Source organism: Rhineura floridana, chromosome 14 (genome assembly GCF_030035675.1).
Source record: "Rhineura floridana isolate rRhiFlo1 chromosome 14, rRhiFlo1.hap2, whole genome shotgun sequence".
Taxonomy (NCBI): Eukaryota; Metazoa; Chordata; class Lepidosauria; order Squamata; family Rhineuridae; genus Rhineura; species Rhineura floridana.
The window spans coordinates 15623593-15695681 of NC_084493.1; the positions used below are offsets into that span (position 1 = coordinate 15623593).

The 72089-nt window shown below is 43.9% G+C and overlaps 2 protein-coding genes across 2 annotated transcripts; both read left to right on the top strand.

Moving 5' to 3' along the window:
* Positions 1-1036: 1036 nt before the first annotated feature.
* Positions 1037-7953, top strand: BCL2A1 (BCL2 related protein A1). The gene is made up of 2 exons (XM_061595513.1): positions 1037-1596; positions 7630-7953. Exons 1-2 carry the CDS (start codon positions 1177-1179, stop codon positions 7735-7737), a joined length of 528 nt encoding a protein of 175 aa, XP_061451497.1. The 5' UTR covers positions 1037-1176; the 3' UTR covers positions 7738-7953.
* Positions 7954-16294: 8341 nt separating this feature from the next.
* Positions 16295-57240, top strand: MTHFS (methenyltetrahydrofolate synthetase). The gene is made up of 3 exons (XM_061595023.1): positions 16295-16600; positions 28803-29067; positions 56920-57240. Exons 1-3 carry the CDS (start codon positions 16448-16450, stop codon positions 57147-57149), a joined length of 648 nt encoding a protein of 215 aa, XP_061451007.1. The 5' UTR covers positions 16295-16447; the 3' UTR covers positions 57150-57240.
* The last annotated feature ends 14849 nt before the right edge of the window (positions 57241-72089 follow it).

The following is a 72089-nucleotide window of genomic DNA, read 5'->3' on the forward strand; positions in this document are numbered from 1 at the left end:
TAAAACAGTTAAAAACCACCTAAACAACATCACAGGAAATAGGATGGGTCCTGAAATTATACAACTCGGGTGTCAAAGGACAGGGTGAAGAGGTGCGTCTTCAGCATTCACTGAAAGTTGTACAATGAAGTTAGCCAGATCCTTCTGATGTTCTCGTGAAACATGAGTCATGACACAGCCGGCTCCCACCACTTGATGCAATTACTTAATTACTTTGATAGGACATAGGAAGCTGCCTTAGAATGAGCCAGGTGATTGGTCCATCTAGTTCAGTGTTGTCTATACTGACTGGCAGTAGGTCTCCAGGATTTCAGGCCGGAGTCTCTCCCAGCCCTACCTGAAGGTGCCATTGGGGGTTGAACCTGGGACCTTCCGCATGCAAAACAGACGCTCTGCCACTGAGCTACAACCCTTTCCCAAATATCCAGTATTTTCCTCCAAGGAGCTTAAGGCAGTGTACAGGATTCTCCCTCCCTCCACTGTATCTTCACAACAACCATGTGAGGTAGGTTTGGCTGAAAGATAATCGCTGAGTGAACTTAACAGCTGAGAAGGGAATGTCCAGTTCTGATCCAAGAAGCTAATCTAATCACGACACCACTACTGGCTCTTTATTCCAATAAACTAGCAGTGAGGCTGGCATTGAGTCCGAGAACCCGTGTCATGCCAGTATCAGGATGCTAACACTTCTTTGAACTCCTGTGCCAGTACATCAGCTAGTTGCAATGGTTATCTGTATCTGAACCACACACACACATATACTGTATGCAGGGATTGCCTTATACATAGATCTGAGCCTTGATTTGGTGCCATTATTATACCAGGTGGCAGCTGCTGATTACTTGGCTGTTAATATATTGGAGCTTTAACAGTTCCTCTGCCTGCATTTAGAGAACTCATAAATCCTTTTAGGGGAAGTCTAATCAACAGACTGGGTTTTTTTCCCCTCCCACACTGCAAACTTTCACTTCCCAGTCACAAGTTGCACACCCAAAAGCGCGCAGTCACTTCCAATGTAATGGCTTTTGCTGAAAAATCCCACCAGCCCCCGGTGATGAAAGCGCTATAGTAAAAGGCTGAAGTCACTTCGTTTAGCTGTCAAGCAACAAGCAAGTCCATTTGAAGCTGCATCGCTGAGGTCAAAGCCTGCATTTTGTCCTCTGTGCTTGTTTCTCAATGGAAAGCTACGAGTTCCTGTATGTTTACAGTTTGGTCCAAGATTATTTGAAACACGTTTGTTGGGAAGCACAGCCGGATGCTGCCCCAAGCAAAGTTGCTCAGGTCTTACGAAAAGTTGCTTCTTCACTTCAAGAAGAAGTGGAAGAGAACATAAGGCCTTTTTGGGGTTCAATGACGATCAGCTCTGTCAATGAGGCCAGTGGAATTTTCAGCCGAGTGATGGAACAGGAGTTTGCAGATGGAAACACCAACTGGGGACGGATTTTGACAATATTTGTGTTTGGAGGAATTCTCACCAAGAAGTTGCAACAACATGGCGTTCCCTTGACAAGAGAAAATACGGAGCAGATTTCTCATTTTATCACTGACTATATCATAAACACCAAAGCAACGTGGATCAATGAAAATGGAGGATGGGTAAGTTTGCGGCTCAGCCTACATGTACTAGTTCTCATGCTCAATTTGGCATTATTTAAGTCCTAAAAGGCTGAGGCACCAGATATTTGAAAGACTGCCTCCTCTACAGACCCTCTCAGGTGTTAAGGTCAGCAAAGGGGCCCCTCTTGGTAGTTCCACTGCCCCCAGAATTCAACAGGTGGCTGCCAGGGTCAGGGCATTCTTTGTGACAGCTCCTCGGTTGTAGAATTCCCTCCCTACAGAGGTGCATCTGTTATCTTCATTAGATAGTTTCTGTCATATACTGAAGATGCACCTCTTTGCCCTGGCTTTTGACACCTAAGATATGTGTTTTCAGGACATTCAGGATCTTATTCCTGTGCCTGTAATTTGTTTTAGCTGTTTAAATATTGGATTTTAAATGATTGTAACACCCCAGCCTGGGACCTAACGATGAACAGCAGGCAAACAACAACAACAACAACAATATGTTGTTGGCCTTAAGAGTTTGTTTGGAAGCCTATGCAAATATAGAAAAATGGGTATCCATTTAATTGTCTTCCAATAATTCTGAAATGTTGACTCTTGCATGAATTTAATCTTACTGATGAATTTCTGTGCTGATTATCCCCTGGTGTTCTGATTTGTGTTTATTTTATTGTGATTTGATAGTGATATTTTAAAATTATTTTCTTGTATGCCACCCTGATAGTTTTACTAAAGGGTGACCTAAAATCTTTCCATTAATTAATCAATCTACTTGAATAATGAAATGGGAAAATCCACTAATCTGGTGTACGAACACGAATGGGGGCCCTGGTAAACAATATTGTTAAGGTAAACCTGCAGTACTATGCACACTCACTTGGGAGTAAGCTCCATTCAACATACTTCTGAATAACATGCGGAAGATTATATTGCATGTGGCATTTTTTATTTCTTAAAAAATGCGTCCCCTGCCTTTCCTTCCTTAATGGGACCTGCAAGGTTGCTAAACAATCACCATATTTACTAAAAAAGTCCGTATTAGACTGAACCCTGGCTACTTTTGAGTTTTTAAAGATTAATTATCCACAAAGTTTGAAGAACAACTGGTACATTTGAACAAGAAAATACCCAACAAATAATATATAGAGAATCCATTAATTGTGAGACATACAGTTTGTTAATGCCTGCATTGCTTTTTGTTTTCATAGGTATAGTTCTCCCTCCAGTTGAAACATTGGTTAATACTTAGTTACTGCTTTAAGAAAACTATCTGTTCACGTTACCAATGCAATTAATGTCATGCTGTGTCCTTTAAAGCCACAGATCTCACAGTAGTATTGTGCTGCTACAATGAGTTTCATTACGTGGGTGTTTAGGGGAAGTACACAAAAATGCATGAATAGCTGTTCCCTTTGCAGTTTCATTGAAAGGCCGTAGCTCTGCGGTCCATCTGCGTTGCATGCAGAAGGTCCCAGGTTCCATCACTGGCATCTTCATGTAGGGCTAGGAGAGAATCCTGCCTGAAACCCTGGAGAGCTGCTGCTAGCCAGTGTGGACATTATTGAGCTAGATGGACCAATGGCCTGACTCAGTCTAAGCAGGGCTGTGGAGTCGGTATGCCAAACCTTCGACTCTGACTCCAACTCCAACTCCTCTATTTTTCTACCGTCCGACTCCGACTCCACCCAAAATTGCTTCCAACTCCACAGCCCTGGAAAGGGCTGTAAATGTCTTTTTAAATTGGAAGCTCTCATAGGAGCATTTTTATTGCTGCCTGAATATGCACTGATCTTGGCATCACAGCATTGTCTTCATCTGGGTCCTGTGTCATACACTGACACACAAAATGTTTTCCATCTTGAGTTATGGTGAAATGCTCAACTACAGCTGAGTTCATGGGAAGCTTCTTTGACATTTTGAATTTATATTTTTAAAAATTTGTCAATCAAAATTTATTTTGAAGCTGGAGTCGGTACATTTCTACCGACTCGACCCAAAATTGCTTCCGACTCCGACTCCATGACTCCAACTCCACAGCCCTGAGTCTAAGGCAGCTCCCTGTGTTCCTATTTATTTATTTAGACCATTCCTATGCCACTTAATACATACAAGTATTTCTAAGGGATGTACAGGAAACCATATCAAAAATGTTACAAAAATATACCATAAAACCATTCATACAAATTAACTAATAAATATATAGAGATAACAATGCCTTCTTCTTCTGGCACACTTCTCTGCTCAACACCTCACTCTCCTGGCTCTCGCCCAGGACTCAACCCAGGCTCTCACTCAGGACCCAAACAAACTCACAGATCACCCCCCAAAATCTTGCAACAAAGAGGGATCCTGGAACCCACCGACATCACATCAGTCTCACACTTGGCTTGCTTTTATGGGCAGGCACAGCAGCTGGTATAGCACAGTGGAGAGGAGAGCCTGGCTGGCAGTCCAGAGTGTGTGAGTTCGAATCCCCACTCGTGTCTCCTGGGTGTAAAGGGCCAGCTAAAGATCACCCCCACAGTGAGTGGCTCAGGGGTTATGTGCCCTGCCACCTATGCAGCCATGGGCAAGCTGCATAGTCCTAAGGAGTCCAGTTGCCCCCCAGCTGGCAGTTACGGACAAGGAAGAGGCTGGCTTGTGCAGCTGTGGCAAGCTGAGCAGGCCCTAGCCAGCTGGGGAGAACTAGCCTCAGAGGGAGGCAATGGTAAACCCCCTCTGAATACCGCTTACCATGAAATCCCTATTCATAGGGCAGCCATAAGTCGGGATCGGCTTGAAGGCAGTCCATGTCCATTTTTCATGGGCAGGCACCAAGGGTGATTAAGTGTTGTCAGGCTGCCCACAGCTATGCCCCATTCAGCACCCAGTCTGCAGTCCTGCATACACCCAGTTCCAGGCTACGGCATGTTTGGTTTGTTGAGTTTCCCAGGGGTCCCAAAAATGGCAAATAGGACACCCCTCCACTCACAGTTGTTTCTCTGACCTCTGCACACCTCTTCCAGAAACTGCTTCTGTGGAATGCTTTCCCCAAGGAGACATGCCTGACATCATCCTTGGTGGTCTTTAGGTGTCAGACTAAGACCTTTTTGTCCATCCAGGCCTTTGGTTAATTGTTGCCTCCTGCATTGGTGCTCATCTTGTAGTGGGGTTGGTAGGGCTTGGTTCTTGTTAATATGTTGCTGGATGAGCATTTTATGGATTTTGTATTATCATTGTTTTAATTTTTTCCCTCTCTGTTTTAAATTGTATTTTATGTATTTTTATTTTGTCAAGTCACTTTGAGAATTTTTATTGTATAAAGTGTCTGATAAATGATGATGATGATGATAATTCTAAACAGTAGTTTCCTAGGGATCCCTGAAATACATGGCCTCTCTCATTCTGCACCATCAGAATTGTTACTGCTAGTATAAATTACACTTCATATGCAAGCATCAACTTGACCAGAATTGTGCCTATTTTTTCCCAATCCATTTATTATAGATTATTTCAATCTTTTATTATTGTTGCTGTTGATGATGCATTATGAGAGGACTGTGGCTTGCTAGGGTCAATACCCCTAAGTTCCTGTGCTTTCTCTAGGACAGATATATTATATTACAGTGTTATATTGACTGTATTCAGATATAAACTATAGTTTGTCATTATGTGAATGAGATCCAGACTAGTCATTATCCCCTGCCTCTCTATCCCTATAGTGGTCTTGAGAAGGAGATTGGAACCTTTCACTTCTCTTTTCAATTAACCAGTTTAGCATTTCGTCCAGACCCTACACTGTGGTTAGACTTAACAATAGTTTACTGAAACAAGCCAGTTTCATCAACTATACAGTAATACCTCAGTTAAGAAATCCTCCAGGAAATAAGCTCCTTTTAACAAAGGCTTTTTCAAAGGTGAAACTGACCAGCTTTGCTTTGCTGTGGATAAACTTTCTAGCCTGTGCCTTTGGTTTGCTAGGGTGAAACTGACAAGCCTGTATGTTTGCTTTGCATTAGAGATCTCTTGCTTTCTTCTAGGGTTGGGGAAGGAAGGATCCAATATAATTCAGAGGGAGAGGGGAAGGGGAAGGAATGGTGTTGGGTGGGTGTTGGGCAGGCACCCTTTAAAACCCCTGTTGAAACAACCCACACTATCTATGAGCGGGTGTAGGAACCTGCCCTTATTCTTTCCACTTTACTCCTACCTCTAATACCAAAGTTTCTGTTACAGAAGTAATGTCCAGGGATGCATCTACTTTGTTAACTGAGATATTACTGTAGTTTGAAATTGTCTTGTTTTAGTACACCATAATTAAGACTAACCACAGCTTGTCCAGGTTTAGATTCAATGCTGAACTGGAGTTAGTTACAAATGGAAGCAAAAACTTCTTATATTTTTGAGACCATGTCAGAGAAGGGAGCAAGGAACTGATAAGGCCAAGGCTTGCTCATGTAATGGTAAACCAGCCTTCCCCAACCTAGTGCTTTCCAGATGATTGGACTTCAACTCCCATCATCCCCAGCCAGCATGGCCAATAGTCAGAGGTGATGGGAGTAGTAGCCCAAAACATCTGGAGGGCACCAGGTTAGGAAAGCCTTCAAGAAACCAGTTTATCATTATGTCTGAATGCTGCCAATGCATATCAGCAGTAGAGACTATCAGTCTTAGATCACACCCACACCATGGGTGGTATTCAACACTAGTCCTACTCACAGTAGACCCAATGAAGTTAAGTGCCATTAATAACTTAGGTTCATTAATTTCAATTGGTCTATTCTGAGTAGGACTTAGTTGAATGCAACCCCATACATTTAAAGCACATGGCTTCCCCTCAAAGAATCCTGGGAACTGTAGTTACCTCTCACAGAGCTACAATTCCCAGCACCCTTAACAAACAACAGTTCCCACGATTCTTTGGGGGAAGCCATGTGCATTAATTATATGTGTGGGTGTGGCCATTCTCTTTCCCTAGGGACCTGTACTTCTGTGAGGAATTGCTAAGGCTGTTAAGATTCTGAGCACCAGTGATGTAGTTAGGTAATTTTAGACTCTGAATGGTCTTACTGGGCTTTCTTCTTTAGGTGGTCATGTGCATTATTTCCCTATGTGGTAAGGCAGTTCAGTTACATCCCCCCACCTGCTTATTCTGCCAAGTGGGGCCCTGGTCATCTGTTCCAAAGTCCTCCCATGATGACACCACTGCTGAACACCCTCATCAAACTAAAATTCCCTGAATAATTTGAGGGAAGCCATGACAATTAATTTGGCATGAAAACTGATGACTTTTTCATGTATAAAGTGCAAACGCAGAAATGCTTAAATTTTGTGGATGTCCACATGCTTTTCTGTTATACAAGGATTAACAATAGGGCAACAAAAATGGACTTTATGTGCCCTAATGGTTGCTAAGAGCCTTATACTTCAAGCCTGGAAGAACAAATATTCACCAACTATTATGCAATGGTTTGAAGACCCAAGCACCCTTGCTACATTTGAGTGCTCTTTTCTATAAACACTTTATAAAACCTTTGTCTGGATACATATTTGGATGTCATATATTGATTGGTATGTGCAAATTAAAATAGATGTATAGAAATTTAAATGTTCTGGTAATGTGAGCTGACAGGGTTCCCCCCTTCTTTTTTTCATTTTTCTCCTCTTATTTTTTTCTTAATGAAATTGTGATTACAAAATCAATAAAAAAATTGAAAGTGCAAACATAGTGAGTTGTATCCAGTGTGGTACTAAATTAAGATCACTTAGCAGATCACTTAAGATAACTAAGCAGTATAACTGGTATCTTTGTTGCACAACAGATTACACAATCTGAGCTTCCACTGGTGCAAATGTTGCACTGGATTCCTTTGTTGCGTGACGCTAAAACTCACCAGTCTGCTACCTTAAGAGCCCTTGCACTAGCAGACAATTTGTTGGACACAGCCTTGTGTTTTTGGCTTAAAAAAAAAATCATCTGAGCATCTTCCCTTGAGCCCAAATTGCCCTCTTGGTATTGGGAAGCCAATAGCACTTTGTCATAAGAAAACGAGCCCTAACGAGGATGTTATCTCTTTCTTCCCTCTGCAGGACAACGGCTTTGTTGCAAAGTTTGAGGATAACAGCCCCTGGCTGTCCTTCCATTACGTGAAGACAAAAATCATGGCTGCTTTCTCGTTTTTCAGTCAATATTACTGACAAACATGGTTCTCTGGTGACCAGAAGTAGCAGCTTCCAGGAAGGATCCCTGTTATTAGAAAAGCGAGACTGCCTTATTGAGCCAAAGGGAGTGCTTCTTCCTTTCCTTTCCATTTCCAATCTTATTTATATGTTATTTATTTGTGTTTTTGTATTTCTGTGTATAAAACATTGCAGCTGACACAACTAACAGTAAATGAAGACTGGCATCACACAGTGCATGAAGAGTTTGTATCAGATTGCTTATGAATTACATTAAATGTTTTCAAATCATCAAATTGCTATGGTCTCTGGTAGCAACAGCTTTTTTATATACATCTGCAAAGGTTTACGATGTGATTGCTATTGTTTATCTAGCTAAGTGGCAGCCCATATGGACAAGAGAGAGGTATCAGCAGGGCTTAGGAGAACAGAAGTTTGCAGAAGTATGAACATCTTTAGGGAAAAAAACCTTAGTGAGGGAAACCTTCCACACAATTCAATGAAAATTGAGCATGCTCAAGTGGTTATGGAAAGCAGGCTGGCTGTCGGTGGAGGGAGATATAAAACTGGGAGAGGGTGGAATGGAGTGATTGGAATTGTGAACATTTTTTGCAGGTCCCAATGGGGACTCCAACCTCCACCAGCCCACTCCAAACTTTTTTCCACTCATCAGCTGATCAAGCATAATGGGCAAGGCTCAGCTGTCCAAGTGGTTCTTAGGGATGCAAAAACATAACATCTGCATTGGGTGGAGCATTGGTGTTGCTTTCACAGGGGTTTCTATTCATAGCTGAAGTTATGAAGGATTGTAGACAGTGCCAAAGTGAGAGGAGGCCCTGCTGAGTGTGCCTTCATCCTGGGCTGTGGGGCAGGTGAGCAAAAGAGATGGCCTTCTCTGCGATGGCACAATTCAGAGATACACTTTTGATTGAGATTTGGCTAACTTATAAGAACATAAGGGCCAGACTAGATGTGCAGTTAAATATATAGCAGGCAAGTGCAGATCTTGTTTTCCCTTAACTAAATATTGCAATGTGCTGTATGTGAGGCTACCCTTGAGGTTGGTCTGGAAGCTGCAGCTGATGCAAAAAGCGGCGGCAAGACTGCTCACTGGGTCAGGGTATCACCAGCATATCACCCTGCTGCTGAAAGAATTGCACTGGCTATCTATTAGCTACAGGGCTACGTTCAAGGTTCTAGCTTTGGTGTACAAAGCCCTATACAGCTCGGGACCAGGATACCTGAAAGACTGTCTTATTTATTTTATTTATTTATTTATTTCAATTTATATACCGCCCTTAGCAGAATAGCTCTCAGGGCGGTGAACAAACAAGATAAAATACAATATATCATAATAAAAATCATAAAAACAAACAACAAAAAACACTACAAAAACACAATACGACAAAAATTAAAAATACGGATTAAAAGATTAAAATGGTTAAGAAAATTAAAATGCCTGGGAGCATAAAAAGGTCTTTACCTGGCGCCGAAAAGATAGAAGTGTAGGCGCCAGGCGTACCTCTTCGGGGAGGCTGTTCCACAACTCAGGGGCCACCACAGAAAAGGCCCTAGATCTAGTAACCACCCTCCGGGCTTCCCGATGGGTTGGTACCCGGAGGAGGGCCTTAGATTCTGAACGAAGTGAACGGGTAGGTTCGTATCGAGAGAGGCGTTCCACAAGGTATTGAGGTCCCACGCCGTGTAAGGCTTTATAGGTAAGAACCAGCACCTTGAATCTCGCCCGGAAGCAAATAGGAAGCCAGTGCAGACGCGCCAAGACAGGTGTTATATGCGAAGACCGACTGGTCCTCGTCAGTAGTCTGGCAGCTGCGTTCTGCACCAGCTGAAGCTTCCGAATTGTCTTCAAGGGCAGCCCTACGTAGAGCACATTACAGTAATCCAATCTTGAAGTTACCAGAGCGTGAACAACGGAGGCGAGGTTGTCCCTGTCCAGATAGGGGCGTAGTTGGGCTACCAGACGAAGATGGTAAAACGCATTCCGTGCCACCGAGGCCACTTGGGCCTCGAGAGACAGGGAAGAGTCGAGAAGAACCCCCAAACTACGTACCTGTTCCTTCAGGGGGAGTGTAACCCCAACCAGAACAGGGTTAACATCCACCATCTGAGCAGGCAAGGCATTCACCAACAATGTCTCGGTCTTGTCTGGATTGAGTCTCAGTTTATTAGCTCTCATCCAGTCCATTATCGCGGTCAGGCAACGGTTCAGCACATCAACAGACTCACCTGAAGAAGATGAAAAGGAGAACTAGAGCTGCGTGTCATCAGCATACTGATGGCAACGCACTCCAAAACTGATGACTGCACCCAGCGGCTGCATGTAGATGTTGAAAAGCATGGGGGACAAAACCGACCCCTGAGGGACTCCGCAATGGAGAGTCCATGGTGTCGAGTGATGTTCCCCAAGCACTACCTTCTGGTGACGATCCGCAAAGTAGGAGCGGAACCACTGCCAAGCAGTGCCCCCGACACCCAACTCCGCGAGTCTCCTCAGAAGGATACCATGGTCGATGGTATCAAACGCCACTGAGAGATCAAGGAGAATCAACAGAGTCACACTCCCCCTGTCCCTCTCCCGACACAGGTCATCATACAGGGCGACCAAGGCTGTTTCGGTGCCAAAACCGGGCCTGAAACCGGATTGAAACGGATCTAGATAATCGGTTTCATCCAAGAGCGCCTGGAGTTGGCTGGCAACCACCCGCTCCAAAACCTTGCCCAAAAAAGGGACATTCGCCACCGGTCTATAGTTGTTTAAATTATCTGGGTCCAAGGAGGGTTTCTTTAAAAGAGGTCTCACTACTGCCTCCTTGAGGCTACCAGGGACCACTCCCTCCCTCAAGGAGGCATTAACCACCTCCTTGGCCCAACCGGTGGTTCCAGCCCTGCCAGCTTTCACTAGCCAAGATGGGCAAGGATCCAGAACAGACGTGGTCGCCCGAACCATTCCAAGCACCTTGTCCACTTCCTCGAGCTGCACCAACTGAAACTCATCCAATAAAGAAAGACAAGGCCGTGCTCCGGACACTTCAATGGATTCATCTGTCACAACATCAGAGTCAAGGTCCCTGCGGATATCCCTTATATAACCAGTCAATCACTGCACTCTGCAGCTGAGGGCCTCCTGCAGATACCATCTTATCAGGAGGTCCATTCTGCACAATATAGGAAATGGACCTTTAGTGTAGTGACACCTATCCTTTGGAATTCCCTCCCCTTAAATATTAGACAGGAGCCATCTCTGTTATCTTTTCGGCATCTACTGATAACCTTCCTCTTTCAACAAGTCTTTTAAGTCAAAACCTTATCCCAGTCTGCGTCTGTGTTGGAATTGCTTTTTAGTATGTGTTTAAACCTTTTTTTTTTAAAGATCTTTTTCAAGCTTTAAAAAAATGTTTTTAAAGATGTTTTGTTTTAATATCTTTTAAGGCCTGTTTTTATGATGTTTTTAGTGCTTTTATTTGCCATCCTGGGCTCCTCCTGGGAGGAATATAAATCTAATAAATAAATAAATACAGGGCAAGAGGAGCTCAATTCTCTCTGCAAAGGCAGCATGTAGGAAGGAGAGGCTTATTCTTCACATCCCCACAGGTCAGAACAGAGATAACCCTGCATCCCACCCCAGCTCCACAGAGTTTAGAAACCTTAGAGCCCCTCCAGATATCCTTTTTATTGTGCATTCATGATGATTTGTGCTCATGATGATATCAGGACAGTAATACACGATCTGGCTTTTAATATTGTTTGCCCCTGCAACAATTTTGGGGCAGACATGCTGCTTCATTTCCAATCAGTGCATGCCCTATAGCTTCCCACGGAAACCCTGTAACTTTTTATATCACAAATGTTCTAGAGTGTTGTTCTGCTTTTGTTATGTTATAGTGCAAAAGTGCCCCTCCAGATAGCAACAATGCAGTAACATTGGGGGAGCATCACAGAGCAACTAATAAACTAGAATGATGTATGGATGGTCCAGTGTAAACCCACCACTAATACATTATTATTGTGTCAATGACATATCCCCCCCAAAAAGAACTAAAATCCAGAGGGACCCATTCACTCAGTAAGATCAGCATTCTCCAAAACACACACACAAATTCTACTATGCATGTTTTCAGTTTTGTGTGCTGATAAGCATCACACATAGCACCCCCCAGAAGAGAAGTGCACACTCCATTTCTGTGTTTTGCAGAAGGACCCTGGCTCAACTGGTGCTAAATAAAAAATTAAACAGGAGTTGCAACCGGGGGAGTCATTTTGAAGCCAAGTTCATCTAGTTTTTCCAGACTAACTGTGCTTTTCAGTTTGACCTTTAACTGACTAGAACACAACATAACACGGCTTTATGTCTGTGTTTGGCAATCCTAATCTTTATTTCCATGTTATGATGCTACTGCATTTCTCCTACATTTTGCATTTAGTCAAATATATTTTTTAAAAGAAAAACAAAGGCTTCATCCTGGAATTTTTCCAAGACTAAATACTTGTCCTGAGTAGGGAGGTTGGGGTAATATCTCTGTTTGCCATTTCTCCAACAATTTGCATTTAAAAAATCCTGGTAAATATTCATTAGCATTTAATATTTTCCCTAACATACATTTGTACATTTTCTGTATGTACATCTGAATTGCAAAATTCAGAGAAGCACAGATTTTGAAGGATAGTTGTTTTGGTTTAGCTATTGGTTCAAAGCATGCAAAGTAGCTAGGTAGTTTCTCATTAAAATGTAAACAAAACTGAATCTCTCCCCCGTGGAACATCTGTTTTTTATACCACCTTGAGGCATTCATTGTAGCAAGTTCTTCAACAGGAAAATACTGGGATTACCTGCTTTGGGACTGCACCTTTCTGTGTTCATGAAGTAACTCTTTACCCTAGCCTTTGACACCCGAGATGTATATTTTAGGTCCCTATTTTTGTGATGCTTGTGATTTGAGGATGCATTTTGAACTGTTGCAACTCCACCCTGGGACAGGTAACAAAATTAAGTAAGTTATGGAATCAATTTCTAATAAGAATTCTAGAGATACGGTACAGATCACAAGAAGTTATCTTCTCATTCTATACTGCATTGGCCAAAACACATCCGGAGTCCTCTGTCCAATTCTAGGTACTACGTTTTAAGAAAGACACTTGAGAAACTGGAGTGTGTCTAGGATGACCAGAATGTTGAGGGGTCTGGAAATCAAGTCCTATGAGGTGAAACAGGTGGGTATGACTAGCATGGAGAAGATTAAGGGCAAGCATGATAGCAGCCTTCAAATATCTGAAGGGCTATCAGGTAGAAGTAGACTTGTTCTCTGTTGCTTCAGATGGCTGAAATTGATCCAGTGGGTGGAGGTTAACGGCTACTAGTTACGATGGCTATGTCCTACATCTACTGTCAGAGGTAGTATGCCTCAGAATACCAGTTGCTGGGAATTGCAAGTGGGTAGTTAGTGGTGTTGTGCTCAGGCCCATCCTTGCTTTCTCTGGAACAAGAGAGAAGGTTGCCTTATGTTTCAACGAGTCCCTCTTGTCTTGGAGATAGTCCTGTGTGATCTACATTTCCATCCTGATTTTGTTTTTGCACTAGCAAAATCCATGTTGAGAGCAGGGCTTAAATACCATCTGTATCAGCAGCACAACTTCACATTGCCAAAATGTGGAAATGTTTTGGTGAAGGGTGTTTGTTGACATTTCCCCACCGACACTGAGTTATTGCACATAATTGTCACAGAGTTCATTTTACACAGGACTTCTTTGTTGTTGCCAGTTCTTTTCGACAACTGTTATTTCATACCACTCCATTCTTGCATAATAGTTATTGCTCTGCAGCACTTGCTGTGCGTGCACTGCAGACTGATCAATCTGTGTACAATGTCATATGTGTTCCTCAGCTATGATACATCAGCCTGCTGCTTCACAAACTAGGCCTGAGCTGTTCTGCTCTGCAGTGCGATGAGGCAAGGCAGAGTCCAACTGGGGTGTAAAACAAGGCAAGGTTCAAGATGCATGCAAGGAAAAGTGTGATGAGGTTCTAACAGAGGGCAAGGTTCAAGCCTGATACAAGGCTCAGGCAGTGTTCTGGGAAGCACCGAGCTCTGAAGTTGCTCCAGAAAGGAACAAGCTAAAACTGAGCCCTTATACAGCAGCAGCAGCAACAGTTGGCCCAGCCTTCTCCAGTAATCTACTACAATGGAGTGGGGAAGCCTCATGTCCTCCTGGGTGTTCTACAGTGCAGTCCTCTGAGTCAGTGGACAACTGTGCCACATCCTCAGGCGGGGGGGGGCACTACCCCCACAGGTTCATCAGAAAGCAACATTTTGTCCTTTCCCTTCAGGTTTGGAGTCCTTTCCTCTATCATCCATTGAAGAGAAATCTGACTCCTGGTCCCTCACAAGAGCAACATCTGACATGCCAAGTCACTTTGCTGCCCACAAATGTGTGGGCCTGTATTTTTAAAAAATAGGGTTTATTACTTATTTAGATTATGTATATACCACCCTTTGCACAATTGACAGAACAGTTTGCAACAAAGTCAAACAAAGTAAAAAGAGTACATAAAATAACACCAAAAAATCACTATGTAGCAATTACTAATAGCAGCAGCAACTAAGGCTGCAATCCAGTACACACTTACCTTGGAGTAAGTCCCATTGAACCCAGTGGAGATTACTTCTGAGTAGACATGTATTGGATTGCACCCTAATTCATTTGTCTAACTGGGTCCTCCTCCAAATACTAAAACTATAAAGAGACACACCACCCTGATTTGTTGTATGCACTTAAGAACATAAAGAGAGCACTAGTGCATCAGGCTAATGACCAATCTAGCCCAACACTATGTTCTCACAGTGGACAACCAGATGCCTATGGGAGCCCACAAGCAGGACCTGAGCACAACAGCACTCTCCCCATCTGCAATTGAATCAGATGACAGTCCTATATATTATATTAGATGCCAGGTATAAAACCTCTTTCATTTTCCAAGGTCTTTTGGGAGGCCATGACCATTATACTCAGGGTTTTGTTTTTGTTTACGGTGTCTCCTATATACTGCAGCTTTTGGCTTTCTGACTTGGATTATCTGATTTTTAGGGTGCAATCTTATATGCACTTAGCTGGGATTAACTTCTTTCATTCGTAGTTAAATTACATTGCAATCCTAATCCCATTTACTTGGGAGTAAGCGCCACTGAATTCAACAGGACATACTTCTTGGTAGACATGGCTAAGATTACAGTCTTAAATCTTTTGTACCGGTTGCAAGAGGTGGGCCTAGAACCTTCATTACATAGCTACCACCATATACTGAAAACACATCTCTTTTACCCTGGCCTTTGACAGTTAAGGTATTTTGTTTTGTGGATCTCACCTCCTTTTTAAAATCTACACTGTTCTTGTTTGGAGCCATTTTACTTCTTTTTATAATTGTACAATTATATTGCTGTAACCTACCCTGGGACCTCATGGTGAAGGGCAGGTAAGAGATCTTATAAGTTATTTTATTTTAAACATTAATAAACCACTTTACATTTTTTAAAAAAATCTCTAAGTGGTGTACAACATAAAAAAATAAATAAGATTTTAAAATCTTTAAGCTTTCTTGAAGGTCATTTATTTTAACTGAATGGCTGAATGGAAAGTCCCAGGCTTTTTGGATGCCCCAGGCTTTTTATCAGTAATTGCAAGGGTGTACCTTGTTTAATCTGTTCTGCTGAATTCTTATGAGTTTTTGCTTTTGTTTTGTCTGTTTGATTTGCCTGTTTGTTTTTTACATTATTTTCTCTCTATATATGTGTGTGTTTCATTATTATTACATTTCTATCCCACTTTTCATCCAAGCAGGTATACAAGCATGGTTCTCGCCCTCCCCATTTTATCCTCACAACAACCCTGTGCAGTAGGTTAGGCTAAATCAGTGATTGGCCCAAGGTCACCCAATGAGCTTCATGGCCCAGGGGAGATTTGAACCCTGGTGTCCCCAGATGATAGTCCAACACTCTAACCACTACAACACACTGGCTCTCCTTTTTGATTATATATAGAGAGCTTTGCACATAACATGGACTGCAAAAAAGACAAATAATTGGGTGTTAGAACAAATTAAACCAGAACTGTCACTAGAAGCGAAAATGATGAAACTGAGGTTATCATACTTTGGACACATCATGAGAAGACATGATTCACGAGAAAAGAGAATAATGCTGGGGAAAACAGAAGGGAGTAGAAAAAGAGGAAGGCTGAACAAGCAATGGGTTGATTCCATTAAGGAAGCCACAGACCTGAACTTACAAGATCTGAACAGGGTGGTTCATGACAGATGCTATTGGAGGTTGCTGATCCATAGGGTCGCCTTAAGTTGTAATTGACACGAAGGCACATAACAACAATTATATCCTATTGGAAACCGTCCTGGAAGCTCTACTGAAGGGTGGCATTAACTAAGTACTTTAAAGGAATAAACAAACGCGCATTTAAATTAAATAAAAGTAAATAACCAAAATTGTCCTTGGGCTTCTCGGCTGGGAGAGAGGCCCTCTTTGCTTTGGCGCCTCTCCCAGCGAGGAGAGGCACTTGTCCGTCCGTCCCCGGTCTAGCGCTGAGACAATTTAAAGGCAACTAAGAGTCCCTGGGGAGCTCACTGGGATTCTGTCCCTCTTCCCGCGAGCAAGGGGCATCGAGGCGCCCCCTCTGGGAAGAGGCGGCGGCGGTTCCACCGCCCATGGAGCGCCAAGGGGAGGGCGCAGCAGCTGCCCACGGCGACATGGCCGCCTTGCACGCCGCCAAGCGGGCCCTGCGAGGGGAGCTGAAGCGCCGCCTGAGAGCCCTGAGCGAGGCCGAGAAGCTGCGCCAGTCGCGCCTCCTGGGCGGCAAGGTGGGTGAGGGCGAGCGGCCGGTTTCGACCGACTCCCCAGCCAGGCCTGCTGGGCATACTTCTCTCTGGTGCGCGCGCGCGCGCAGGGGAGGAGGGTTCTCTTCCTCGTCTTTCTCTCAGCAGCCCCGAGGAGCAGCGCAACAACTATCGGACAGAAATGTCCCAAAGGGTCTTTCGCCCCCGTCCACGCGACCCTGGCTGAGGGACAGCTGCAAGCCCTTAGGATCCCGAAGCTCGTGCACACACTCTCTCGGTCGTGTGGGTGCGCGCACGCGCGTCAAACCCCGCCTCCCGCCCCTGTGGGGACCCTTCCTTTCCCCCTCCAGAAAATCCCCCTCTGGGCCCTCCTTCCTTGGGTTGAATGAGTGCGCGTAACGTGAAGGAAGGGAATGTTCTACACGTGGAAAGGGGCGGACGCGGATGTGGCACCGGACTGGGCGCGTGTTTTCCTCGGAAGTGAGGTTGAAATTGCGTCACCACCACCACCCGGAATTGTGCGGTGGGGCTGCAGTCTTGCTGTCCATGCCTGTTTAGGTCGCCCTCGGAAGTAAATCCTATTGGGGCTTCTTCCCAAGTAAATGGAATTCCATAAATGTATAGGAAGGCTGCGGTTTTTTAACCTGTGGCTTTTGTTGGTATTATTTTGATTGAAGGGATTGTTTTATTGATGGGTAAACCGCTTTGGGATCACCTATGGCGAAAAGCGGCCTATAAATATTGGAAAGAAAGCCAGGGAATAGGACTGCAAACCTTACCCTTTAAAAAAGAGAGAGGTGCTGATGGACTGTATGTAGGCTCGCATATCCTGGCCTGGCAGCCTTCCTTTATCTTTCTCTTCTGGCAGATGTGGTGAAATTGGGTAGAGCTGCTCAGGTGTTGAGGGAAATGCACTCTTTGTATGTTCAGGGCAGCCTCCACTTTATTAATTTATTTATTCGATTTAAAACGGAAATGGACTGCCTTCAAGTCGATTCCAACTTATGGTGACCCTATAAATAGGGTTTTCATGGTAAGCGATATTCAGAGGTGGTTTACAATTGCCTTCCTCTGAGGCTGAGAGGCAGCAACTGTCCCAAGGTCACCCAGTGAGCTTCATGGCTGTGTGGGGATTCGAACCCTGGTCTCCCAAGTCTTAGTCCAGCACCTTAACCACTACACCACACTGCTCTCCCACTTTATTAACCCATCACAAATTCCAGCTCAGTATGTCTGCGTTAACTAGCAACAGCCCTCCGGGGTTTCAGCTGGGAGTTTTTCCCAGCCTGGAGATGCCAGGGATTGAACCTGGGACCTTCTGCATGCAAAGCAAATGCTCTACCCTTGAGCTACAGCCTTTCTCCAACATAAATAAAAGTTAAGCTGTGTGGCTGTGGTTGAAAATTAACAGAAGCATTAATGTTCAAAACGTTACAGTTAAAACACACACACGTACGTACAAACAAACAAACACAGGTGCACATTCAAAACAATCTGCAAGATTTATTTATGTCTCTATTGTAATTATTTATACCCACCCTTCCAGGATGCAAATCCTTCTAAAGCAGCTTCCAAACCAACACTATAGACTACATTTTAAAAAAGAAAGAACAGAAACCACAACAAACAATATCAGTGTATTAAAAAGTCATCAGGATCCTTCTCACAGGATAGTTGATGGTAGGTCGCTGTCTGGGGTGGGGGGGTGGGGGGAAGCCCAGCTGCCGAAGGCTCTAAGGTGTAGCTGCCATCTGCTTCTCTCTCCAGTTAATGCTAACATCAATTTCCAACCTGCCCTTGTCTTTCTCAGTTTCTCCCATTCTTTGCTGTACCATGCTGTTAAAGAGTTGGTTTTGGAACAATTCCGCCTGATCTAGAACTCTGCAAATCACAGTGTGCACATTTACTTGGAAGGCAGCCCTACCAGGGGCAGCAGGGCTTATAAGGGTGCACACAGTGTGTAGTTAATTTATGGAACTCGCTGCTGCGAGGTGTGATGGCTGCAAGGTTAGATGGCTTTAAAAGTGGACTAGCTAAGCTTATGGAGGAGGCAGAGGTTCAACTGCAGCTGTGCTGTTATAGCTAAAAAGAACCTCAGAATTCGCCATTTGACACAAACATTGTCACCTTTTTGGACTTATTTTTTTCAAGTCCTTCTTGTGGGCTTCCTGGGGCATCTGCTTGGTTATTGTGGGAAACAGGATGCTCTACTAAAATTATGGGGAATCTGTGGCCCTCCTGCTGTTGTTGGACTTCAACTCCCATCAGCCCCAGCCAGCATGGTCAATGGTCCGGGATGATAGGAGTTAGAGGCCAGCAACATCTGGAGGGCCACAATCTATCCATAGTAAAAGACAGAGAAAAGAAATGGTGGTGCAGCTATTCAGTGAGGATGGCAAAATAACAGATGACAAAAAAAAAAGCAGAAGTGCTCAATTCCTACTTTTGCTCAATCTTCTCCCAAATGAGGGTCTATGTCCCTTCTGGGAAATGTGAAATTGAAGGGGCAGGAATGCAGCTGAAGACTGATAGACAAATGGACAAGAAATACCTAATCACTTTGAATGAGTTCAAATCTGATGAACTGCACCCTAGAGTACTGAATGAACTGGCTGAAGAATTCTTGGAACCACTATCTATCATCTCTGTGAAATTGTGGAGGATGGGTGAAGTGCCGAATGACTGGAGGAGGGCTAATGTCCCTATCTTCAAAAAGGACAAAAAGGAGGAACCTGGGAACTGCAGAGCAGTCAGCCTGATATCAATCCCTGAGAAAATTCTAGAGCAGATTATAAAGCAGTCAATCTGTAAACACCTTGAAAACAATGCAGTGATTACTAGAAGCCAACATGTATTTATCAAGAACAAATCCTGCCAGACTAATCTTACTTCATCTTGTGATCAAGTAACCTCCCTGGTAGATTGTGGGAATGCTGTTGACATAATATAGCTCAACTTCAGCAAAGCTTTTGACAAAGTGCCCCATGATATTCTGATTAGCAAGCTAGCTGAATGTGGTCTGGATGGAATAACTACCAGGATCCACAGATGGCTACAGAATCGTACTCAGAAGAGTGCTTATCAATGGTTCCTTCTCAAACTGGGGGGAGGTAACGAACAGGGTACCGCAGGGCTTGGTCCTGGGTCCAGTGCTCTTCCACATTTTTATTAATGCTTTCGATGAGGAGGTGCATGGAATGCTTATCAAATTTGCAAATGATACAAAATTGGGAGGCATAGCTAATACACTGGAAGACAGAAACAAAATTCAAAGGGATCTTGATAGGCTGGAGCATTGGGGTGAAAACAACAGAATGAAATTTAAGATGGATAAGTGCAAAGTTCTACACCTAGGAAAAAGAAACCAAATGCAGAGTTATACGATAGGGGATACTCAGCAATGCTACACACGAGAAGGATCTTGGCATTGTTGTTGATCACAAGCTGAATATCGGCCAACAGCACGATGTGGCTGCAAAAAAGACAAGTGCTATTTTAGCCTGCATTTACAGAAGTATAGTTTCCAAATTGCATGATATTGGTTCTCCTCTATTCAGCACTGGTTAGGCCTCATCTTGAGTACTGCGTCCAGTTCTGGACACCACAATTTAAGAAGGATGCAGACACACTGGAACAGGTTCAGAGGAGGGCAACGAGGATGATCAGGGGACTGGAAACAAAGCCCTATGAGATGAGACTGAAAGACGTGATCATGTTTAGCCTTGAGAAGAGAAGATTGAGGGGAGATATGATAGCACTGTTCAAGTACTTGAAAGGTTGCCACACAGATCTCTTCTCAATTGTCCCAGAGTGCAGGCCATGGAATAATGGGCTCAAGTTGAAGGAAGCCAGATTTCAACTGAACATCAGAAAAAACCTCACTGTTACAGCAGTACGACAATGGAACCAATGACCTACGGAGGTGGTGGACTCTCTAACAATGGAGGCCTTCAAGAGGCAGCTGGACAGCCACCTGTTGGGGATGCTTTAATTTGGACTCCTGCACTGAATAGGGGGTTGGACTCGGTCTTAGAGGCCCCTTCCAACTTTATGATTCTATAATTTTCCCATCAGTGCTCTTCTAGATGGACCATTTGGTTTGATCCAGCAGGTGTCTTAAGAACATAAGAAGAGTTCTGCTGCATCAGGCCAAAGGCCCATCAAGTCCAACACTGTTTTCACAGTGGCCAACCAGATGGGAAGCTTAGAAGCAGAGAGTGCATTCCATTGCTTAACTATGCACTGTGTGAAGAAGTGCTTTCTTTTGTCTGCCCTGCATCTTCCAACCTTATGTTCTTTTGCTTGCAACTTTGAGCTGGCATAATCTTTCACTGGAAAAGTTAACTCATTAGATTTGGGCAGTGTTTCTTCTCATAGCACCAGCTCAGGCCTGAAACGTGCTGTAGCAGCAATTTAGCATAGGGATAGCTTCCCAAAAAAGCAAGGTAGAATACATGTAAAAAAAATTGATAATCCTTGGGGATGTGTGTGCGCGCTAATTAATATCAAAGCACAAGTTTTTTTCTTATTTTAATTCATCATCTCTCTATCACTTTTTCAGAGCCCCTAAATGCTTAAAATATCCTGGAAGAAAGGGTGGGATTAAGGTTGAGAAAGTGGGCTGTCAGTTGTGTATCCACTGACCCGAATTCCCCACCCACAACTCTCCCAAAAAGCACACCCTCCCCTACACAGTTCCAGCTCAGGTTTGGGGTCAGATGAGGAGACTCCTTCTCATGGAGAGCCAAACCTCTGTTGTCAATGTTCAGCTGTCTTATGCTAGGAGAAGGGGAGGGGGAATTTCCAGGTAGTTTGTCTCCCGTGCAATTTCTTACAGGCCCCTGAATTATAAGAATGTCAGAAACCAACAACTTAAACTCTTATACACCATATCAAGATGATGATAATGATTTACAATATCACAATTCTTTTGTGAGCAGTTGTTATCCTGACACTTTACTTAGAAGTAAGTGCTAGCAATTAATTATTGACTTGCTACACAGGACTGACTCCTGTTTCTAAAAGTGTTTGCACGACAATATATAGAGTTCTGTTGGTTTCCCCTGTAAATGTTATTGCAGTGTGGGTCACCTGGTTCCCCGGGATTTGTGTAGTAGAACAAGTCAGGTGGGTGCAAGAAAGTGCATCATTTGATTTATTCTAAGAGGTACATGGCAGGTAGAAATAGTCATCCACCCACCCACCTACCTATCTAGAATTAGAGATGGATGAGAATTTTGATTAAGTTCGCGTTTCAAGCCAAATATATCAAATTTGTACTTTCTGAAACAATATGAGAACCGAAATACAGACATCCTTCAAGATTCACACTTATTCAGATTTTGTGATGCAGTTTGCCTACCAAACAATGTTTATAAAAATGCATACATCAGGGGAATGAGAAATGGCTTGCAAAAATGTATATGGTCAAAGCTGCCTACACAAAAATGTGTTTATTAGGAGAAATTCTCACTAATATGCTGGAGAATTTTCATGAGGTTTTTAAAAAATAATGATAATAATAACGGCAAATTGCTGCAGAACTGTGGATAACTGAATTTAAGACTGGGAAAATGAGAAACTGAGAGAACTGAAATTGACAGATCTTTCTATCCCTACCTAGATTATAACATTCTTTTCACTCTGGACCAGAGGCATGCTGCTGCCCAGTTGCCTTTTCAACAACTCATATCTTTTATGGGCAGTCATACGTCACCTCCTTCATCCCCACCAATAAAGGGGCAGGATGAAGTCTGGATAAAAGCCACCCCTGGTCATGGTCTTGAGGACACATGGTACAGGCACCTTGTTGAAGCTAAGCAGGTCTGGGTCCGATTAGTGCCTATAACCAGGTACTAACCAGCGGCACTGCCTTGAGTCCCATAATGGAAGAATGGCAGGCTATAATATCCTAAAGGAGATCGTCAGTGGCAGCTGGTAACCAATGTACTTCTATGTAAGGAAGAGTTGGTGTGTATGACCATAACTCAGTGGCAGAGAGCACATGCTTTGCCTGCAGAATGCCCCAGGTCCAGTCCTTGGCATCTCCAAGGTGAGGTTAGGAAAGACTCCTGCTTGAAACCCTGAAGACCCATAGGTGTGTAGACAATACTGAGCTAGATGGGCCAATGGTCTGACGCAGCTTTCTGTGTTCCTACCTGCTACCTCCTCTTTGATGTCTAGCACACTCAGGGATCATCCCTGGCCTGCTTCTAGGGTCTGCTATTCCCTTTAATACTATGCTTTTCTAAGACTTAGCCTGTTGCCATCATTCTTCCCAGCAGCCACAGGTTACAGCCCAAGGTTTCTCCCTGGTCCTCCCTCACCCCCAGCTATGCCCTATGGCACTATTCTTCAACCTTGGTCCCCAGATGTTGTTGGACTACAACTCCCATCATCCTTGGCCATTGGCTAGCTGACCACATCTGGGTACTCAGGGTTGAAGAACAGTGCCATATGATGCATTTCAGTTCACTGTACTAGACAGATAATTTGAGAGTACTTTAGGTTATTCAGTCCTGGGAGCTTACTCTAGAGATAAAGAAGATATTTATAAATAGCAGTGTGCCTAACTGCTGATGCCTCAGTGTGGGAGGGCTGTAGCTCAGTGGTAGAGCATCTCCTTTGCATCCTGAAAGTCTCGGGTCCAATCCTTGGCATCTCCAGGTAGGGTTGAGAAATTCACATGTCTGAAATTCTGGAGAGCCGCTGCCAGTCAGTGTAGAAAATACTGAACTAGATGGACCAAGAGTATAACCAAGACAACTATCTTGGGACGAGCTGTAGCTCAGTGGTAGAGGACATGCTTTGCATGCAAAAGGTCCCAAGTTCGATCCTTGACATCTCCAGGTAGGTCTGGTAAGACTTGAAGACTCCTGTCTGAAAACCCTGGATAGCCACTGCCAGTCAGTGTCACCAACACTGAGCTAGAGAGACCATTGGTTTGACTCCGTATAAGGTAGCTTCCTTTATTCCTATGGGTATTTCTAGTAGATCGTCTCCAGTAATATTTGGAGGGACTAAAGGTGTCAGGAGCAGCGCTCTCAAAACTTCTCATGGAAGTAGAGCAGGGAACCTACTGCATCCAGTGAGAGTTAGCCCTCTGAAATGTAGCAGGAAGCTGCCAGTCAGTGCCTAACTGAGATATATTTGAGTGCAGAAGGGGAAAGAGAGATGAAAATGTGTTGGGAAAGTATCCGGGCACTGAAATGTTGGAAAATCATAAGAAGGTGGAGGAGGGAATATTTACTTTTAATGCCTTTGTCAAAATACTCATTTTCCAAAGGTCTTAATCTGAAATCAGAGTGACTGTACTGAGTTCATCTCCCCACTGGTGTTTAATTAGTCACTGGATGGCTTTGCTTGCTTAACATTTGCTTTTGTGATTGAAGTCCTGCTGGTTTCCATGCTCTGATTCTGCAATAATAGCCATTTCCTGATCCAGAAAAGCAAGCGTATTTGCTTTCTGTAAGCTTCGGTATAATTTTCCATGTTATTCACAGTGCTGTGTGGGTGTGGAAGTTTCCACTGTAGGTATCTTCTGTCTTTAAATAAGATCTCTCTCTCTCCTGGGGGTGCTAGCTGAGAAGGCTAGTGAATATCAAAGTAATTAAATTTAAATGCAAATATAGTGGGAAATATGCAAATTTTAAAATTGAGTATTGACTGATGTTGAAGCTCGGTTGGGAGGGAAGGTTTGTGTGTCAAGAAATAATATGGTGGTTATTTAATTTAGTATTGTTGTATGCTTACCGCCGGGGCCAGGGAGAGGTGCTTATGTGCTTTTCTGCCTCAGGTGCCAAAATAACTTGAACAGCCTTTGGTACGATGCACCTTGAATTTTTTTTGGGGGGGGGGTTGGAGGGAGACAACATTTGTTGTTCCCTCCCAGGCAGGGCTTGGCCCTGCATCTAAACCATTGCTCTGGAGTGATGTCTTTTTCCTCCCTTCTCAGTGTCAACCACAGCTCCATCTTACATTTACAGTAATTTAAACTATGCTGTGGACCCCTTGTAACCCCCGTTGTAAACCAGAGACTATAGTCATGGTTCAACATGGCTTTACAAACCATGGTGATCATGCCACTTGGTTTGCATTAACCTGCATGTATTTTTAAAATGTTGTAACCTACCCTGGGACCTTTGGGTGAACAGCAGGTGGTGGTGGTAATAATAATAATAATAATAATAATAATGATGATGATGCAAAACAAGGGTTAACACTAGAAAGACAAAATATATCTGGAAAGGGGAGGAGAAGGAAGTGCATATTCATGAGGCTGGCTCTCAATTTGCAAGAGCAATTAGGATTACAATTGTTAAGTGGTGGATTTCAAAACTTGGATGACCTTAACTATAATCTGGAATGTAGCCTGATGGCGCTCAGTATTGTATCATCTCTGAAGCTCAGGAGATCTCCTGTTGCCAATACCTGTTGGGAAACTAGCCAGGAAAAAAAATACTCCCTGCTGCCCGGTCCTTGAAAGGAGAGAAGGATGCAGACATTAACAATAATAATAATAAAATGTTGACATTGGTCTTGAGCAGCCCCTTGTAAACAAATGTGTGTAATATTCACATATATCAAAAGTTATGTATATCCTTCCTTTCCAACTTGCAATACGTTGTGAGTCCCATGAGGTGGCTAACGAGTATGTGAGGTAAAACGATCAGAGATCAAAACCAACCAATAATGTAACAAACTCAGCAGTAGGATCATGATTTAAGAGCCGGCTAACCCATAAATCTGTTGGAATAAAACCCTTTTAGTCTGGCATCTTAAGGTCATCAAGGAAGGGCCAATCTGATTTGCCAGGACAGAGGGCTCAAAAGTATAGTAGCAACATAATGCTTGAGAAAGCATACAAAGATTGCAAAATTCATCATTTAACTAGTTCATATTTAGTATGCCTATGGTGTTTTTCCTAAGTGTTCAAGGGATTTCATATACATTAATTTCATGATCCTAATAACAATGTTGTAATGTTGGCTGCTGTATTATTCCCACATTACAGAGAGTGGCTTGCGTAAGATCATCCAGTGAAGTTCACAAAGGAGCAGGGAACTCTATAAGGACTTCCAGCTCAGTTCTCAGATCCAGTTCATACTTGTAAATATTAGGCTGCATCTACTATATCCTATGGTTCCACTGCAAAGATAAGGAAACTCCAGGGTCCCAAAGGAGAAACTCTTTGAGAATAAACTTGTTTGTTAATCCTGTTTACCACCTGGTGATGCTTCCTGCAGAGAAGCTGTCAGAAGCTAAACAGGAGGGGAGGACTGGAATTAAAGAGTGGCTGGTGGATAATTGTGGGTGGGGGAGGGAAGGAAGGATTAGGGACACATGACAATTGTTGCCCAGTGGGGCCAAACATCTCTCAAGCTCCCTAGAAGATACATCAAGATGATCTGTGCTGGATCAGACCAATGGCCAATCGCATCCAGCATCATAAGAACATAAGCAGAGCCTTGCTGGATCAGACCAAATGGCCCGTCTAGTACAGCATTCTGTTCTCACAGTGGCCAACCAGATGCCTCTATGGGACCTGAGTGCAACAGCACTGTCCCCTCCTGCTGTTTCCAGCAACTGGAATTCAGAAGTATACTGCCTCCGACAGTGGATGCAAGACATAGCCATCAGGGTTAGTAGCCATTGATAACCTGATCCTTCATGAATTTGTCTAATTCTCTTTTAAAGTCATCCAAAGTCGGTAGTCATCACTACCCTCCATGGGTGTGAATTCCATAGTTTAACTGCACTGTGTATAGATGTACTTCTTGTTGGTCTGCCGTGAATCTTCCAAAGTTAAGGTTCACCGGATGTCCCTGTGTTATGAGAGAGGAAGAAAAACTTTTCTTTATCCACTTTCTCCATGCCATGCATAATTGTATACATTTCTCTCATGTCATATCTTACTCACCTTTTCTCAAAATAAAATGCCCAAATGTTGTAATCTTCCCTCCAACTCCCAGTAGCCCTAGCCAGCATGGCCAATCCAGGGATGATGGGAATTGTAGTACAGGCATATCTAGGACCACACTTTCCCTGTCCCAGGGCTATGCAATAGGATAAACTTCCTAACAGTAAGAGCAGATGGCCTTGAGAGCAGTCCTGTAGCCAGAGTGGGGCAAATAGGTACACCCCCTCCCCAAGCTGCATTTTTGGAGGGGGAAATTGCCTTTTTGATCTGTAACATGACAGACAGTGACAGCCTCCATTTAAAAACTGTGAACGTCTTTAAGATTAGGACCGTCTGAATAATAATAATTAATAATAATAAATATTCAGTGAATAAGGCAGGGCAAGTGCACAACAAAAACTTCATTGCAAGAGCCCCCCAAAGTCTGCTCACTCAAGACTTTCCCTGACTTGAAGAGTTAAATATTAGAACTTTGTATTACTGTACAGGCTTACTTTCCTTTGTTCTACTTTTCAGTTTCAGTTGTGTTCTTTACTCAGCCAATAATAAAGAAGCATATTTGTGTGCCAGCAGTAAAAAGAAAGGGTTTTTTCATTCTGCCGTTACGATAATGAGTTGAACAGGATTGGGTGCTTTATTACTACAGGGTGAAATAAGGAGATAACTTATAGTGATCTAAAAAAAATACCTACCATAAGTTACCCTTTACCCTTTGAAAGCACTCGCTATACTCACAGTCACGGTGGATATTTCCCCCCCCCCTTTTTTTTGAGTATAGTACTTGATGGCAAAGGATGAAAACAGCCCTAGAGGAATAGAAACATTGCTGTGCACGCTACAATTGGCTGGTTAGGCTGGCTACCTAGGCTGCAACTCAGGCCTGATTTTCTGATTTTCCCAATGTGTGCAGCTTAGCATGAGGCCTTTTCTGGGGAGAAAAAATCAACCTAGCAACTAGTTTAAAAAAAATCCAATTGCTTTCCACAATTAGTTTCCAGTCACTTAGTTAATCCTTTATATAGCAACCCATTAAAAAGTTTCCCCTTGATAGTCCAACAGGAAGGGAAATCTAAAGGTCAGGAACAAGATTAGAAGAAGGGATTCTCAAGGAGGAGTTAACAAACACACCGTAAAGTATTTTCTCTCTGCCCTTGCTTAAACTTGTATTATGTTTGTAGTAAGTTTTTCAAGTGGAACCTAAAACTGAGAAACCTAATCCAGGAGGAGTTTATTGTCATTGCCACTGCTAAGGCTGTAGTCCTTCTTTACCTGTGGTCTGTTCAGTTCTTCCATAGGTGAAAAAGGAATAGTTATAGCCAAAGTCAAACTTTTGTGCCTGGCGTTCTTGGGGATCTCTCTCTCTCTCAAAAAAAGGGCGAGACAATTCAACCGATTAAACTTCATTCATACTCAAAGAAGAGTGATGTCTGTAACTTCCGAAAAGAATGGTTCCTGAACTGTAAATAGTTAGCATATTCTAAGCTCCACACTAGTCTTTGGCATTTTAGCTATAGCATTTATTTATTTAATTTATATCCCACCCTTCCTCCCAGAAGGAGCCCATGGCAGCAAACAAGAACACTGAAAGCACCCTAAAAACGTTTTTTTTAAAAAAAAGACTTTAAAACATATTAAAACATCTTTAAAACAGCTTTGTAAACATCGTAAAAAGCATTTTTTTTGCGCCTTTTGGTATCTTTTGTTCATTGAATCTTTAACAAACTTTTTTCTTACAAAACAAAACAATATGCCAGTCATTTAATTCCTGGTGTTCATACTAAAGTTAACAGAAAATTTGCATAGCCCGTTATGTAAGTTAACACACACTCTGCATGGAGGAGGAGAGAGGGGAAGGTCCACTGCCTTTCCCTTCCCCTGGCCTGGCCCTTACAGTCTCCTACCTGGTGAGGGTGTGGGTGGGTGGAATTGACAGGAGCTATGTGCCTCCCCCCACCAAATGCCCCACCGAAAAATGCGGCTGCCCCACCTAACAAGGAAGGCTGGCTACAGGGCTGCTCGAGAGGTGGTGGGCTCTCCTTCCGTGGAGGTATTGAAGCATAGGCTGGGTGGCCACCTGTCAGGGATGCTGTGGCTGCATCCTGCATTGCAGATCCTGCATTTTGAACCAGATCCCTCCCAGTTCTAAGGTTCTGTATACGTAAAACCCACACACAACTTGGTGGGAATGAGGATTATGTGGCTAAGCTCAATGCCTCAATGATAAAGTGGGTTTTAAATAAATGCAGTGGCTTTTCTCATAAGCTTTCCAATCTCTCTGAATGCAAACTCCCCCTTTTCCTGAGGCAGGTGATGGGGCATTCTAAATACCAAGCGTCCCAGAGGATTGCAGTCTTTCTAAGCATGCCGGATGAGGTCCAGACGGAAGAGATCATTAAGGACATTTTTCAGCAAGGCAAAGAGTGCTTCATTCCACGGTACAAGCCCCAGAGCAGCCACATGGACATGGTAAAGTTAGCTTCCTATGAAGAAATTGCTTTGCTCCCCTTGACTTCCTGGAACATCCATCAGCCTGCTGCAAACGACATCAGGGAAGAAGCTTTGTTGGTGGCAGGTGAGTGTGGGTTGCACGCTGCTGCAATTTGGTGCCGGAATACCTTCCTGTGGGAGACACAGTAGTGTAGTGGCAAATTCAGAAGTGCAGGGTCCCTTCATGTTAGTCACAGCCATGCCCCCCCCTTTTTGCTGCTGGGTTAAGAATGAGATCCTTTTTAAACCTCTCACAAAAACAGATATCCCTAGGAGCCAATCAGCATGGAAGGGGAGTGTGTTAGCTGCTGAGAAGAGTCTTCTCAGTGGTTGACTCATCTCATTTCACTCTGATTGGCTCAGATCAGCAGGAAAGGACAAGGAAGCATGTTAGAAGACTCTTCCCAGAGGACTTTTCTTCCCTTTCATGCTGATTATCTCATAGGATGCTGGAGACATAGGAACCCTTCTGAGACCCTGCTCTGAAAAAAGCAAGGGGTCTTAGACCCCCTGAGACCCTGGACAACTACATCCTTAGAGAGACATGAGTACCATGATGCCCTAGGAAGGCACTTACAGTCATTGCTGGGAAATATCTAAAGTAGTACAGTGGTTAGACCAGGGATAAGGAACCTGTGGCCCTCCAGATGTTGCTGGATGTCAGCTCCCATCAGCCTCTGTCAGCATGGCCAATGGTCAGAGACGATGGAGGTTGTAGTTCAAAACATCTGGATGCCACCAGGTTCCTCATCCATGGTCAACCACATTGCATATGCATGATCCAATTGTTCTGGAAACTGATTGAGAATATATATATTTAACCGAGAGAAAGGATGGAGAACCAGTGGCCCTCAAGACATTGTTAGACTACAACTCCCATCAGCCCAAGCTAACATTGCTAATGGTCAGGTTTGATGGGACTTGTATTCCGACAACATCTGGAGGGCCACGGGTACCATAGCTCTGGATTATTGATTATTCCACAGCTCTGAAGTATTGAAGCAAGACTATGGAGGTCCAGGTTCAAATTCCCATGGGCCAGCAAGCTCATGGGATGACCTCTCTCTCTCTTAGCCTAACCTACCCAACTGGGCTGTTGTGAGATAAAATGGAGGGTTGTTTCATGGAGGGGATGACTCATGTGTGCCACCCTCAACTCCTTGGAGGAAAAGGCAGGAGATTTATACATTTATTTAAGAGTTTGGTATATCATCCTTCGCCAGTAGGCACCCAAACAGCTTACATCAATAAAATATAAAGCAATATGACAACAACAATCAAATATAATCATACAATTCTGTGACTCCAGCACACACACACAGAAAAAGGCAGCATTAAATTATTAATCCATAAACATCCAAATGGGAAAAAAAGACAGTTCTTCACCTCGCCCTTCCTCCAAAAGCTTGGCAAAAGTGGTTCATCTTGAATTGTTTTGTAAAAGAGTATAAGGCTGGTTTCTAGGCTGGTGTCTAGAAAGGAAGGCTTTCAGTAATGTGGCTGTTACTGTGTCGGTGTGGGTTGTTTTTTTTAAAGAACAAATAATGTATATCCCTCTTTCTCCTTATCATAATATATATAAAATGTAACACTAAAATCCCTCTTCAGCAGGAAAAATAATAGCAGCACTTTAGAATATAAGAAACAGCAATGATTAGAAACCAATATCTAGCCAAAGGCTTTCTGAAAAAGCCAGGTTTTAGCCTAGTGTCTGAAAGAGCACAGTACTTGCCGACATCGTTGGGAAGCAGATGCAGAAAGGTCGTGCCACCACTGAAAAGGCCATGCTCCTGAACTTTACGTGGCAGCACCTGGAGGATGGCCTGAGATTTTTTATTTATTTATTAGATTTATATCCCACCCTTCCTCCCAGTAGGAGTCAGAGATGTTGAGCACAGCAAAAGCAGGGCCACACGTGAATGAAGAAGGTGGTCCATAAGATACCATAGGAATCCCAAACAAGGTCAAAGCCAGCACCATAAATTGAGCCCTGAAAATAAGCAGGAAGTCAGTGCAGATCAAATGAAACTGAAGTAGTATGCTTTTGTTGGCCATCTTCTAGCAATAAGCAGGTAGCATCATTTTGCGCTAGCTGAAGCTTCAGAATGCTTTTCAAGGCCATCACTACATAGAGTGCCTTACAGTAGTTTCAGTATTAATTTATTTGGCACATTTACATCCCTCCTTTTCTCCAGGGAGCTCAAAAAGGCATACATCATTCTCTCTCTTTCTCCGCCTCCCCCATTTTATCTTTACAACAACCCTATGAGTTAGGCTTGGCTGAGAGTTAGCAACTAGCCCAAGGCCGCCCAGTGAATGGCATAGCTGAGTGGAGATTTGAACCTGGGCCTCCTTGTTCCTTGTGCAGCACTTTAACCCAGCCTTTGCCAACCCAGTGTACTTCAGACTTTTTTGGACTGCAACTCCCATCAGCCTAATGCGAGTTGTAGTCCAAAACGTCTTGAGGGCACCAGGCTGGTGAAAGCTATCTGGCATCCTGCAGAGTGGGAAAATGACATGAGGGAGATGTTCAAGATTTAGGCTGCGTACACACTATACATTTAAAGCACATTACTTTCCCCAAAGAATCCTCACTAGAGCTACAATTCCCACCCACCCCTTAACAAACTGCAGTTCCCGGGACTCTGTGTGTGGGGAAAATCATGTATACTTTAAATGTATGATGCATATGCAGCCTCAGATGTGAACAGTGAAAGCACAAAAAGGGGATGTGCAACCAAGTGCTTGTGCATGCACTTTTTGGGCCTTTTTTTTTTTTGGCAACATGAGGATGGAATTAAATGTTACAAGGATCAGGAGGCAAAACGCATACATCATTGGCTGCTGTTGCTGATGGAGGCACGGAAGCTCACAGGGCAATGATGTCAGGATATCGGGTTAAGTTGCGCTAAACATTACGGTGCAAGAGAGGGAGACCTTAAGGCAGGGAAGCTGCTGGCAGGAGCAGGGAAATAAAATCGCATCGGCATAATTGCTTCAGAGCATCATTAAGATGGTCAGGATGTTACAGAGCGGTACAAGGGAACGGTGTGGACTTGTGGTGCTGTTTCCAGACCTTGTCAGTTTCACATGCCTTCCTTCATAAGTCTGTTCTGTTAGCATTGGGGCTGAATGCTGGCAGAACTGTAACAGAATCCCTGTTGGAGGAGCGCACTTTACTCTGGATGCCACCACACTGAGACTCTGGCTTTAAGAAAAGAACAAATAGACCTGTATTAAAGGAAATACATGTTTTATAAGAAAGATCCTTAGTTCTGGCTAAGTAAGGCGGAAAGGCAACAAGGCATGGTTGCTCCTGCATATCAAGACAGAAGAGAGATCTAAAACAGTGTTGCCAACAAGGTTTTTCCCCCCACCAGACCTAAGTCCAAAATCCACTAAAATCTGACCTTAACTCACTAGACACCACATCTGACAACATTTTTGTGTTATTGTGAAAGACTGTTAGGAGGGATTGCTAAGAAGGTGGGTAATAGAATTTAAAAGGATCAGAAATGCTCTGTGTGTCTGTGTGTTGTATTTAAGTTTGGAACTGCAGATGTAAATATGTGTGTGTGTCTTTTAGATCTGAGAGAAGTATGGAGTTTTTGCATTCCTAGTTTGTTTAGGTTTAAAAATGCTGATTGGTTGGCTACTCTGAGAACAGGATGCTGAACTAGATTGGCTTTTGGGCTCATCCAGCAGGTTCTTCCTGTGATAATTATTGAATGTACTGTTTATACAAAGGATACCTGTTGTGGAATCACCTTATTCAATACAAACAGAGGTTCCTCAGTGGTGAGGCAAGTGCGCTCTGTGCATGCTCATACCATTTATTTCTGAGGCTTATACTGTAGTTCCTAGTCATCATGTCTGTTCTGTTCAAGTCTGTGGGAGCTGGTAATGGTTTGTGAGAAGGAGTTGGTGATGTTTAGGCTGCATCACACTTTGGGTAGAATATTGCTGGCACGTTTTCCTTCTCAGTAAGCCAGTTGGCAAGAATCTCCTTGTTTTTATACCATTAAAAAACAAGCACACCAGAGGATCTGGAGACTTAACTTAAAAATCCTCCTCTCTGTCACTGGTTTATTGTGTGGTGTTGGGTACACTACTTTGGTATGCTTTCAGTCAAAGGGGTAGCCAACTAGCCATGGCTTACAGCAGAAACGAAACAACAGTCAAGTAGCACTTTAGAGACTGCACATAGGAACAGAAATGCAAACGATGAAAAATACAAGAAAATGTGCAAAAGTAGAATGTTTCTTAAAAGGCTAGATTTTTTGCTAGAAATACACAATAGAGAAAAAAATAATGAAGTATTTGGAAAAACCACCAATTTCTCACCATAAAATGTTTGGCATCCACTAGATTTCCCACTAGCCACTAGACAGGAAAATTCGCCATCAGATGTGTGCCTAAAAACACTAGATTTAGTGGGGAAACCACTAAATTGGCAACAGTGATCTAAAGTGTCTCCTCTCCAAGGGAGTAGTAGGAGAGAGAGAGAGGAGATAAGAAGTGAGATCAGCAACTCTAAGACTATCTATCTAGTACTGGAAGATGGATCAACTCAGGTTAGTAAGGACAGTCTAGGAAGTATGGAGGTTCCTCTTTCTATCTGTTCTTTCCAATGTGGACGCATCAGCCTTCAATGCAAGCTGAGTTGCACCCCAACATTTCCAGTATGCCCCATCTCATTTCTGCACCAATATGCATTTAAAAAACACACATGTGACAATTCTCATTATTTTAATGTATGTTTTTCACAAAATAAGCATTTTTATGCATTTTATGTACACATTTTATCCTAAGATACACATTTTGTAAGTGCTTTAACCTAAAAGATGCATTATTTCATACCAGTGTTTGCCAACCTGGTGCACTCCAGATGTTTTTGACTGGCCTCAGCCAGCACAGAACAGTGCTGGCTGGAGCTGATGGGCATTGTAGTCTTAAAACATCTAGATGGCACCAGGTTGCTGAATGCCATCTTTTATAATCATTTTAGTACAGCTTTTGAGCTGAGAATTGCATCACAAAATCTGGGGAAGTATGGAAACTAAGGGACAACAGCATTCTGATACATGTATTAGTCTGTAAATCAAAACAGTTCTCTTAAACATGAACAGATTCGTGGATCAGGTTTGCTTAAAGAAAGGACTGAAGCTCTTTGAGCATCTTTAGTTGAATCCTCCCTCATCCCCCATGAAACTATGAGGCTGTACTCAAGAGGTTTAGAACTGATACATAAGTCAGAGAGAAGGGGAGAAGAAACTAATTAATTGCAGATGTATGCTTGAAGGAATAATGAATGAGCTATGTTAATCATTCTTAAGCTGACATCCCATGGAAGTTAGGTGCACAACTGTCATTAGGAGCCCTGGAAAAATTCCCCCACGTAGTAAATAACATTGTGACGGCCCCACTGAAGGATTTAAATAAGATATGCGCCGACTGACAGATAGATGGAGTACATATGTTGGAAGCAGCGATGTTAAATATAACTACATAATGGGAAAAACAGAAAATGGTCCAAACAAGATTGCGAAGTGATTGCCAGGACTATTAGATTTTCTTCCCTTCAGGGAGGGTTGATTAAAACCTACAGTACAATATATATCCAAGCGAGAGATTAATTTAAAAAGGTGGGGTGTGTGTGTATGGGTTGTTGTTTTTTTAAAAAAAATGCTGGTCATAAAGAAGACCATGGCGTGACGAAAAATTGAAAATCAAGGCTTAACTCTTAATGTAATTTATTTTTTAATGAAATGATTTGAAGTTTGGAATGAACTTCTGCTCAGAGACAATGAACCATGGCACTTCTATAAGGGGGACGGGTGGTGGGGGAGAGAAGGGATTTGGGTCTAGCAAGGCATTAGTATTCTGGTGGAAGAGCCCTCCTGGGCAAAAGCTGAGGAGGTGCTCCTCCTGGTCGTGCTTCTTAACTGCTGGATACCATCAAAACAGAGATTAAAGCCTTTTAGGTTGAGACCTATCCCAGTCTGTGTCTGTGTTAGAATTGCTTAATATGCTTCTTAATAATGTTTTTAACCCTTTTTTAAAGTTGTTTTTTTTAAAAAAAAATGTTTTTAACGCTGTTTTGTCTTAATGTATTTTAAGATCTGTTTTTATGACGTTTTAGAGTGTTTTTAGCGCTTTGTTTGCTGCCCTGGGCTCCTGCTGGGAGGAAGGGCGGGATGCAAATTAAATAATAAATAAATTAATCCAACAACAAAGTCCTTTCCATGTCTACTCAGAAATAAGTCCAACTGAGTTCAATGTGGTTTAGTGCCTTTCCAGACTGGCTTTTTTTGTGTGTGTATTCTGCAGCGTGTCATTGGATGCAGTAATAGTGTAGCGGATTTCTATTGGATCAGCCACACATCTTTCCATGTCAATTCATTGTTCTGTGATGCTTCCTCAGTGTTACTGCATTATTGCCATCTGGAGGGGCACTTTTGCGCTATAGCACAACAAAAGTGGGACAAAACTCCCAGAAAACCTCCCCAGAACATTTGTGGTATAAAAAGTCACAGGATTTCAGCAGGAAGTTATGGGAGGTGCACTAATTGGAAACAAAGCAGTGTGTCCACCCCAAAACCAAACAGTATTGAAAGGAGGTTCATGTATAACTGTACCCTGAGCACAAATAATCATTAATGGACAATAAAAAGGATGTCTGGAGGGGCTCTTACTCTCAGCTAAGGGGTACAATGTGATACACACTTACCTAGGAATCCTAATTAGATTTCTTACCCACCATATACCATAATGTCCCGGGGGTGTGTGTGTTACCCTATAAAATAAGCAATTATAGAACAATAAAATGACAGCTGCTATAGCGCAGTGGGGAGGAGAGTCTGGCTGGGAGTCCAGAGTCTGTGAGTTCAAATCCCCGCTCGTGTCTCCTGGGCGTCAAGGGCCAGCTACAGATCACCCCCACAGTGAGTGGCTCAGGGGTTACATGCTCTGCCACCTGTGCAGCCGTGGGCAAGCAGCATAGTCCCAAGGAGCCCAGTTGCCCCCCAGCTGGCAGTTGCAGACAAGGAAGGGGCTGGCTTGTGCAGCTGTGGCAAGCTGAGCAGGCCCTAGCTAGCTGGGGGAGGACTAGCCTCAGAGGAAGGCAATGGTAAACCCCCTCTGAATACCGCTTACCATGAAAACCCTATGAATACAACCCAAAAAAGGATTCATAGGGTTGCCATAAGTCAGAATCAACTTGAGGGCATATAACAACAACAACAACAATAAAACAATTACAACCATAAAACAAGAAAAGTGTAAAAAGATTAAGAATAGTTCCATATATGAAACAATTACAAGAATTCCATATATAAAACAATACAGGCGGGCCCCGCTTATACGGCAGGTTCCGTTCCGGACCCCTGCCGTAAAGCGGAAATCGCTGTAAAGCGGAACCCCATTGAGTATAATGGGGCGTGTCACGCAAAAATGCTGCAAAATGCCCCAAAATCGGCTTTAAAACCGGGAATGAAAGCCGCCGCATTAGCGGAATGCCGGGAAGTGAAGCGCCGGTAAGCGGGGCCCTACTGTACAAACATTTAAAAACTATTCCTTATATTAAAAAAAAGTTCCAATTCAGGTCTGGACGTAAAAGGCTTGTTGGAAGAGGAAGGTCTTCAGTAGGTACCAAAAAGACAACAGAGACAGCGCCTGTTTAATATGTAATAGGGGGAATCCTATGCATGTCTACTCAGAGATAAGCTCTCTGTGAACTTCAAGGGCTTCCTCCCAGGTAAGGGATACAATCCTATACACATTGGCATGGGAGTAAGCTCCATAGAAAACAATGGCCTGATCCGCACAATCCAAATCCTTGTGTTGTATCCGCTGGTGTGTCACTCAGTTGATTCAGACTTCTGTCAGTGTGATGAGGAGGGAAGCAATTTTCAACTTCACACTCCCTCCTGCAGCCCCCCAACAGCCTCCCTAAATCTGCTCAGGAGTATCCCCTGACCCTCTGGAGCAGATTTAGGAAGGCCCGGGAAGCTGCAGCACAGAGGAGGAGGATCATCAAAAATTGCTTCCCACCTCATTCCGCTGACAGAAGCCTTACCTTCACCATTGGACATAACCCCTGGTTTAGTGAGCTGAGATATGCACAATTTTTGGGCGTGCACCTGCACAAAGCCCCTTTTTCCTTCGTGCAAGCAGGGATCACCCTGGTTTGTTTATGGATCATAGTTTAAACCAGGGGTGGTGCACTAGAGGATATCTGGAGGACCACAGGTTTTCCCATCCTTGGTTTAAACCAGAGGTGGGAGGCTCAGGGGCTGGATATGGCCCGACAGGCCTCTCTATGTGGTTGTCATAACTCTCCCCAGACTGCCTCTCACTGGCTATGCTCAAATGCTTTGGCTGCTTAGACTGTGTCCTTGAAGTGTGATAATTCTTCTCGATTGCCTGGCTAGATAAATGTGTTTGTGTAAATCTCTGAGTTTTGCATGGCCGGCATGTAAGTGTTGCATCCATTGCTGTGCCAAGTTTTGTCTCTGGCCTTAGCCACCACTGATGTATGGCTCTTCGAAGGTTGCCTTTGAAAGAATGTGACTTTTGGACTGAAAAAGTTCCCAGCCCTGGTTTAAACTAACCACAGTTCCTTGAGTTTGCACATAAAAGGGTACTGTGGTTAGTTTCAAAACCGGAAACAGATGCTTTCCTCCTCATGAGCCATATGAACAGAGAAGAGGGATCTGGGTGAAAAAACAAAACCATGGGTTGTAGCGCTAAGCTGAAGTTAGTGTTTCACTTGTTCAAGTGGTGAAATGTTTTGTGCCAGTGGAACATTGTTGTGCAAGAGAGTGGCTAAGCTGGTTGTTTTTAGCTTAGTTGCACAATAGATTTCAGTCTGTTGTGAGTGTCTGCTAGTGCAAGCTGTTGCCTTTGATTCCTATGTTGCGCAACATTAAAACTCGCCCTTTTGCTGGTGCACAAGCCCTTGTGCTAGTGGACAGAGAAGACTGACTACAGCCCCATACATTTCTACTACATCCGCAGTACCCAGTGAGAATTTGTTGTAGTCACACCAGTTTGTTAGTCTGTAAGCTTATTTGCATATTGCACTTTAGATGTATAACTTTATGTGTACACCTAAAAATAAGAAAGGTTTGCAGTCGTGTATATGATACAGGGACGTGTGCCAGGAAACTAAAATTGGCTGAGTTGGTGGGAAAATGCTGAATTAATGAGAGACCCAGGTTTGCTCTGTGTGAAATGGCTCTGTCTTACTGGAACATGGGCAGTGAGGACTAGATAGAACTCCGGCAGCCAGTAGGCAGATTATTCTCCCCCTGCAAAAACTTCCCTTGGCCAGCAGGTGTCATTATTCTGTTGATTTAGTAGTGAGATTGAGAGACACTTTCCCCCTTGTTCGGTGTAATTAAAATCTTGCTCAGTCGTTGCAGTCACATACAGGAGAAATCAGATATTCCTAGGGAAGTCTGAAGGCAGCATTGGTACGTGCAAGCTCATTTTCCTTAAGACAGCCTGTGAGTGTAAAAAACAACACTTGCGGGGTAGTGTGTGCGGGGGATCACAACAACAAGGCAGAGGCCGATGAGATGGTGAATGCTTTGGTGAGACTTTCTTCCCTCTCTCATAATGCTCGAACTCGGAGCCACTCAGCAAAATTGATTGGCGATAGAATTGGGGCAGACAATACAAAGCACGTCCCCATGCCGCATATAATAAACCTACAAGGCACAGGGATGGCCGCTAGCTAGAGGCTTTCGAAAGGACTAGACAGATTTAATGGGGGAATGTAGCTCTGTCAACAGCTATGAGAGCTAAACTGAACCTCCATATTCAGGGGCAGTATACTTTTAACAGTCAGGTGTTGGGAGCAAAACAGTGAGGAAGGGTCTGTAACCTTCCTGCCCTGCTTCCCAGAAGCATCTGGTTGAGTGTTCCTGTTAACAGACAAGCCCTTTTGGTTTGATCCAGCAGGGCTTTTCTTATGTAATCCAAATTGGAGAGACAGACAAGGGTATCAAATCAAGCTGGGCCAAATATCCCTCCCATGAAAGGGGGTGATATTTGGAGGCCTGGCAAATTTTAAGAAGTGTGTGTCTAACCTTCAAATACAAGGTAGCCAAGGTTTCTTATTCCTTTACTTTCAACCCTTTGCTTCAAAAAAAACCAACGCTTGTCACCATTTCAACCTGTGACTTGTGTGCTCCATCACATTCCTGAGACAGAATGGCCCTGGGAATGACCCTACATTATGGCTTGCTCTGTGTGTGTGTGTGTGTGTGTAAGAAAAAGAAAAGGGGGGAGGAACCCTCTGCCACCTCATTCCACCCTACCCCACACTTGCTAAAAATTATTTAAATTCACCTAGCCTTTCCATTCTCGTTTTCTTGGAATGAGTGTTTTTGCACTAAACGGAGAAGAAAAGAATAGCTTTTGTCTTCAGCTGTCTGTTTTGGAGGTGATTTGCTTGCGAGTTTACTGTCAGGCAAGTTGCTGAATTGGCACCGAGGTGATATTGCAGAAAGTAATATTCCGAGACAGGCATATTATTGTGCTTTGATTCTACATGTTCACAGCTTCTCAGTGCTGCTAGGTGGAATTTGTGCTGATGACTGTAAACTGATAAGACACACGGTTATTTTGTGGTTTGGGATTTTTTAATCTATATGAATAAATCTCAAATTTCCGAGCGTTTGTGCTTATATAGCCAAAACTGCACCACCCATGCACAGGAGGGAGCCATCAGAAGGTCTGGGGAAACCCTGATGTTTGAAGAAGTGCAAAGAATCTCCCAAAACATGACCAATGAGGACTGTGTGTGCTTGGTTGGTACAGAATGCAGGCTGACCGTTGAGAGGAACAAAACTGAAAGCCAGGTTGGGGGAGGAGGAATGGAGTGTCCTGGAAAAGAGCATGGAGGGAGAGAGACATAGGTATAACAAGTGTAGAGAGAACCATCTTGTCTAGACAAGCTATTTCCTGGTTCACACTGAGAAGCTCTTTTTAAACATCCTCTGGGTTGGAGGTACACACAAAAATCAGTGGAGAAATCCAAGATTTTATTGTAGCGTGGACTGGACCGCCAGTGTATCCACCCCCCTCCAAAACAGCTCTCTGCGGACTGAACTTGCTTAGAGCGTGTGGAAAGCGGACAGGCTGTTTGGGTTAAAACCCAGGAAGGGTGGGGGATGTGGGGGAGGGACTGGTTGGAATAATGAACAGGATCCACTTGTTTATTGATAACAGTGTTTATGTAGGACACTCCAACAGGGTCAAAGGACTTTCAGTGGTGGCTATGCAACTCCCCCACCCTGATCAGTATGTATGGGCCCTAGACTGATGACTTGTAAGAACATAACATAAGAACAGCCCTCCTGGATCGGGTCAGTGGCCTGTCTAGTCTAGCGTCCTGTTCTCACTGTGGCCAGCCAGGTGCCCATTATGGGAAGCACACAAACAGGACCTGAGCACAGCAGCACTCCCCCCTCCTGCAGTTTCCAGCAACTGAAATCCAGAAGCATACTGCCTCCAACAGTGGAGGTAGGACACAGCCATCAGGGTTAGTGGACGCTGCCTCTGGGAATTTGTCTAGTCCTTTTTTGAAGCAGTCCAAGCTGGTAGCCATTATTACCTCTTCTGGGAGCAAAATCCATAGTTTAACTTTGTGCTGCATGACGTAGTAGTTTCTTTTGTCTGCCCTCGATCTTCCAACATTCAGCTTCGTTGGATGTTCCTGAGTTGTGAGCATCCTGTCGGTCTGAAAATATTTTTCCAGCCACAGGGAACATTATGCCTTCCACTTCATCGTCTTTGCCTTGAAGTGGACATGGTTGCAGGTGAAGCTTCCTGTGTGTGGGGAAATAGAGGGAAGAAAGGAAGGGAGAAAGGAGGAGAAAATTGGACAAGTCCTATCAAATTCTAACTCACCTGAATGAAGCAGAAACTGCAGGAAATATAATTGTTAGCATATGCCTCGACTTTGGCTGTGAACACGCCATGTATTTAAAGCACATTTCCCCCGTCAAAGAATCCTGAGGCTGCAAACACATAGTACAGTATACTTAAAGCACATTCCCTCTGCCAAAGGATCCTGGGAACTGTAGTTTGTTAACAGTGCTGGGAACTGTAGTGCTTTTCAGGGTAAACTGCAGTTCCCCGGATTCTTGCAGGGATGGGATGTGCTTTAAATATATGGTGTGTACACAGTCTTTGCCTCTTTTAGATGAAGAATTATTGGCACTCCTCTGTCTTAAATCTCAATGGCTTACGGCCATCCTGGGGAGAGTAATACTTTTGCATGCCTCAGAAGGGCAAACGTGGGCTGGGGAGACGAGTGTTTCATGCTGACACGGATCTCTGACACAGAGGAAGAGAGGGACAGGGCTGTGTGGCCTGGCTGGAGCCTGCTTGCAGGTTCTGCTGATGTCGCCCTTTTTTGGAAAGACTGATTACTGAAACACCCAAGGGAGGGTCACGCTTCTCCAGTGCAGCACAAGAAACATCGTCAGTGCTCATGACATTTATTAGAGAGTCGGGGTACCCTTTGGGGAAGGGCCGTAGCTCAGTGGCAGAGCATCTGTTTTGCAAGCAGAAGGTCCCAGGTTCCATCACTGGCATCTCCAGGCAGGTCTGGGAAAGAACCCTGCCTGAAATCCTGGGGAGCTGCTGCTGCCAGTCAGTGTAGGCAATACTGAGCTAGATGGATCAATGGTCTGACACTGTACAAGGCAGCTTCCTAGCTCTGTGGCTAGGAGCCTGGGCTATGAATCTGGAGGTCTCCCTATTTGAATGTCACCTCCAGAATGAATTCACAATGGGGGTAGGGTACCTCAGGCCCAGGGGCCAAGTGCAGCCCTCCAGGGTTCTCTATCCCTCCCTAGGCCACACCCCTCACTGGCTGTACTTGACACCCTCCTTGAGTGTTTTTGACTGCCTGGAATGCGTTTTTCAACTCTGATAATGCCTCTCACTTGTCTGGGTGGAAGATAGTGAGGGTCATGTGAGTTTGCGTAGAAACTAGCCTACTGTACAGAGGCAAAGTTTTGGTTAATTACTCCACTCACTTTTCCCTCTGGTCCTGTTCCCCACTAGCATCTGGCCCCCAGAAGCTTGCCCAGAAGGGAATGTGGCCCTCAGTCTGGAAAAGGTTCCCCATCATCACTAGCCACTTTCTCTCAACTTCAGCACATCTGCAATGTGGGGCCAATTTGTGACTAGGTCAAATTCAAAGTGTTACTATTCCATGTCAAATCCTCAACAGCATGCGACCAGTTGATTGGAAGGGTCATCTTTCCCTATATGCACCCATTTGGCTGCTTCAGTCTGCAGGATTGGCACTCTTATATTCATTCCACCCTTGCAAGGAACAAATTCTTAAGTTTAGCATTATCTACTCTCTGGAACTCCCTGCCCCTTGATATAACTTTGTTGTACATTTTTCAATGCCTGCTGAAATCATTTTTGTTTAGGCCAGCCTACCCAAACATGTAATCTTATAATGTACATTTCTTTTTAAAATCTGTTGATTTTTGTCTATATTTTGATAATTTTATTATATTTACTGTTTTAAAGTAAGTTTTTATTGCTTTTTTAATTGAATACTTTATACTATTTTATGTAAACCGCTTAGAGATTTTTAACTTAAATGGTATATAAATATTGATAACTAATTAACTAGAGCCAGGTGAACTACTTTATAAGGTTGTTGAAGAGATTACAACAAGATCATGCATGTGAAGCACTCTGGACTAGTGCTACATTGACATTTGTTCTCCAATTTCTGGAAAGTTTTCCTCTCCTGTTTCCATTTTTCTACCTCCTTCTCAAGGCACAGGAGAATTTCTTTAGAATTTTCTTAGAATTCTGGTGAGTTTGGGTGCTTTGACCGTACCTTACTGCTGGGAGGTGGTCAAGGGTGAGGCATGTGCTTTTATTTCCTGGAAGCATTTCTCCAGCACTCTGCAGCCTCCCTAGCTGCCTGTGCTTCCTGATCTGCGGGGGGGACGGACCATGGGAGGACTTACTTCATTATGTCATCCCTTGGGCTTTAATTGAAGTCCGGGCACCTGGGAAGGCTGCAGAACCCAGACCACAGAAGAGATGATTTGTACAATGAGAGAAATGACATTCACAAACACTCCTTGGTCATCCCACAAGTAAGGCAAGTGTGACAAAAAGCCTGCATCCCACCTGTAAGAATTCCACCCAGTTTTCCCCTCCTAGGAATGTAGGAAGCTGCCTTATACAGAGTCACACCATTGGTCCATCTAGCCCATTACTGTCTACACTGACTGGCAGTGGCTCTCCAGAGTTTCAGGCAGGGAATCTTTCCCAGCCCCTCCCTGGAGATGCCAAGGATTGAATCTGGGGCCTTCTGCATGCAAATCAGATGCTCTACCACTAAGCTCCTGCTGAACAGTGATGGGAAAGACTTCTGCCTGAGACCCTGGAGGGCCGCTGACAGTCAGAGAAGACGAGGGAAGTAGAACTTGTGCCCCTCCAGATGTTGTTGGACTATAACTCCCATCATCCCTGATCATTGACTCTGTTGGCTGGGGCAGATGGGAGCTGGAGTCCAAAAAAAATTTGGAGAAAATCAGGTTCTCCAGACCTTGAATAAACAATACTGGACAGGACTACATGGACAGACATTCTGATCTGGTATAAGACAGCTTCCCAGAAGAACCTTTGAAAAATTCAAAGTACAAAAAGCAACTTAACATAGAAGCAATATATACATTAAAATAAAAGCTGGAAGCTGCAGATGGAATGGTTTTGAGTAGCTGTATTTCATTACTGTGTCCCCAGCAAAGGGGATTGCTTTGCCCAATCCATTACTGTTGCTTTGTTTGTGATAGGTGGATGCTTTCTTTTTGAGATAGCAAGGCAGAGAGATTTAACTTGCTTTTGTGCCATTATACTTGATGGGGTGAGCTCTTGGCATAGATGACATCTCAGTGTATCAGTGTGTGCCATTCTGTTGGGTGGTTATTTCAAACCAAATATGTGCCTCTGAGACAGAGCTGGAGCAAAAGCATATATTTGAATTGAATGTTCGACAATTTGTGGTCTATATGCATGATGCAAATTTGGGGAGAAAATGTGCTTCTCATTTGCAGACTCTGAGGATTTATTTTCTTACAGGCCTTATTCGTTTTTAACCTCCAAAGTACTGTTTCAATATTTATTCAGAATTCTATTAATTTAAGGCTATATTTGCACACTTATTTAATCACAAAGTCCTGCAATGCCTAGTTTGCCCTACTAACTATATGTTTGCCTCTGATACCTTGCTCCAATATTTCAAGTATACAGCACTGAATTTAGTGGATCTTACTTCTGAGTAGGCATGCATTGGATGGGTAATTGGTTAGATTGTTTAAAAACATATTGGTCAAGAAGGTTCCCCTGATGAATGAGTTAGTTAGTTAGTTATTCATTCATGCATGCATTCAAAGCATGTATACCCTGCTCTTCAGCTGGAAAAAAACTCTCAGAGCAGGTTTTGTTGTTGTTGTATGCCTTCAAGTTGATTACGACTTATGGCGGCCCTATGAATCAGCGACCTCCAAGACCATCTGTCGTGAACCACCCTGTTCAGATCTTGTAAGTTCAGGGCTGTGCCTTCCTTTATGGAATCAATCCATCTCTTGATTGGCCTTCCTCTTTTTCTACTCCCTTCTGTTTTTTCCAGCATTATTGTCTTTTCTAGTGAATCATGTCTTTTCATGATGTGTCCAAAGTATGATAACCTCAGTTTCATCATTTCAGCTTCTAGTGACAGTTCTGGTTTAACTTGTTCTAACACCCAACGTCCATGGTATCCACACAGCTCTCCTCCAACACCTCATTTCAAATGAGGTTACAAATCAATAAAAGTAACATAATACCTCTCCTCAGGCTTACAGTCTAAAAGAAATGACACAAAAGGAAAAAAGGATAGTGAGGGAAGGGAAAAACGAGCAATCTGAGGCACCAAATTCTTAATATTATAGGTTTTTATAGTAACCAGTTTGGATGAAAATGGGCTGCTCACAGGTCAAAAAACAGACCTGGCAGCCCCTGAGAAATACCCTGGCATGCAGTCTTCCTGGAAGTGACTCTAACGCAGCCAGAAGTTTATTTATTTATTTATTACATTTATACCCCCCTTTCTTTTCATGATTGAAACCGAAGGAGCCAGGCAGTCTCCCATCCAGGCACTGACCAGACCTGACCCTGAGCTGGCCTTAGGTGCCTTCAGACCATAGCCTGGGACCAGTTGTTGACCTTAACAGCAGGGTTGGGGAGCTGCAGGCTTTTGGGCCAACTGTGCCCCTCCAGGCCTCTCTGTATGGCCCTTGGGGTTTTCCCAGGCTACACACCCTCCTGAGACACACCCCTCCTTTGCACCCTCTTTGCGTGTTTTTGCCTGTCTGGAATATGCCCTTAAACTCTGATAATGCTTCTTCTTTGGCTACATATGTTGGGGAGAGGACTGTAAACAGTGATGTCGAAAGGAAAGGAAATGTAGAAAAGTACAGACAGTAATGAGTCGCATCCATTGCTCTGCCCATTTGTTGCCTCTGGCATGTAGTAGCCCTCCTCTGGCATGTAGTAGCCCTCAACTGGCACGTGGCCACTGGAAGGGTACCTACAGAAGGAATGTGGCCCTACAGCTGAAAATGTTCCCCTGCTCCTAATTTACAAGATTAACAAAATGCATATTGGAATGTTTAGTCCTTGTTAAGGATATTGTGGATCTGGGCTCCATTCCTACTTGACAAAGAATATATTTATGTTTATTTTCTTTCCATGTTTTTTTAATCAGATAAACACAAAAGCTTTGGCAGGAGCTGTGAGGAAGCCCTGGCAGTAATTACACATACACCACCCATCCAACTGCATTGATACCAATGTACAAATAAATTGCATCTCCCAGTCAGAAGCCTGAAATAATTAAGTGAGGGGAAGCAATTTACTCCAGACTGAAGACATTAAACAAAAAGGTTGAGGTGGGGGGTGAAGGGAAGGGAAGAGATGGGGAGAGAGCTAGTCTTCGCTTTTTATTTTTTATTGCAAATATAAAGAAACAACATCAGATCACATTAACAATAAGAATAATCCATCAATCCTAATTTAAACATGTAAATTAATATAAGCAGTCCATAAGTCAAAATATATATCCAATACGAGATTGATGATTATAAGATAGTAGCAGCCTCGTAGCCAGCGTTGCTCAGGAATTCTAAGAAACCAAAAAATCAGTGCAGTTTTGAAAGGTTCAGTCCACCATCTCAATTCAAAATGGCATCCAATTGTTTATAACCAAAAATAGATGAAAAATAGCTCCTTAATCTCAGGAACTGTCATGCAAACTTTGATAATGAAATGCATGGCGAACAAATGAACAACTTTCCAAAGTATATAGTAAATATGTTCAAATGTAGAAAGGGCTGTAAGATCTTCAGGCCATTAAGTGATGGATGGTGGATGTTTATCCTTCCAACCTTGAAACCATAAGGGCTTGCAAGATCCACGTTTCTTATCTGTTAGCCCCCACAGCACAGGAATATAATTTAAAAATTGTGAACATCTGCAAATATCAAAGATTTTTCCAAAACAAAATTATTATGGACAACTATTTCTGATCAAAACGACAACACCACAGGACATGCCCATATCACATGTATCAGCATTACATTGCCAGCACCTGTCTGGACCCTACCTTCCTGTCCGTCTTCTCCCACGGGTGGTGCATGCCCTGGTCTCCTCTCGCTTAGACTACTGTAATGTGCTCTACGTTGGGTTACCCTTGAAAACGGTCCGGAAGTTACAGCTGGTACAGAACGCGGCGGCACGTCTGATTAAGTACAGCCGTCGCCGTGATCACATCACTCCGGTGTTAGAAGATCTACACTGGTTACCAGTTGTTTACCGGGCCCAATTCAAGGTGTTGGTATTAACCTTTAAAGCCCTAAACAGCCTCGGCCCAGTTTATCTGAAGGAGCGCCTCCAGCATCAACAAATATGCCGCCTGACGAGATCAGCCACTCAAGACCTTCTCTCGGTCCCACCAGTGAAAACAGCCAGGCTGGTGCGGACCAGAGAGAGGGCATTTTCAATTGTGGCCCCCACCGTCTGGAACTCTCTCCCTTATGATCTTCGCCATGCCCCCTCCCTGCCAAGTTTTCGCCAAGCCTTGAAAACCTGGCTATTCAGGCAGGCCTACAAGATCCCTGGGGTAGCCTAATTTCATCGGCTATAGCTGTAGGTGGTTTTAGTTTAATTTTATATCAAAGTTCTTGGGTTATATGTGTATTTTATATGTTGTATTTTACTTGATTTTGTACGCCGCCTAGAGTGGCCGCTGACACGGCCAGATAGGCGGCCTAGAAATAAAATTTATTATTATTATTTAAGAGAACACACACATATAGTGAAGAGTTTTGTGGCACCTTAAAGCCTAACGAGTTTTATGGTGGCATAAGCATTTGTGAACTAAGGCTCACTTTATCAGATGTATGAAGTGTTATCAGCTAGACAGAAGATATATTTAATTAATTGAAAAGATTTATATACCACTTAATCAACAAAATCCTATAGCCAGTTTACATAAAACAACATAAAATATTTACAAGGAAAATAAAACTTTTAGAAAAGTAGATTATGAAATGTATCAAAATATAATTAAAACCATCTGTTTGTGAACAAATATAAATAATAAAATTGCATGTCTGGGTAAGCTTGCCTAAACAAAGAAGTTTTCAGCAGACACAGAAAGAAGCACAGGGAAGGTGCAGAGCTTGGAAAAGTTACTTTTTTGAACTACAACTCCCATCAGCCCAATCCAGTGGCCATGCTGGCTGGGGCTGATGGGAGTTGTAGTTCAAAAAAGTAACTTTTCCAAGCTCTGCGTGCCTTTATATTGATGAGCATGGAGTTCCAGAGAGTAGATGTTGCCACGTCAAAGGATCGATTCCTTGCGAGTGAAAAAGTGCCCGTTCCTCAGATCAAAGCAGCCGAGAGAGCATATATGGGGTAATGCAACCCTTCAAGTGAACTTGTCCCAAATTGTTGACAGGTTTATACATTAACAGTCAGAGCTTGGAAAAGTTACTTTTTTGAACTACAACTCCCATCAGCTCCAGTCAGCATGGCCACTGGATTGGACTGATGGGAGTTGTAGTTCAAAAAAAGTAACTTTTCCAAGCTCTGCTAACAGTAACACCTTGAATTTGGCCGAGCAACAAATCGGCAGCCAGTGCAGATCTCTCAGCAGAGGTGTAATATGCTGGGAATGTCACTGCTGTCAGCAGTCGTACTACAGCACTCTGCACTAACTGCGGTTTGCGAACCAAGCTCAAGGGAAGCCCCACGCAAAGTGCATTGCAGTTATGCAGTCTTGAAATTAGCAGCATGAGAGACTGCATGAGAGAGAGAGAAATATGAACAGTGAGGCTATGATGGTTCTGTGCAAAGTCAGATGTATACAAGATAAGCACAGTGACAATTTACAACAGCAGACCCCCATTGCCAGTCGAACCTTAAATGAATACAATCAAACTTGCTGTTAAATTCTTGTGCAGAAAATCCCCTTGCTGGAAAGAATATTAGTCCCTTAAGTTGGCACTGTTTCAAAACCTTGGGCTGTTGGGGTCTTACTGGTGTGCAGCCAATGATTTGGGAATGATAATATCTATTTTAATTGTTCAGGCCAGTAATTATCCCTGTCATGCAGGACCCACTCTTCTGTGAGCAGCTCTGGCACATGGCTAGAGTAATGCTCAGTGATTAGAACCAATGGGTAGAAAATTGCAGAGAAGCAGATTTAGGAGAAACGTCCTGATGGTAAGACAGTGGGACAGACTGTCCCTGGAAGTGGTGGGCTCCCCTTCACTGGAAGTACTTAAGCAGAGGCTGGGCGACCATCCATCAGGGATGCTGTAATTGCATACTGTATTGCAGATTCTATATTGAACAAGGGGTTGGCCTAGATGACCTCTCAGGTACCTTCCAACTCGCATGATTTTATATGCACTGTGTGTTTGTGAAAGAATCCTGGTAGGATGCTGCAGTATTACTGTCCTGGGCTCCTTCTGGGAGGAAAGGCAGATGATGATGATGATGATAAATTGTATATATATAGAAAAATGTAAGCCCTCATGCTGTCATGACCAAACAGAATGCTGAACAATAGGCCAGGCCTGAGGGTGAGCAGGTTTGGCACCCCACAGGGGGAGGGAAAGTGGGAGCTTCAATGAAGGGGGAGCTTTGGTGATGCAGGTGGGTGAAGGGGGGAGTTGTGGTGACCAGTATGGGGGCAGGGAGGAAAGAGGAGCTTCAGCGAACCACATGGGGAAGGGGGAGCTTCAGCGACCTGCATGAGGGCAGGAGAGAAGGGGGGGAGCTTCAGTGGCCTGTGCAGGCATGGGGTTGGCAAGCGAAGCGAGCAGGGACAGAGCCCCTAGTAGTTGTTGTAGTAATAGTAGTAGTAATAGTAATGTTCAGTCATTTAACTATTTTACCCAGCCATGTGGGAGCCACTCACAGAAAAGGTCCCTGTTTAAACATCTCTTCTGTCTTCTTGAGATCTCAGAATGTCTGGCCTGCACACTTTTTCAATCAAATATTTGCAGCCATAAAGGCCAGAATCTTGGCCTTTTAAAAATTAAAGCTAAGATTCTTAGGAGGTAGCAAAATGGGGTTGTATCCAAGCTTAGATAAGCTATTGAAATTAATGGACATCAGTAACTTAATTTCAGTGATTCCACTCTGAGTAGGTCTAATATTTTTTTAAGTAACATTTTTGAAGGTGTTTTGTTTTAATGTGTTTTAAAGTTTGTTTTTATGATGTTTTAATGTTTTTAGTGCTTTTGTGTGCCGCCCTGGGCTCCTGCTGGGAGGAAGGGCAGGATATAAATCAAATAATAAATAAATAAAATAAAATAAATAATATGGTATATGACCCATGGTCTACACCAGGAGTGGCCACTCCGTAGCTCTCCAGATGCTGCTGAACTACAGCTCCCATCAGTCTCAGCCAACACAGCTCATGGTCAGGGATGATGGGAGATGTAGTCCAGCAACATCTGGAGAGCCACGGAGTGTCCACCCCTGGTCTACACACAGGAAGGAAGCAGATCTCAGTGACAGAGCACATGCCAGCATCTCAGGGTATGTCTGAAGGCATGTGAGATTGACCACCTTACTGAAGTTAAGCAGGTCTGGGTCTGGTCAGTGCCTGGATAGTTTCTATGATAAAAGATGGGATATAAATGTAAGCAAATAAATAAATGTCCTGCTAAAAAGGATCTTAGGCACCAGATGATGAGAAACAGAATTCTGCCTCAGATGTTGGAGAGCAGCTGCCTATCTGAGTAGACAATATTAGGCTAGACAGGCAAATAGCTTCCTATATCCCTATACAGCTGGTACAATAGTGGTGTACACATAGACATCAGGAGTGTTAGAAACAGGCTGTCTTTCTTTTTGTAATAAAGTAAAATGCTTTTGCTACTACATCATCCCCTAAGGAATAAAGTTCCTGGAGTTTCTCTCCTCTGTAAAAACTAACAAGTAAGATGATGAGGCTCGTTCCAAAGGGCTGCACAACTGCCGCAGGCTCATTTGTTTCAAATGTCCCCTTGGCGATTCCTACTCCATATCGGAACAAAAATAGCAGATCTGCACATTGGTTGCCTTTAAGCTTGGCAGCAGTTCAGGGATGGCAGCCGGTTCCCTTGTTCTCCCTGGCAGAGGCATGAATCAACGTCTGAAAGCAAGATGGCCAGCAAAACCTCAATTTCTGAGCACGGGGTATAGTGTAAATATGCCATTCAAGCTGAGAATCCAACCTAACATCTTCACATTTTTTCTTGGGGGGGGGGCTATTACTTCCTCTTTTGCACACAATTTTTTTCCTGAAATGCTATTTTGCACCAAAGAAGCACCAACTGTGTTTGAGGGACACACACACAACAGCAAATGGTGTTGTTGCAAAGATGGACATTACAGTAATACAAGTGGGCAGGGCTGGTGCCAGAGGGACCTGATTGGGCCCTGGCCAAGGACCCCTGAAGCCCAGAGGGGCCCCTGAAGGGTCCCTCCTTAGGGTGGGTGGGTGGCATTCCCATTCCAAGATCTGCGGCAGCATTGGGTCCTGCAACCCAACCCTATTGTGGAGAGGGAGCTCCCAGGCACCCCCCCAATACAGACAGTGCAGGCTTCTGTAAGCCCGCACGCATGCCCCACCTACCTCTCCCATCAGTGTGAATGCCATGTACACATGCCTGCCATCACCCAAGATGGCGGCAGGGACTTCTTTAAGGGTCTGATTCTCCTGCCGCCATCTTGGTTGATGGCAAGCATGCGCCCTATGCACACACGTCATTCACACAACACGAGAGGTAGGTGGGACATGCAGGTGGGCTTATTAACCCTGCACCATCTGTATTGGGGGGGAGCAGGTGTTGGGCTACAGTGCCATGGGCCTGGCCTGGCGCAGGCTGGTGCCCACGGGCCCAGTCATACCTGGTGCCAGCCCTGCAAGTGGGACTTCCAATAAAATATTGCAGCATGGCGTGCCCTGTCCCATGTTCCTAGCCATGAGGCAGGGATAGCCAATGTGGTGCCCTCTTGTTAAACTCCAGCTCCCAGTTGGAGTACATCATCATCTGAAAGGTACCACAGTAGTTTCCCCTGCAGTAAGCCCTCCTCTGGATTATCCCCTTCCCCCTTCCCAAATGGTTGTCTTCTTTACCTCAAAGTCCTTAGTGGGTTTGGTTTTTTGGGGGGGGGTCCCCCTTTAGGTTTTTACTGATATATATATGCACACACACTTCCACATACACACTGTTGTGTAAGGGTGGTGCCATATTGGTTGTATAAGCAATCACGCTGACCTCTGCACACTGGAGACAGAGGGAGAGACAGCAACTTGGCAGTGAGGAAGTTGTGTTTCCCACCCACCCCCCATATACATCTATCCGAGTTTGAGACATCTGCAGCCCTGCTCATTGTTGCACCACGGTCAGATGTTTGACAGGTGGATACAAGAAACAGGGCCGTTTCAGTAGTGAGCCCTAGATGCAAGAGACGGCCCTTTAAGAAGTATACAGACAAACTGGAACAGGTTCAGAGGAGGGCAACAAGGATGACCCGGGGACTGGAAACAAAGGGGAGGAGAGACTGAAAGAACATGTTTGGTCTTGAGAAGATGGAGGGGAGAGAGATTATAGCACTCTTCAAGTACTTGAAAGGTTGTTGCACAGAGGAGGGCAAGGATCTCTTCTTGATCTTCCCAGAGTGCAGGATGTGGAATAATGGGCTCAAGTTACAGGAAGCCAGATTTCAACTGAACATCAGGAACAACTTCCTAACTGTTAAAGCGGTACGAAAATGGAACCAGTTACTTAGGGAGGTGTGGGCTGTCCAACACTGGAGGCATCCAAGAGGCAGCTGGATGGCCACCTGTTGGATATGCTTTAAGATGGATTCCTGCATTGAGCAGGGGATTGGACTCAATGGCCTTATAGGTCCCTTCCAAGTCTGCTATTCAGTGAGACAGGGCCTTTTCCACAGTGAGACCTAGACTACGAATGTCCTCTTGGGAGAGATTTGCCAAGCTCCATCATTGGCTGCTTTTTCATAGGATGGTTTGGTTTTATTTTACAGTTTTTTTTATTCTGTCATTCAATGCTACAAATTCCAGGATGCCTAACAATGGCAGAATGAAAAACAGCAGATCCATTTCCAGCGTTAAATAACCTAGTATCACTGAGATTAAATGACAAGACTTGTAAAAAAAATTAAAAGGTCTTGGCTTAGAATGGAAGGAATAGAAATATGGGTGTTAAGTGAGCCTCCCCAGTGACAACATTTGAAACTTGGGAGTCCTTTCCCAGCCATCAGCCACCTTACCTCAAAAGACAGGAGCAGATAGAGGAAGGCATTCAATTATGACTTCTGTGCAGAGATCACCAGCACTGCATCCATGTGTGCACATGTGCCTACTGACGCCTTCCCTGGCACGCATGGGATCCCTTCTTCTTTCTTCCTCCCTCCACTTAAATTACTCTTGAAAGACGCATTCTTTTGTGGTGGTATGTGTGTGTGGATGGGCTGCTTCCTCCAGTTTTCAAACGTATCTAAGGTGCCACAAATGTTGATGACCCCTGGTTTAGTGAATGGATAGATTTGTGAAGGAATAGGCTGGTCGTAGCCAATATGATGCCCTCCAGACATTTTGGTCCACACTTCCCAGCATCCCTGGCCGTTAGCCAAGCTAGCTAGGCCTGATGGGAGTTGTAGTCCAAAACATCTGGAGGGTACCATGTTGACTCTGCCTGGAGTAGGTGATCCCTCAGGTCCCAAACTGAATATGGCTTTAAAAGTAAGTGCCGGTGCTTTGGACTTCTCACTTGGAAAGAGAGAGGAAACCAGTGAAGTAGTTTAAGCACCAGCAAGATGCATTTCTATTTACCATCCCCAGTTAGCAGCCTAGTAGCTGTGTTTTGAACTAACTGCAGTTTCTGAGCAGCCTTCAAAGGAAGCCCCATCTACAAGATACAGCCATAATCTGGAGGTTACTAGAGCATGGATAACCATGGCCAAGGTGTAGGTTGGATGTGGGGAACCTTTGGCCCCCCAGATGCTGCTGAACTACAGCTCCCATCATCCCTGGCCATTGGCCATGCTTGCTGGGGCTGATGAGAGTTGTAGTTCATCAACATCTGGAGGGCCAACGGCTCCCCACACCTAGCGCATATTCAGAAGGGGCTGCAGCTGGCACACTAACCTGGGCTCTGTGTCACTGACATCACCTGATGATGCCTATAGTATTAGAGTGGGATCTACTAAATCCGGGGGGGGGGAAGCATGCAACCCCATCAAGAACAGGGTGAACACAACCTTCCCAAGCTGACAAGCCCCCCTTCCTTCTCTCTTGTCAGGATTGCGCTTGAGTGCCACTCCAGACACACCTTTTAACTTGCATTCATAATGATTTGCGATCATGATGGCATTGGGACAGTTATACACAATCCTACTTTCAAATACTATTTGCCCCTGCAAAAGTTTCAGGGTGGGCATACTGCTTCGTTTCCAATAGGTGCATATCCCATAGCTTCCTGCTGAGATCCTGTAACTTTTTATGCCACAAATGTTTCGGGGGGTTGTCCCAGTTTTGTTGTGCTTTAGCGCAAGAGTTGTCCCCCTGCATGGCAATAATGTACCATTTTGGAACCATCACAGAATAAAGCGGAATGGTGTGTGGACGGTCCATTCACTATAAATCCACCATTGAAATGTACTGCCTTAAAGTCGATTCCGACTTATGGCGACCGTATGAATAGGGGTTTTCATGGTAAGCGGTATTCAGAGGAGGTTTACCACTGCCTCCCTCTGAGGCTGAGAGGCAGTGACTGGCCCAAGGTCACAGCTTCATGGCTGTGTGGGGATTCGAACCCTGGTCTCCCAGGTCGTAGTCCAACACCTTAACCACTACACCACACTGGCTCTCTAATGCACTATTATTGCCTCAATGACCTGCTGCAGAATACCCCTGCGAAAACCACCAGTCTGGAAGGGGCCTCAGTTTTATATTATCATTATTAATTGTATTTCTTACCCAGGTCAGGTTACAGCATATAAAGCAGAGTAAAAATGATATCTCTCTCCATAATCCCCAAATCATAATCCATACAACACATTACAGCAGTGAAGGCTGGTCCATTAGGGCGGATGGAACACTGCCCACCAACCGCAGTCTGCCTTCAACCAACTCCTGCCTGCCTGCCTGCCTGCCTACCTTCTTGCAGTTGATTCCAGGGTGGCTCTGCCTGCCATTTGCTCTGGCTTTGCCTGTCATTGGCTCTGGCTCCACCTACCATTGCTCTCCCTGCGTTCCACCCTACCAGTTCCAACAGGCACCAGCCACCCCTGCATTATGGGAAGATGCCAAAATCAGTTCAACTTTCAAAGGCCACAGTAGATTTGAGGGAATGGTCCCTTATCCAGTATGTTTTCATCCTGTCTGCTTGTGATGACATTGAGAGACATATGCTGGGATCTAGAGGTCTCCCAGCCAGGGGCCCAATCTATAATTAATCTTGTTCTCCTTTTATCCCTCTTGCTACAGTCCAATTTAGCCAGCCTATAGTTAAAATGCTATAGTGTTGTACAGTTACCCGAGGTTTTCTTCTGTAAAGAGAGAGAGAGAGAGAGAGAGAGAGAGAGAGAGAGAGAGGACAGAATCTTGATTATTATTAAATGCACAAACTGAGTTTTCATCTTATTGATTGCATAATAGATCAACTACAAAAATAATTATACCTGTGAAAAGCTTGAGAGGAGGGGGAAAGGGACCCGCTGTCAAGCAATCCTAGTTCATAATTTAAAAAAGAAAGGGATGTGAACCTGCTTGGAGGAATTAAAATCAAACAGTAAAAGCAGAAACAATCATAAAAGTACCCTGGCTGCCAGACACAAAAAATCAAGAAAGAAAAAAAGATAGTTAAACCAATGTAACAGGAACGTGGAAAACATCCTTAAGAGATTTTTTAGGTGTTTCTACAACGACATTGTTTATCAATCACTCATTACCTTTATGTGATTGAAATGTTAATTATGGTGCATGTATCTAGGACTGCCAATTAATTAAAGAAATCTTCATCAGTTGTATGAGTTTCACCTGTTGATTTATTAATAAATTAAAATTGCACGATTAAAAACGAGTTGTTTTTTTTTAAAAAACATACTCTGTTATTTTTAGATGATGCGTGCACAGCTGGCATCATAGGAACATGGTCTTATACCATGTCTGACCACTGGTCCATCTAGATAACACACTGATTGAGATGAACTTGGATCAGTTAATCTGAATTAATTAAAAAATCTCTGAATTACACCTGAAAGTAATGCCTATCAGTTCCTCTTGCAGTGGAACTTAGGGCAATTTTTAATTCAGTTCAATTCAATTCACCCACATGATCTTCATAATTCATCCACATGGACTTCATAATTCATCCACAAATTATGAATTGAACTGGAATGGAGTTACTGTAGTTCCTTTTTGGAGAGAGTGAACTGGAACTAATTCCATTTTATAATGAACTTTCCAAGCTCTGAGCTAACATAAAGATGGAGCAATGGTCTAGCTCTGTATTAGGCAGCTGCCGTGCTTTTATGTCATTCTCTGAATTTTGTGCTGCAGTTTAGTTTAAAAAGTCATATTTTATGGGAAAATAAAATATGTGGGTGTTATAAGCAGAAAATGCATTGGAAACCATTCAAAAATTTATATTGTAGGAAAAGAATCTGTACAAAGTGCCTAGAATTTAAATGCAAATTTTAAACACTCTTTTTTTTAAAAATCACAAAAATTGTGTGGAAGGGACTTATGATTGAGGATATACAAAACTGACACATAGGACACAAATATCCACCAGAATGGAAAGGTCTGATGTACAGCTGCAAAGGTTTAAAAAATGCCCAAGCAAGAATTATATACCACTCAGCCTCCTCCTCCAATATAATAGAGGAAAAGTGAATACCTTTAACTTTCCCACAGAAAGCCCCTAAACCTATTTAGCTGCAATTTGGCAGGCTTAATTCACTCTGGAAGGGGCTCTGTATCTCTAAGTTTAACCCACTTTGGTCAAAAGGGGGAAAGGTTATAGCCATTTTTAGATTCTCCATTTCAGTGAATAGGAAAACACAGATCTTTTTATTCAGGGCAGCTCAGGAGCTGAATTACAAACTGAAGCAGGAAATGCACAGAGTATCTTAGAAACATATTGGATTTTTTTTTTTAAAAAAATGCACAGATACAAAAAGAATCTTTGGGCCTGGGGAACCCAAGATTATATATGCCAATGTTCTTGGATAAATAGAAAAAAATTTTGGGTTTATGAAGTCAGTAATGTTTTACCTGAAATATATTTACCGTACATTTTCTCTTCAACAGAGGGTCTTGATCTCATCCTTATGCCAGGACTTGGTTTTGACAAAACTGGCAACAGACTGGGAAGAGGAAAGGGGTACTATGATGCATACCTTGAAAGGTGCAGACAGCATCCCAGAGGAAAACCTTACACAATTGCCTTGGCTTTCAAAGAACAAGTATGCGGCGTGGTCCCTGTGTCTGAAAATGATGTGAAGGTTGATGAAATCCTATTTGAAGACAATGAACAGTGACTTTGATAAACAACTGACCAGGAACCTTTTTTTTTTATGTGTGTGAATTCTTAAACAATTATAAACAAAGTTCACATATGCACATTTACTATTTATTGTATGGTTGCATTATTAAGTGCTGGGTTAACATGTGTGAATGGCATGCTGGATATAACATTACCTCATAAACATAAGAGGAGCCCAGCTGGACCAAGACAAAGGCTCATCTGGTCCTGCATCCACCAACCAGATGCCTGTGGGAAACCCGCAAGCAGGACTTGAGCACAACACCTCTCTCTCGATTCAAAGTCAGTGGAGTTGGTTCTAAGAAATGTGCAGTATAGACCACCTTCTTTTACGCATCTGAAGACAATACATTTGCATTTTGTAGGAGATACACGGTCTCATACATCCGTCTATTTAATGTGATTAAAAGATTGCCTGCCCATTTATTTCACTCAAAAAGCTTCATCTTTTTTGTTGTTAGCGCACATGCTGCAAATAAATGGGACTGCTGTGGTCATTCATAAGGAAGACGAGGCTTTGCTCTCTTTTTAAAACCATGTTCTTGTGAAACATTTGCTGTTTGCCTTTCCATTCTTTCAGAAACCTGCTGAATTAAAAAAAGAGCTAGCAGACAAAGTTATGAAATAGCTCAAGTCTTATTTATTTATTTATTTATGTCGGTGAGTCGTGATGCTGGGAACAGAGAGTTCTGAGCGAGCTTATGTGTGTGTGTGTGAATCCTTGCTAAAGATTATACCTTCCCTGCAAATTAGTCAGACAGAGACTTTAAGCTTTAAAAGAAGAAATAACTACTTTATTCTGGAAGTACATACTTGATAGGAAAGAGTCCTATATCTAACTAACTAGCTACGTTGGAGCTGCAAACCCTGAGCCCAGTGCTTGCCCTCATGCTTGGAGGAGAGGGAGAGACAAAGGAATATGTCTGCTCTCCCTCACGAGAGAAAGAAAAAGGTAAGAAGGAGGGAAGGAACTGTGATCAACATCCTCTGCATAGCAGTCTAGCAGGAAGGGAAGAGACAGCAGGAGATCAAAGTACAGGTATAGCCTAGCAACCAAGAAGGTCTCTCTAACTATCCTTTTTAACTCCATGCAGCCTCAACCCACAAGTTGGAGTTGAACCATACATATTCCAACAATTTAAAGGGTTTATAATCCTATTTTTGAGAAGATGCTCCATAAAGTGGCTCACAATATATATCATGGATGGGGAACCACAAGGTCTGAATGCGGTCCTCCAGTTCTCTCTGGCCCTCAGGACTCTCCCCACACACCCCATCCTCCCAAGCCAGCCCTACTTTGCACCCTCCTTGAGTGTTTTTGCTTGGCTGAAATGTGCTCTTGAACACCTAATAATGTATCTTGCTTGCCCGGGTGGAGGATAGGAAGGGGTGTGTAGGAATATGGGGAAACTAGCTTACTGTACAAAGGCAAAATTTGCGTTTGCTGCTCTGACGGCATTCGCCTTTGGCCCCACCCACCACTGGCATGTGGCCCTGGACGTTTGCCCAGAAGGGAATGCGGCCCTTGGGCTGAAAAGGTTTTCCCACTCTTGGACTGCATATAAAAAAATTTCCTTGACAGGTGGAGGTGTGTAGGCACATGGTCTCACTTTGTTAGAAGCTCATGCAAATGTTAAAATCAGGGTGGTAGTAAGGCTATAGCAGCAACACGTTAAACATCATAGAGGGGGGAAAATCCAATACTTTCCTCCTTTCATGGATCACCTCTGAGCTCATAATGGGAAATCAACACTAAAGGTATTTGTAACCTAACTGTCACCATCTCATACATTCAACTCAGAAGAGTTCAGCTGATAGCTATTTGATCTCATTGGTCTTATTCTAGGCATGTTCCACAAATATTGCTAACAGCACAATCCCGTGCATGTCTGCTCAGGAGTAAGTTCTGCTGAGTTCAATTGAGCTTATTCCCAGGTAAGTGTGCATAGGATGGCCACCTTTACATGGCCAATTTTTAAAATATATAACAGCATTGATCTCACAAATGCATGAAGTGGAGTAAAAAGAATAGTATGGTTATGATTTTGAAACCTACCTAGCAAAAGCACTGGAGCCACTTCTGAAGCTCAGGTATGTGTAAGAATATTGCAGGGTAATTACACGAGCTTTCTCATCTGATTGACACCCTCTCACTCTTCAGGAAGCACTTTCATGCCCTGTGCCATGTGTGTGTGAAGGGGAAGGGGATTATAGGGCATTGGCTTTTACTGATTTTGTCCTGGCTCCCAACCAAAGAAGCAGATTCAGGACTAGATTTTCATGAAGCTTTATCCCAGTAGTCAGTTCAGGAATACAGCATCACACTCTAGGCTTGAATCAGGATACAGAACTGGAGCAAACCAATCATGTTTCAGGATTTAACACAGAAACTGACTAGGTATATCCCAGGAACATGCCAGGCACATGGAGGCAACAACAAATCTTAACAGGCATCACTACACCTTTATATGAGAGAAGGGAAGGACTCTATGGTTTAATTCTGGCTCTCACAAGTGCTGCAAGGCAGGAGCTTTTCATAAGAGCCCAACAAAATTGGCCTAATTTCAAGTGTCTCTTCTCCAACCTTCTTGACCTTGGAGATACAGATATCACCAGCTCTGACAAGTTGCTTTCAATATGCTCTCTCTGGGAGAATTCCAACCATTTAGTATAATTTATCTGTTCAACTGCTAGGTCTGGGTTGGGTTCCAGTGAAGACTCTCCACTGACCAGTTCAGGCAAAGGGGAGGGGAGTCTGGGCTTTTCTCAGCAATTCTATTATTTATTTTATTTATTTATTTATTAGATTTTTATACCGCCCCACTAGCATAGCTCTCTGGGCAGTGTACAACAAAGAATACAAATATATACAATAAAATTCCATAATATGATACAACAAAAACATATAAAGAATAAGAAATCTAAAATCAGTTACAACAGACTTAAAAACAAATTTAAAGTTAGATTAAAATGCCATAGAAAAGAGGAAGGTTTTAACTTGGCGCCGAAAAGAAAGCAATGTCGGCGCCAAGCGCACCTCATCGGGAAGACTATTCCAGAGTTCGGGGGCCACCACTGAGAAGGCCCTAGTTCTTGTCACCACCCTCCGAGCCTCTCTGTGAGTCGGAACTCGGAGGAGAGCCTTCGATGTAGAACGCAGTGTACGGGCAGATTCGTATCAGGAGAGGCGATCCAGCAGTTATTGTGGTCCCGTGCCGTATAAGGCTTTATAGGTTAAAACCAACACTTTGAATCTGGCCCGGAAGCGTATTGGTAGCCAGTGCAAGTGAGCCAGAACAGGTGTTATGTGTTTGGACCGCTTGGTCCTTGTTATCAGTCTGGCCGCCGTATTTTCCACTAGCTGTAGCTTCCGAACTGTCTTCAAAGGCAGCCCTACGTAGAGCGCATTGCAGTAATCCAAACGCGAGGTTACCAGAGCATGTACAACTGATGTGAGGTCCTCCCTGCTCAGATAGGGGCGTAGCTGGGCTACCAACCAGAGTTGGTAGAACGCATTCCGTGCCACCGAGGCTGCTTGAGCCTCAAGTGACAGGGAAGGATCTAAAAGAACTCCCAGACTACGAACCCACTCCTTAGCAGGTCAAGAGGCTTCTATGCCTTCTTTATTCCTTTCATCAGTATTGGCAACCCCCTCCCTAACTTCTGTACCCCACTCTTCATCCTCTCAATCTTACCAAAAGTTCTCCTTGGGACCCATGACAGATTAGACCATTGGCCCATCTAACTTAGAATTGGGATGAGGAACCTGCTGCTCCACCCCCGGATGTTGCTGGACTACCACTCTCATCATCCCTGACTATTGGCCATGCTGGCTGGGACTGATAATAATTAAAGTCCAGCAACATCTGGAGGGCTGCAGGTTCCCTTTCTGTGGTCTGCACTGACTGGCAGCAACTCTCCAGGGATTCAGACAGGAATTTTTCCAGGCCTACCTTGAGATGTCAGGGATTGAACCTGGGACCTTTTGCATAAAAAGCACGTGCTCTGCTACTGAGCCCCAGCATGTTCCCTTGCAGTGCAGGATGTAGGGCAGCAGGAGTAAAAGCAGGGTCCCAGGGATGGAGAGTGGGAGGAGGGTGGGACAAAAACTGCTTTTGCAGGAAGTTGGGACTGGCACTCATCCACCCATTTGGCTAGAGCCTGGTTTTGTGGCCACATTTTCATAGACACTTTCACCATTTGGTGGGCATCTCACTAGTGAGATTAGAATTGCTATTAGGTAAACAGACCAGGCCCAGGTTGATAGCTTATTCGTCTCCTACAATTTTCCCTAAGAGGAAGGAAAATTCAGGTTACTGGAGTTCATGAATCATAGAGGCCAACTGACTGAGCATGCTAGAAATGACAAAATCTTCAGAGACAAAATCCTGCTAGTGCTTTCTCCTCCAAAGTGGGGCCAATTTATTCACCTCCAACGTGACTTTTGCTGCCTGTTGTTCATCTCAAAAGGAAGGTGTTGACTGTGTGACGGCGCAACCTGATAATTATTTTTGACAGACACATCACAAAGGACCAGCCTGAGTGCAACCTTCAGTATTGCGATAGCCTCTGGTAATTGCTCTGATTAACAGGGAGCTAATTAGAATGCATTACACATTCCAAACATAGATTTCATGTTCCCTCCCTCCTCCTTTTATGATTTGCATTTTCCAGAAAGGGAAGATTTGGTTTATTTTGATGCAGCCGGTTTGGGGTTCCCTAAGGACATCTGTAGCAATTAACAGCACTTGTACTCCTCTTAAGAACAAGCAGCAGTTTTCCTTGAACCAGCTAAGTTAATTCATTAATTAGATAATTCATTAAATAAAATGCATAGCTCAGAAATATGCACACCCACTCCCCTTACACACGGCCCCTCCCCTCAGCTGAAGGAGTGGGAGGGGGGGGCAGATGTGCTAACTTCCAGATTCTGTTCGCATCAAAAGAGAAGAAATCTCTGGTGATTTCCTAACCATCAGCTCCTAACCAGGAATAAAATGGCAATGTTCAGGCATTTAAAAGGGCATATGAAGGCTCACATGAGGGATGGGTGAATATGTCAGTTCTTCTCACTTTCTCATTTTTCCAACCTTCTGTTCTCCACATTTCCACATCAGTTTGCAATTTTTTTAAAAAAAGAAATCTTCATGAAAAGTCATTAGCCTTTTAGCGCAAATTTCTCCAAATATACACATTTTTGTACGTACGTTTGCCTAACATACACTTTTTTGCAAAGCAGTATTCTCTAACACATTTTTTTTGCTAATTTATGCATTTTAATGTATTTTAGTATGTACGTTCTGGTACACGTTACTTGGGTGGAGAACTGCATTGCAAAATTTGGAGGTGCAAATTTTGAAGGAGGGCTGTGTTTTGCTTTGCCTTTAAAAGTGAACTGGGTAAATTCACCTTCAAAAGCAAACTGATTTAGATAGATGGGTAGATTTATTTCAGTTGTTGACCAGCTCATGTAAAATACAATGCTTAAAATCCAGAACAGTATAAAGAACTGAACTGAATTTCTCCCCTGTCCATAGTCCACACCGTGGGGCATAGGGGTGTGGACATGAGCCCAGCTGCCAACATCCTCATATGCACTGGCCCCTCCTCTCCTGACCTTGTGTGTGTTGAACATGAAGGACTCTAGGGAGATTGTAAACTGATTCAGTTGAAGATGGTTAGTATCCTCCCTTTGATCTAGAAAGCCGATTATGCAGAGTTTCCTTTTGCAGGGTGGAGTCTAGTCATGTTCAGCTGCATGTGTTTAGAATGCTTCTTTTGACTCCGAATGTGGGGAGGACTCCAGCCATGTTCAGCTGAATGCAGTTAACACCAGGGGTATAGCCGTCCAGGGTCTCGGATGTGTGTGTCTTACAGCTCCTCCATTTTTGGGAGCAGGGTCACAGCAGGGTCCCTATGTCTCCAGCATCCTATCAGCCAATCAGCATGAAAAGACAGTGTGTTAGTGTCCCGTCCAGAGTCGGAACCATGAAACTGAGACACGGGTGCAATTAAATCTCATTTTATTAAAGTAACAGAAACATCAAAAGAAGTGCGCTTCATAGAAAACCCTACAATAACTCACTAGAAATCCCTAACTATTCTCTAGTCATGCTCTGCAACGTAAAAGGAAAGTTGACTCAACGCTCCCCCCTCAAACGCAGCAGACTTAAATAGGGAAAGTCTTGGAGCGCAATCTCTCACTCCTTCGCACCCCCGCCCTCTGCCCGGTATGCTTTTCCTGCTGTCGGGAGCACGGTGAGGGGGGGCAAGCCTCCCCAGGCTCATCTGATGAAACAGGGTCTTTATAAACAGACAAGGAAGTAGAGGGCTGGGAAGCGTCAGGCGTCTCTAAGTTACTGCGAGTCGAAGGGGAAGTTACTGCTAATTCATGGCTTGGTGAAGGAGGAGTTACTGCTCTCTCGGAATCCTCCCCTAACAACTCCGCGGGGGTGCTTGAAGGCTGAGCGTTGTTCCCAAGGGGGGGCTGGATCATCCGTGGGAATTGGCAGGGTGACTAAATCGCGCTCTGCCTCAAGGTCTGGAGTAGACACAACAACAGCTGGATCTTCTGCACCTTTGGGCAGTTGAGGCGCCTGCAACTCATGCCTTCCCCCTCCCTGCCCTTTGAGGGAGAGCTGGGGCTCAACAGTTAACCACTGAGAAGAGTCTTCACATCATATCTATAGGACTGTCTTCCCTAATTTGGTGTCTGGGGGGGCTTAGATCCCTTACATTTTTGAGAGGAGGGTCCCAGCAGGGTCCCTATTTCTCCAGCATCCTATGAGCCAATCAGCATGAAAGGGGAATGTGTTGGCCACTGAGAAGAGTCTTCTAACATGATTACTTGTCCTTTCCTGCTGATTGGAGCCAATCAGAGTGAAAGGAAGCGAGTCAGCCAATGAGAAGACTCTTTTCAGTAGCTAACACTCTCCCCTTTCATGCTGATTGGCTCCTAGGGACATCTGTTGTTGTGGGAGAAGGCATTAGCAAGGATCTCATTCTCAACTCAGCAGCATAAAAAAGAGGGGGAGGGGCATGGCTTTGATTATCATGAAGGGACCCTGCACTTCTGAATTTGCCACTACATTATTGGTTAGAACCCTCTATTTAACCTTGAACTCTGATTAAACAGGGTTCCTGATGGCAGGGAGATTTTTAAGCGTGTTCAGCAGAATATAGAACCTCCACGGAGATCTTCATGCTCAACATGCAAAAGGTCGGAGAGGATGCAATACAGCCAAAATGCACAGGAATGAGGGGCTGGGTGGTGGTGTGGAGGCACCCCCATGTCCCTACACTATTTGAGCCCTCATGTGTTCTTTTGAATGCCTGAACAGAGCTAATACCTCCCAGTCATTCTGGATTCTTAACAAGCACTCTGCTTAACAAAGAAGGTTGCCCCATCCAGCATCATTGTAACAACATTATATATTATCTGAAAACTGGAGTGCTTTCACACAAAGGAGTTTTGATAGTCAGATAAAATGGGTTGTAGTCCATATTTCCCTTGCTGTTTTTGCAGCAGCGGCTTTTGAAATCCCAAGGCCTCTTGGTTTTGAACCTCTCCAGTGTTGCACTCTGCACTCTCAAGAGTACAGTACAGGGAAACCACTTTTCAAGCATCAGATTAATCCCCTCTCTGTAAGTGGGCACAATTCCCCCTTGAAATCAATGGACTTAGTTTTCTTCCCTGGAGCCTTTGGAGGCTAAGAGGGAGGTGGAATCAGTTTTGATCTCCAAAAACCTGCTTTGTGCACCAGGTAGAGATGCCTTAGGGCAAACGAACTTTACCAACAGGAAATGTAGGATGAAAAGACACCGAGTGGAGCAAATTGCAACTGGGGCTTCTATTGCAGGTAGGGATGGATGTATCAATTTCAGTTCTCTCTGTTTCTTATTCTTCCAATCTGAAATTCAGTTCTCCACAGTTCTGCAGCAATTTGAGAATGTTTATTTGAAAAGCCTTCATGAAAATTCTTCAAGCATTTTAGTGCAAATTTCACCTAATGAAACCTTTTATGCAGTTTTGACTAATGTACACATTTTTGCAAGCAACTTCTCCTAATATCATGCATTTTGGTATGTTATTTTCACTCATATATTCATTGTGTATGCACACTTTACCCTAACACATGCATTTTTTAGGTAAACATTCTTTGGCTGGAGAACTGCATTGCAAAATTCGGATAAGTGTGAAGTTCGAAGGACGGCTGTGTTTCGGTTCCCATGTTGTTTCAGAAAGTGTGAATTGTGGGAACATAAGAAGCTCCCTTATATTGACTCAGGCCACTGATCGATCTAGTGCAGTATTGCTCACAATAACTGGCAGCAGCTGCCCAGGATTCAGGCAGGAGTCATTCCCAGCCTGTTCTGGAGACACCAGCAGTTGAACCTGGGACCTTTTTGTGTGCAAACCATGTGCTCTACACTTAATGGGCCAGATATGAAGCCTGGGGGACCATATAAACCAGGGTAAAGGCATGCTCCAGAGGCCAACAGCCCAAACTTCAAAGCAGCCACATGGAGGTGCTAATTGAAAAACGGACTGCCTTCAAGTCGATCCCGACTTATGGCGACCCTACGACTAGGGATTTCATGGTAAGCGGTACTCAGAGGGGGTTTACCATTGCCTCCCTCTGAGGCTAGTCCTCCCCAGCTGGCGAGGGCCTGCTTAGCTTGCCACAGCTGCACAAGCCAGCCCCTTCCTTGTCTGCAACTGCCAGCTGGGGGGCAACTGGGCTCCTTGGGACTCTGCAGCTTGCCCACGGCTGCACAGGTGGCAGGGCATGTAACCCCTGAGTCACTCCCTGTGGGGGTGATCTTTAGCTGGCCCTTGACACCCAGGAGACACGAGCGGGGATTTGAACTCACAGACTCTGGCCTCCAAGCCAGGCTCTCCTCCCCACTGTGCTAATTAGTAAAATAAAACCAGGGCTGGCCCTTATCACAAGGCCCTTCTTGATTATTTTCAGCCAGTCCTGTCAGGGGAACTTGCTTCTGGCAGTCTTCCTTCAACTGCAGATTCGAGTGGTGCCGTGCACTCACAAACACACTTTTCACACAAAATTATCAGCAATTCTCGTGAAGGAGGAGGCGGGAGTGGCTCTGAATTCAGGAGAGATATAAGCAACATGATAATAATATGATAATTATGGAAGCAGAAAGAGTAAATTAGCTCTCATGGTTTTCGAAGATGCTTTGAGAAGCTAGAAAGGCAAAGCAAAACAGAGACTTTTATGCGCAGTCAATTTGGAGAAGTGTTTCATCTTCATAAGGTTTCTAAGCATCTATTCCCTTTGTCGCACTTCAGGTTTGAACAGCTCCTGTTGTCTCAGCAAGCTCAGGCTTTGAATTTCCCAGTTTCAGTATGCAGGAACTCAGCCAAGGAGGTGGCTGCTAATCACTACAAATATTTTTGTATGTTATTTTCACTCATAGATGCATTGGGCATGCACACTTTACCCTAACACATGTAGCAATATTTTTCCTCCCAGTTTACAAAATGAAATAAAAATAAATCCATCCATGTATACCTTGCCTGTTCTCCAAGGAGCTCAAGGTCATGTACACAGTCCAACATTTCCCTCAGTTTTATCCTCACAACAGCCCTGCTATGTAGGTTAGGGTGAGAGAGATAGTGGCTAGCTTAAGATCACCCAGTGGATTTCATGACTGAGTGTGGCTGAGGAGTCTGAAACTCTAGCCCTGCCTTGCTGAACCTGGTGCCTTCCAGATGTCCTGGACTACAACTCCCATCAGCCCCAGCCAGCCCTCTTTTGGACTCGCATCTTTGGGAACTGTAGTCCAAAACATCTGGAGGCACCAAGTTGGGGTAGGCTGCTCTTACCATTATGCCATTCTGGGGAGATTTCCACTGAAAATTTTCACCATGTTCAGCTTCTAATGTCCCATATAAAACCCTGATGGATGACCTTTACAGAGAGCAGGACAGGAGGCATGCAACCTTGTTCCTGCTTCTCGAAATTTCTGTGGCTTTTGATACCACTGACCATAGTATCCTCCTGGCATCACAGAATTCAGATGGGGGGCACCATGTTACAGTGCTTCCAGCCCTTCCTGTGGGACCGAGGTCAGACAGTAACATTGGGAGAGTGCTTTTTGGCCCCTTTGCAGGGCACTGTTTTCTTGCCAATGATATTTAACATCGATATGAAGCTGGTCATTAGACGTTTTGGGGCAAGGTATAGTCAGTATGCTTATGACAGTCAGCTCTATTTCTCCAGAACATCTGAATCAGGAGAGGCTGTGCAGACCCTGGACTGGTGCCTGGACACAGTGGTGGGATGGATGAGAGAAAATAAGCTGTGCTTGAATCCTGGCAAGGTAGAGGCACTGTGGGTGAGTGGTTCCTGTGTCCAAGTAATTGGTCAGTTGTCCACCCTGGGTTGCACTTTCCTTGAAGGAGCAGGTATGTGGTCAGGGGGTGCTTCTGGATCTACCTCTGTCATTGGAAGCCCAGATAGCCCCAGTGGGCTAGAAGTGTCTGGAAATACAATTACAACAGATCCTGGACTGAGAGGGCTTCACCACAGTAGGACAGGCACCAGTTGACTTCAAGACTGGATTACATCCATGCACTCTGTGTGGGGCTTTCCTTGCATTTGACTCAGAAACAGTGCAGAATACTGCAGCAAGGTTGCTAACAGGAACAAGACCCTGTCAGCATATAACACCTCTGTTCAGAGATCTACATTGGTTGCCAATTTGTTACCGGATCAAGTTCAAGGTGTTACTATTGGTATATAAAGCCCTTACGGTTTGGAACCAGTCTACTTGCAGGACCAGCTTACCCTATATGTGCCTACTTGAGCACTTCACTCTGTGGAACTGGCACTGTTACAGGTGCCGTATAATACTTGTTCTGCATTTGTAAGAAATTGTTCTTTTAGAGTGGCAGCACCTAAACTTTGGAACTCCCCGTCTCTTGACATCAGGCAGGCAGCTTCGCTGTATTGTTTCCGGTGCTTGCTTAAAACATTTCTGTTTAGGCAAGTCTAAATTTCTTTTTAATCTCTTTTTAGTCTACTGCTGTTTTTAAAATGTTTTAATTACTTGTTTTTAACCATATTTATCAATAATTTCAATGTTTCTTGTAAACTGCTTAGAGGTTTTGTACCATCAGGTGGTATGTGAATTTTGTTAAATAAACAAACAGAACTTCATTCTGAAAGCTGAAAAGCAGAAGTCAGCAGAACAGAAGGAACGCTTGCCTTCCTTTGCTTTCATCACATCCATTTAAAGCTAACTTTGCCATTCATTTTTCATGAGATTTTTATTACCTCCTTACCCACCAAGGACAAAATGGAATCTTAGCTTTCTCATTCATTTGTCTAATCTGCTGCTCGTTTAATACATTACTCAGGCATTTTGAGTGTGATGTTTCATTACCAGACTCAATGATGGTTTGATATCCAAACTGTTCCTTTTCTTCTTGTTGAAACATACTGTCTCATCTGGGAGGCAAGGGCAGGATATAAGCTTAACAAATAAAATAAAATAAATCTTCTTGAATGGGGAAGCATCCTTTGGAAATCCTGCAAATCTGAACCCAATGTGAACATTTAGTCCCCTGAGATCTTTGAAATTGAAATTGAACATAAGAGTCCTGGTGGATCAGGCGAATGGCCCATCTAGTCCAGCATCCTTTTCTCAAAGTGGCCAGCCAGATGCCCTTAGGAAGCCCTCAAGCAGGACCTGGGTACAACAGCAACTCTCCCCACTTGTGATTCCCAGCAACTGACATTCAGTGTAGGTAGAATATAGCCATCGTGGCTAGTAGCCATTGATAGCCTTATCCTCAATACATTGCTAAAAAAACCCAACCCAGCTTGGGGACCATTCATTCACACATTTAGCTGACAATCATCAAGTGATGAATCCTCTGGAGATGAGAATCTGGAGATGAGCATGCATACAAATAATCTGCAAGGACGTATGAATCTGACTGACAGTTTTTAAACTTATACAACAAAATCTCACTCTCTTTTTTACCCTGTTTGAGATTCCTATCTATATCTGGAGCACATTTTGATTCTACTGGCTCAGCAATGGTTGCTCTGATTTCAGACTGCCCTGAACTGAAATGGAAATTGTTTTCAATTTAAGTTAGGATCAAAACTCACGATTTTGGTGAAACTGAACTTTCTCCCTCAAATATTTGACAATTTCATTAATTTGTACAATAATAATAATATTATAATAATAATAAATTTAATTTCTGTGTCGCCTATCTGGCCAAAGGCCACTCTAGGCGACGTACAAAACAGTTAAAACACAATGAGATAAAATACAATAATACAATAAAAAACAGTATGAGAATAATACAGCAGCAACAATATTAAAACAGGGTAGGAGGCATTTCAGTCACAGTAATTAACCCTCCCCAGAGATCCCAAAGGCCTGTTGAAAGAGCCAGGTCTTTAAGGCTTTACGGAATACATTTAGGGAAGAGGCGTGCCGGAGATCTTGTGGGAGGGAGTTCCAGAGAGTGGGGGCCGCCACTGAGAATGCCCTCTCTCTTGTACCTGCCAATCTAGCTGTTTTTGTCGGCGGGATTGAGAGAAGGCCTTGAGTGGGCTGATCTTGTCGGGTGGCATAATTGGTGGCGTTGAAGGCGCTCCGTAAGATAAACTGGGCCGAGACCGTATAGGGATTTAAAGGTTAATACCAACACCTTGAATTGGGCCCAGAAAACAACTGGAAGCCAGTGTAGATCGAACAACACTGGTGTGATGTGATCCCGGCGGCGACTATTCGTAAGTAGTCGAGCCGCCACATTTTGTATAAGTTGTAATTTCCGGACCGTTTTCAAGGGTAACCCCACGTAGAGCGCATTACAGTAGTCCAAATGAGAGGTGACCAGGGCGTGTACTACCAGGGGGAGCTGATGAGCAGGAAGGTAGGGTTGCAGCCTTCGTATGAGGTGTAGTTGATACCAGGCTGCCCGGCTCACCGCCGAAATCTGAGCCTCCATGGACAGCCTGGAGTCAAGTACAACCCCAAGGCTGCGGACCTGGTCCTTCAGGGGTAAACTCACCCCATTGAACTTCAAGTCAACATCTCCCAACCTTCTTTTGTCCCCCACAAGTAGCACCTCGGTCTTATCGGGGTTCAGCTTCAGCTTGTTCCTTCCCATCCATCCACTCACGGATTCCAGGCACTTGGACAAGGTCTCCACAGCCAACTCTGGTGAAGATTTAAACGAAAGATAGAGCTGAGTGTCATCTGCATATTGGTGACACTGCAGCCCAAATCTCCTGATGATTGTCCCCAGCGGCTTCATATAAATATTAAATAGCATGGGAGAGAGGATAGAGCCCTGTGGCACACCACAATTGAGAGGCCAAGGGTCTGAAACCTCCTCCCCCAATGCTACTTGTTGGTACCTATCGGAGAGAAAGGAACGGAACCACTGTAATACAGTGCCTCCAATTCCCAATCCCTCCAGGCGATGTAAAAGGATACCGTGGTCGACAGTATCAAAAGCCGCTGAGAGATCGAGGAGGACAAGAAAGGTGAATTCTCCCCTATCTAATGCCCTCCTCAAATCATCTACCAGAGCGACCAAGGCTGTTTCAGTTCCGTGACCAGTCCTGAAACCTGATTGGTATGGATCCAAGTAATACAATACATTCTCTCTATTGGAACAAATTTCTCTGATGCAGCTTTAGTCCCAAACATCTCAAGCCTTTTCAAAAATTCTGTATGGTGTCATGGGGCCCCTCCAGATGTCCTTTTTATTGTGCATTCATGATGATTTGTGCTCATCATGGTATCGGGGCAGTTAAACGGGATCTCACTTTTAATACTGTTTGCACCTGTAAATGTTTTTGGTTGGAGATACCGCTTCATTTCCCATTGGTGCCTTACCTGTAGCTTCCGATTTGAGCTGCGTGAAACCACTGGCTCTTCCCCCCCCCCATCACGCTTGTTTCTTTTCTTCAAGGGCAACATTCTCATTTTGTGCTAATTTAGCTGAAATCAATCAACGTGCAGACAAGGTGGTTACGTTCCGCATTGCTGATAGAATCGGGGAAGGAGATTTTTTCCATTTCCCAGTTATGTAATGAGCTCCGGGCTCCCGAGTCCTTTCACACCCTGCTCAATCGAGGCACACAGAAATAAATCACCACATTTCCCCCATGAGCCTGGCTTGGTATTTCGCATCCTTCCCCGATAGATGGTAATTAATAATCATCACATTAGATCAAAGTGTCCCGTGAAGAAAACAAACTCAGCCATACAATTATTTCACCATGCCATTAAACAAACAGGCTGCATGTCAGAAATTAATGCACAATATTCAATTAAATGCAGTGTGGGCTGATGAGGTTTTGATCGTGCTACTTTACCTTTAATCAGAATATGCAATATGTAAGACTAATGTCACATCCAACACCGCACACTTTTAAAGCACATGGCTTCCCCCAAAGCATCCTGGAAGCTGTAGTTTACCCCTTACAGAGCCGCGGTTTGTATGGTGGGGACGTGCCCTAAGCATTAAAAATCTTCGCCAAGGAGAGATTCCATCCTGTAAGACTGGGATGGGGACCCTGTGGTCCTCCACAGGTTGTTGGCATTCAACTCCCTTCATCCCCGGTCAGCATGGCCAATGGTCAGAGATGATGGGAGTTGCACTCCAACAACTTCTGGAGGGCCACAGGGTGGCCATCCCTGCTGTAAGGAAATTAATAGTGTGATGTATTGTGGAAATTAATGGAATTCTGTTTTGACATGCACACACACAGAACCCCATGAGAGGAGGGCAAGGATCTCTTCTCGGTCATCCTAGAGTTCAGGACCATGGAATAAGGGGTTCAAATTACAGGAAACCAGATTTTGGCTGAACATCAGGTAAAAACATCCTGACTGATAGAGCGGTGCAACAATGGGACCAATGACCTAGGGAGGT

Bases quoted from the DNA above. Each gene is read 5' to 3' on its own strand.
- BCL2A1 (XM_061595513.1), top strand. From the start codon at position 1,177: ATGGAAAGCTACGAGTTCCTGTATGTTTACAGTTTGGTCCAAGATTAT. The intron at 1,597-7,629 runs GTAAGTTTGCGG...TTCCCTCTGCAG, and splicing joins TCAATGAAAATGGAGGATGG to GACAACGGCTTTGTTGCAAA.
- MTHFS (XM_061595023.1), top strand. From the start codon at position 16,448: ATGGAGCGCCAAGGGGAGGGCGCAGCAGCTGCCCACGGCGACATGGCC. The intron at 16,601-28,802 runs GTGGGTGAGGGC...TTCCTGAGGCAG, and splicing joins CGCGCCTCCTGGGCGGCAAG to GTGATGGGGCATTCTAAATA. The intron at 29,068-56,919 runs GTGAGTGTGGGT...TCTCTTCAACAG, and splicing joins AGAAGCTTTGTTGGTGGCAG to AGGGTCTTGATCTCATCCTT.